The sequence below is a fragment of the Mercenaria mercenaria genome, unplaced genomic scaffold, assembly GCF_021730395.1.
Source record: "Mercenaria mercenaria strain notata unplaced genomic scaffold, MADL_Memer_1 contig_3666, whole genome shotgun sequence".
In the NCBI taxonomy this organism is placed as follows: domain Eukaryota; kingdom Metazoa; phylum Mollusca; class Bivalvia; order Venerida; family Veneridae; genus Mercenaria; species Mercenaria mercenaria.
The window spans coordinates 5,166-77,254 of NW_026461827.1; the positions used below are offsets into that span (position 1 = coordinate 5,166).

At 34.3% G+C, this 72,089-nt stretch overlaps 2 protein-coding genes and 1 long non-coding RNA gene across 7 annotated transcripts; 2 read left to right on the forward strand and 1 right to left on the reverse strand.

Moving 5' to 3' along the window:
• Nucleotides 1-3,266: 3,266 nt before the first annotated feature.
• On the reverse strand, nucleotides 3,267-8,414 carry LOC123533009 (uncharacterized). Of its 2 annotated transcripts, none has more exons than XR_008369307.1 (4): nucleotides 8,340-8,414; nucleotides 5,582-5,687; nucleotides 4,834-5,232; nucleotides 3,267-3,382 (listed from the first exon to the last, which is right to left on the reverse strand). It is a non-coding gene; the product is annotated as an uncharacterized LOC123533009 (long non-coding RNA). The 2 variants fall into 2 exon arrangements; XR_008369306.1 differs by having other exon boundaries at nucleotides 4,820-5,232.
• A 10,657-nt stretch (nucleotides 8,415-19,071) lies between these two features.
• Nucleotides 19,072-27,915, forward strand: LOC123532867 (hemin import ATP-binding protein HmuV-like). Of its 4 annotated transcripts, XR_006682761.2 has the most exons (7): nucleotides 19,072-19,279; nucleotides 21,403-21,536; nucleotides 21,791-21,961; nucleotides 23,419-23,503; nucleotides 23,848-24,041; nucleotides 26,572-26,752; nucleotides 27,829-27,915. XR_006682761.2 is itself a non-coding variant. In XM_045314460.2 (3 exons), exons 1-3 carry the CDS (start codon nucleotides 21,404-21,406, stop codon nucleotides 23,469-23,471), a joined length of 357 nt encoding a protein of 118 aa, XP_045170395.1. In that variant the 5' UTR covers nucleotides 19,073-21,403; the 3' UTR covers nucleotides 23,472-23,826. The 4 variants fall into 4 exon arrangements, 1 of the variants encoding a protein (XP_045170395.1); XR_006682760.2 differs by having other exon boundaries at nucleotides 19,072-21,536; XR_008369308.1 differs by lacking the exons at nucleotides 23,419-23,503; nucleotides 23,848-24,041 and having other exon boundaries at nucleotides 19,072-21,536.
• Nucleotides 27,916-57,838: 29,923 nt separating this feature from the next.
• On the forward strand, nucleotides 57,839-60,554 carry LOC123530731 (uncharacterized). Its single transcript, XM_045311493.2, has 2 exons — nucleotides 57,839-58,478; nucleotides 60,446-60,554. The coding sequence occupies exons 1-2, from the start codon at nucleotides 58,028-58,030 to the stop codon at nucleotides 60,520-60,522; spliced, it is 528 nt and encodes a 175-aa protein (XP_045167428.1). The 5' UTR covers nucleotides 57,839-58,027; the 3' UTR covers nucleotides 60,523-60,554.
• Nucleotides 60,555-72,089: the final 11,535 nt, after the last annotated feature.

Genomic DNA, 72,089 nt, shown 5'->3' on the forward strand with positions numbered 1-72,089 from the left:
ATGAAATAAGAAGGCCAATTTTGGGCCCACAAAATTCATTCAGTTTAAGCAGGTGTTCCCGGTTTAGGGCGGTTTCACTGTATTAATTTTCATTACGAGAAATAAAAGTCTGTTAATGCAAAAATACATTTTAACAGTGACAGTAAAAAAGTAGGTCCATATTTAAAAAAAATAAATTCAAACAACACCAAGTCATAAAAAGAAAGAGTTGTTTCACATAATTGAACAGCGTATAAAACATTATAGGATAGTCAATTTACTGATATATTTGTTGAATTCCATAAAAGGACTTGATAAAGTGGCCACACTTTTGGAATGTTTAGCGCATTTAAAAACTCATCATTCAATTTTTAATCCCCCGCCGTGGCGGAGGGATTATAGGAATGGTCTGCGTCCGTCCGTCCTTCCGTCCGTCTTTCCGTCCGTCCTTCCGTCCGTAACAAAATCGTGTCCGGTCCATATCTTCTAAACCCCTTGAAGGATTTTCATGAAACTTGGGTCAAATGATCACCTCATCAAGATGATGTGCAGAACCCATGAGACAGCCTTGTCGGTTCAAGGTCAAGGTCACAACTCAAGGTCAAAGGTTTGAGCCTGCCATTTTGTGTCCGCTCTATATCTCTTAAACCCCTTGAAGGAATTTTATAAAACTTGGGTCAAATGTTCACCTCATCAAGACGATGTGCAGAACCCATGAGTCAGTCATGCCGGCTGAAGGTCAAGGTCACAACTTAGGGTCAAAGGTTGAACCTTCCATTTTGTGTCCGCTCTATATCTCCTAAACCCCTTGAAGGATTTTCATCAAACTTGGGTCAAACGATCACCTTATCAAGGCGATGTGCAGAACTTATAAGTCAGCCATGTCGGCTCAAGGTCAAGGTCACAACTGAAGGTCAAAGGTTTGAGCCTTCCATTTCGTGTCCGCTCTATATCTCCTAAACCCCTTGAAGGAATTTTATAAAACTTGGGTCAAATGATTACCTCATCAGAACGATGTGCAGAAATTATGCGTCAACCATGCCAGCTCAAGGTCAAGGTCACAACTAAGGATCGAAGGTTTGAGCCTTCCATTTGGTGTCCACTCTGTATCTCCTTAACCCCTTGAAGGATTTTCATCAAACTTGGGTCAAATGATCACCTCATCAAGAACTCATGAGTCAGCCATGTCAACTGAAGGTCAAGGTCAAACTGAAGGTCAAACGTTTCAGCTCTGTATCTCCTAAACCCCTTGAAGGATTTTCATGAAACTTTGGTCAAATGATCACCTCATCAAGACGTTGTGCAGAATTCATGAGTCAGCCATGTCAGTTCAAGGTCAAGGTCACAGCTAAAATCAAAGGTTTTACCCTTTCACTATCCATAGCAGTGGCGGGGGATTTAGCTGTCTTTCAGACTGCCTTGTTCAAAACACTGTTACATATCTTCGTTTTGATAGATTAGTAATAATGCTCCAGTGCCGAAATTTTACATAACTAGGTTTAAAAAGTTTTCAGCAATCATTATTGTTTACAAATGGCATTCGCTTTGGAAGGGGGGTGGGGGGACAACATTTTGAGAATATCTTAAATATTCCCTAAATTGTGTTTTTAAAGTCATAATTGTCATCAAAGACAAAGTCATTTACACTAAATTAAATACAACTTATTGCAGCGAGTTAACATAAACGGTAAAACCGTTCTTGTTTTAGGACTATATGGATACATTACATTATTACATACACGTTTCATTTTCCCGTTAAGTTACAATGGTACCAGAAACTTCAATATTTTTCCATTCACTGACGCCTGAATTTCATATCGAGTGCGTGACGTAATTTAATGTGTGTCGTTGCATTAATTCTTCTGTTTAGTTCAGTATTGTCAATCTTATTCAGGATATTGAACAAATTCGTAATATTTACATAAAATTTATACGTGTAGATGTGTATGTAACAAAAAGGTTATTATCTTTGCATCGGGAAATATGCACTCGTTCTTTAGCGGAAGAATATTGCGCTCCTTAAGTCACGCAATATTTCCTCTGCGGAACTCGTGCATTTTCCCGATACAAAGCTAATAACCAATAAATATATAATGGACAAAAATGATAAAGAATTACGTTTGATATGATTTAAACAACAATACACTCAACAAAATTCCTAATCGGTCAGTTTTTATTGTATTACTATTTTGTAAATAATGCAAGTACTTACACGAAATTTCACATATCGACATTTAAATAGGTACTGCAGCTAATTATTGATTTATTTTTGACCGACTCACCGCCAAAGTAACCGCTTTAGGCGTTTTGGCCAATTTAGCATATTTTGCACGTGCATGTCATGTGCATCAATATGCACGTGTTAATGAACACTTTTGGCATTACTGACGAAAGTCCTACTAGAAAAACACATATCATCGTGAAATTGACACAAGAGCAACGCGCCCGGGCTGTCGAAATTATAAAACAAAATTCAAAATCGGTCACTTCAATGAATTGTACTTTGGTTAAATTTCGACAAAAGAGCGCGGATGGTAGATAACCAACGAGTGAAGGTTCTTGTAAACGGAAATAAGGTTACAAATGGAAATAACCATCAAAGTAACAGTTACAAACAAATTACATCAAAATTCTATTGAAATTGTAAAAATAATTACACACGTGTCGTACATGTGTCCCATCTAGCAACATTCCGACAGCTCGATCCACTTGCTCTTGTGTCAATTTCACCATAATATGTGTTTTTCTAGTTGGACTTTCGTAAATAATGCCAAAATAGTAAACGAACACGTGCATGTTGGTGCACATGCACTGCACGTGCAAAATATCTAATATTAGGCAAAACGCCTAATGCGGTTACTTTGGCCATGAGTCGCCAAAAATAAATTAATAATTATCTGCAGTAACTATTCAAATGTTGGCATGTGAAAGTTCGTGTAAATACATGCATTATTGACAATATAGTAATACAAATATAAACTGACCGATTAGGAATTTTGTTGAGTGTAGTTGCAACAGAAAGCGTACCTTGTAGTTTTTCTATATTATATTTCGTTTAATTTATATTTACTGGCTTAAAAGTAATCATGAATATGCAACCTTTTACTCCGATCCCTATCCTTTAGGGCAGCGACTCATCACATCTGCACAATAAATTTGTAAAACATCAATGTAAAAGTCTAGTCGATAACATGTGGTATCTTACATAATAAAATAATGTTTTCAAAAAAGGATTAAAAATTACAGAGCACACATTTTTTCTGCAATATTACACAACTAAGAGCCTATGTGAAATAAAACTTTTATTGCTTATTTTTACAATACAAAATCAATGCAAACTGTTTTCCTTCTATTTTCATTGATAATATGTTTGTAAATTTCTGGTTTTCTGGTTGTGTCTGTCCTGAAACATAAAGAAATATTGAACAGATATTAATACTCCTTTGACGAAAGCATATTCATCTTTTTCCTTTAACCTTTAGCCTGCTGCCGGAAGTTGATTTTGCCTTTGCGACCAGTGCAGTCCGGGTCTGCACTGTTTGCTATTAAGTCGGTATATTTTCAGTGAACATCCCTTCGAATAATAAATAATACTGCACAAATTGAAATATAGACCATTTAGCAGGGTAAAGGTTAATGTCTCCTAACATTGCTTGCGGGGAGAAAGTAGAACAGAGTAAGAGTTATTTACTAACTCTAATTTGCGAGATATGTAACTCGAAATCAACACTTAGTATGTCGAAATTTAATCTGGAGTAACTCCAAGATTAGTTGCACATGTATGAAGACCACGGAAATTTTAAATACATGTCCATCTCAAAGTTAAACTACATAGAGGTTTGTCTTTTGTCGCTTTTGTCGGCTAAATCAGTATCAAGCTGAAACGCATATATTATCGAAATCATTATTTAAGTGATTTATCACATTTATTCATTTGATACAACAGCTTAAACAAAATCATATTTATTTTGCAAAAATAATATATGCGTTTGGGTATGCGAAAACTTACCAGACAAATCTCCTTGTAGTTAAATTTCGGGACGTTTTGACCCTTGCTCAAGTTTCTGCAAGCTACAAATACCATATTATATAAAATGCAGATTTATGTTTCAACATTATTTTCTGTCTCAAATTCAATAAAATTTCGTCCAAGCTCAGGTATTTAGGAGAAGTACGTAGCCATGCCAAACTAACACATTAACATATTAACAGTCGTTAAAATTTTGCAAATAAGGAAGTACTTTACCTCAAGTAAGATTTTATCTAACGCAGCTGGAACTATCTGGCTTCTTAGTCGAAATTTCGATTTTGAATCAGATTTCTCGAATTTTCGAGTTAGGAAGACGAAATTTTGAGTAAGTATCTCAAAATATTGAATTGATAGATAACAGAAAACTGGCATTAATACTCGTCTGTTCATTTAACTAAAGAAGTATTAGCTCTTTGATTTAACATTGTTGTGTTCGATATTGTAAAAACGTAGTTAGTTGGTTCTATTGACAATCAATAGTCAATACTATAATGCACAAAATGTTTGGACACAATGTGTTGTATTTACAAAATTCCTTTAATTTTGTCACTAATACCGAAATAGCTCATAGTATTGTTGATACTTTACCTGCGAACAGGTTTGAGTACCCTCAAAAGCACTATTCGTTTTTAATTTAGAAAACGTGTTTTGCAAACATGAGACCATTTCTTACTGTTATAACAAAATCTAATTTTATCAGATTCATTCATGAGTTGTATTCAAATGACATTGTGCAGCCTAGGGAACAAGGTTGGACATACTATCTTTAGATCAACTATGTAAAGTTGATGCTTATATGATATTAACTACTTTTATGTATATACCGTATTAACACAAGCTGACAAAGTCATCATGGTTGATAGTTGTTGTCTGCCAAGAGTCTGCCAATGGATGCCAATGGGTAAGTACCCAGTGGGTCCGAATTATATGCTCATGTGCATAATGTATACCCGACCAAGCACACGTTGAGTTGGAATTTCCCAAAACCTTGTTGTTGTAAGTAACAACCCATCCCATAACACAGTCAGCTCCATTTGGACCAGACATTGTGTACTTTCCGGTTAAGTTGTAGTAATCATCTGCAACTCCAACTGCTGTATTGTAACGACCATTGAGATGACCATCTTTACACGTGAATTCCATGACAGATTTCAACTGGTTTGTCCATAACCCAGCTATACCGCAGTGGTTTTCATTCAAAGCTAGTATTTCGGCGCACCTTGCTGTAATACGTAAATGCGGAGTGCAAAATGAAATACTGTAAAATAGGCGCAAATAAATATGTTTATAACATGAATTGTCCTCAGCAAATTTTAACAACTACGACTTAAATGCAATTTTTAATTAACCTCACACCGTTACAATAACGGGTGATATGGCGACTTTCCAATTTTTGATGGTGGAGGAAGACACCAGGTGGCGCTCTGTGCATCATTTCAGGCACGGAAAGAACCGTTTACAATAAAACATAAAAGTAATATTGCAGTATGAATTGCAAGAAATCTAGTTTTACAAAAAAAAAAAAAAAAAAAAAACTTAGCTGTTGGATGTTATAGGAGAAACCTGTATTACTTTCGTATCCATTTTTCACTGGATCAATAAGTCTTTTCTGGTATTTTCCTGCGAATACAACTGTTGACATAGTGAGGAAAATGCAAACAACCTTCATTTTGGAACGCTGAAAATAGGTGTGTGTTTTTGTGAAAATAACGCTGAAAATCATTTAATCAAATACACATTCTAACATGGCTCGATTTGATTTCCAGTTAAACAAAGAAGGAAATCGAACTCTGTGTATTCTGCGATAAACAACGGTTGACGAGCTGACCAATAAGAGAGCATTTTGACGTCAATTATGACGCCAAATTGTCGTATGACGCCCGATAATTACTCCTCGGGTAAATGAAGTCCAGCATAATATTTAATATAACAATATGTCAATGAGCATGTCAGAATGAAAACAATCAATGCCTTTGTGCGGTTTATCGTCTTATTTATCACGGTCCATCGTTCAGTTGTTTCAGTATTTAACCACTTCAATTCCTACGCATCTGAACTCTGAACTGTGGTAAATTAGACGAAAAACCACTCGAAGGCCTCGATTATTTGTTAATTCAAAAGGTAAAGAATAACTGTAAATGCATATTCAATCATAGTGTATCATCATTATTTTGATGCAAAATCGACTTCTGGTAGTATTAATTCGTAAATATTCTTTACCTTTGAACATATACATATATTATCTATAGAAAATTATAGATGTATATACATAACCTAACAAATGGTGGGGGGGGGGGTTGTGTAAAAGTAATACGAGGTTTGTTCGATAAATTCGTGAAATATTTTAATAATCAAAGCCTTGAGACGTCTGGTGGTTGCGGGTTTTGGTATTTTCTGTTTAAATGCCAATCTATAACTATACATGAACCCTGCCTGACCTTACATGAACTAAATTGCCAGCTGAAAATCAGTGATGTAACCGTGGGCTGGAATACCTTAACATTGACAGACCTTGTATAATTTAAATGGTCAGTGTAAATGGATACAGGTTGTGAAAGAACTGCTGGATCATTGATTATTCATCCCCATTGTTCATGAATGGGACTATTTTGTGTAGCATGTGAACATCATTTGGATGTGATTAGGAATCAAATGAAGATGCTATATGATTGTCAGAAATACACTTGTAACTTTGGTTGCGAGGTAAACCCGCAACCAAAAAGACAAAATAGTCTTGCGAAATCAGTGAACTTTTACAAACCTTAATTCTAATATATTTACTTTCGCTGGTGTAAATTCCATTAGAATACACTCAATAATGATTCTTTAACAGGAAAATAAAAGCAGTCAACACTTCCTTACCGCCGGTAAGTGCCATTTTGCTGGTTTGAAATAGTTTTGCTGATTTTTTTTATGTATATTTTGGTCATTAAAACAGCAGTTATACTGTTGAGCAATTACTGTAATGCACTCCATTAATATTTTACACAAAAATATCTTTACATAGATTTTGTTTATTTGCAAATTTTCTCAAATAAAACAATTTTCCAGAGCATTTTCCTACTTCCACTGATGTTGATGGCGTTCCTAAAATGATGAAAAAGGACCTGTCTACGAAATTTCTATCTCTAATAGTGAAATACAATTCATTCGTCAAATCAGTCAACGTACAATCCATAACTTATGAATAATATAGACCTGCAACTATCATTCCTAAGACGTTTCAGTCATATCACACAAACAGTATACTAGGAGAAGTAGTCCGAACAATTTTTTTTTCCAGTAAAATGAATAATGGACGTAACTCCGGAAAAATATTTCGAGCAGTATGTACCAACGATATGCACATCTTATTTCAATAAATCCCTTAGGCTTCAATGAAATTTGGAGATGGCCATTACTCAGTACAAGATCATTTAAATATGAACCTCGTAATACATGCTCAGCTAGAATTTGTACGGATCGTTACTATCAAATTGTTTTCAAATCCTGCTAATTATAAAGCAGTTCGGACAAATTCTATTCAAAAACTTCTTTTAAGGGACCCTGACTCCACAAAAAAAAAGCGAGGATTCGCACAACAAGGCTTCATAATATCATTTCTGTGAAGATCCGTTTAAATCCTAGCAGAGGACTTTGGGAAGATAGATCAAGTTATATGAAGAAGGCTAGACGGACGTACATATGACGAAGGCAGAAAAAATGTATCAAATGAAATTAGAAACATAGTTTATGGAACTTTTGTAGAATTACTATCTTTTTTTTTAAAGAAATCATCTTATTTTAAATACATGTATATTTTGGAGAGCTCTTGATAAAACACTTTACTCATGCTTGGTTAAAGTAACACTTCTAATGTCTTATGAGAACATTCCTATACTAACATTCATTTAAATTGTCCCAAATTTAATTACTTCCTATACAAGCATAGAACATAACCAAGACTCAGTTTCATTCAGTCCGTTTATATAATACTTGAATGACGTTCTGTCATGAACAATGTCAGCTCATGTAACAGTAAATGAAATATTAGAATATCTTGAGAAGACCTCCAGGATTTACAGCACTTTCACAATTCGTTGTCCACATCAACTTAAGCCGACAATGTCTAGTAGCACTATGTTCATGCCAATTTTGACAATATTTCGTAAATTCTTAAAGATTTTAGAGCAAAATTCCACGAATTTATTGAACAAACATTGTAATAATTTCAACAGGATATAAAGACCTTTTACTCTTGTAACACGTGTTTTTAATAAAACATCTGCTACCATTTAAAATAAAAGTATCCATAATTGTAACTAAAATAGAAAATCTATTATAGAATTACCTGATGCTACGTTGTTCCTTATCACTTATTACAGTGATATGCATGTCTGTCTTCTCTTTATGTACATAAGGGAGTGACTCACATAAGGGAGTGCCTTACTGCACTAATGTCTCAGGCCAATCAAAACATTTTGTTTCACTTTTTAACTCTTAGCACGCTGGACACGATTGTTTCTGCCTTTGCGACCAGTGTAGATCATGATCAGCCTGCACATCCGTGCAGTCTAATCATGATCTGCATTGTTCGCTATTCCGTCAGTATCTTTTTGGTAAGCACCCCTTTTAACAGTTAATGGTGCTGTCCAAATTAAAAGATGGACAAGTTCATTATAGAAATTTAGTGGACCACACCTGCTGACACGTCTTCCGTAGACATGTTTAGACTGAAGTGGCTACTTTAAGTTACTGCTTATCCAAGTTGCTCTATTTCATTGACTAATATCGTGTTAGAAAGTCTGATATCGTCGAATAGACTGACATAATTCAGGTCATATGGTGGTAAAAAACGCCAAGACCTGTCTCAGCATTATTTTATTTTCGAACGGAAACTTGGATTTCTCTGACTTTATTGTGGTAACCCACCGACCTACTATAAGCTAACAGCTTGACTGCTCGACATGAACGAATTTTTCATTCAAAGTGGGCTTTAGAACCCACCCCAGAGAAGAAACAAGTATGATGATAAAGACTTCACATACGGCACGGCAAATTCAAATTATTTTAGGGTAAGCGTAGTTCTTTTAGGAAATAAACGTGTGTGTAAGTGTTGCCAAATATATATATATAAAAAAAAAGAAAAAAAAACCTAAATAATCATGTATCAAATGTTAGAGTAAATATATAATGTAACCATGGTTTCATGGTAAATTAATCGTTCAACCAGCCCATACCTATGCACACACACCTTTTTACCCTATAGTTTTCTCGTCTACTCCTAAAACAGTTTTTACAAATTTATTAAGATGATTTAACAAGTGCAACAGTGTCAAATGGTGCGTGCCAAAGATAAGATAAGGCTACAATTTCAACGTTTACGTGCAATATACACTTTTCAGACACTTGTACAATGTTGTCCGTATCTTATTCCTTCGTAGAAACTAAATCTTTGGCGTTTATGCCTTAGAGTACAATGGAGCTTTACAAATCTTTGTAAAAGACGCGAAAAAAGGTACCAGTAGCTCCCTTGCTTGGCGTTCAGCATTAAAAGGGAAAGTGGCCTCTTCTCTTATATCCTTGTGGCCATTGATTCCACCACGAGAGTGATAAATATAAGTTTATGTACATTTATGTCTATAATGTCTCAATATTTTACATCAAATTGATACGGATATTGAGAGTATCAAAATGTCCCATGTTAAGTACTTTTAATGTGTTTATTATCTATGTCATATCGGTTCTTTCTGTATTTTATTTTGTTAATTCCTATATATGTTTACGTATTATCATGAATACAAAGAGTGATAATTATAGGTTATTAGATTTGTATCGAGAAATATGCATGATTTTTGCAGCGGAAATATTGCGCGACTTTAGCAACGCAATATTATTCCGCAAAGAAACGAGTGCATATTTTCTTGATGCAAATCTAATAATCCTTTAATTATATACACATTTAAAAATACTACATCAATGCTTCAAATTTGTTATAAAGCCTATGTAGAATTGAAAATATCGTCGAAAAAGAACTTTTAAACGCGACGGCATGTATACATGAAACTGACCTCACAAGTGACGTCACTCACCCGATATGAAATTTGAACGTCAATAGAATATTGACGTTTCAGATTCCAATGAAACTTAAATGAATTTTTTAATGAGTATGTAATAAAGTATTGAAACGCAGGCATCACAAAGTATTTAGTGTATTACTTCCTTCTTAGCACAGTACTAGTTAATGGTTCCATACACTGAAATCACGAACATGAGTATGAGAGTAACACGTCTTCCTGTCATGGATTTGGAAATGACTGGGACAATAGTATTTTGAAGTCAACAGGGAGAGCGCAGATCTACGGATCTCGGGGTCGTAAGTTCGAGCCCTGGGCGAGGCGTGTGTTCTCTGTCACAACAGTGACGCTTTGATGAAAGATATTGTGCCTAAAATCATTCGCCCTCTACCTCTGATTAATGTTGGGAAATTGTCAGTTACTTGCGGAGAACAGGTTTGTACTGGCACTGAATCCTGGAACACTGGTTAGGTTAACTGTCCGCCGATACATAACTCAAATACTGTTGAAAAACGGCTTTAAACCCAAAACAAACAATTAAAAAATAGTATTTTGATATGATATTGTTAAACATGATGTCTTATGGATGGAATAAAACATCCAAATATAATCCTAACATGGATCTAATCTAGACATACTTGGATTGGAAAGTAGCACATGGGGACTGGGTGATTTCACGTGACTTAATTTTTACCGATATGCGATTGGCTTATAGCATTTATGGAACGCTGTTTTTGCAATATAGCTGGCACTCTATATGATATATAGAGAAATGTTTGTGACCTAAATTCTTCATTCATTATTTCATATAATTTATTCAAACGTTCAGCAATGATCATTATCCCTTTGATTTCCTGGATTATGGTCCTGTGTTGTCTTGCTCTATATGTCAACGAAGTCCAGGTGAAGGCATGAATCATATTTGTGATATAGTAAAGTAGAATGTGAGTTGAGCTTAAAGTTATGTTAGGGAAATATAGTTATTTTTGCGCAAAACAATAACTTTCCGAATTAAGAAGTACATATTTCATAGATTTACTTGTAAATCAGAGTAAAATAGAATGGAGTAATATTTCCTACATTAGAGCGTAATGGTATAATAAAAAACAAGCACGTTATTCACCCATAAGTTTCTTTTTAGGCTGAGTGGTCGCACATACATCAATAACACTGGTCTGTGTAACTTCTGGCCGCAGGAAATCTTTCGACTTGTCTATAAATTGTATGTTTTGTATTTAGAGCATCTAGTCGCTCATACATCATAATTATAATATGATTTGAGATGAAATAAAGTGTTGTCTATTCTATTGTCTATAAATTTGTTTGAAATTGTATTGTCGCTTTTATGCAAGGCATTCTAAGTCACAGACAATAAAAGGAAATACGGCTATTATAAAAATGAATATACTAAAACTTATATTGCAAATACATGTCTAGATTAAATTGAGAAGTGGCGGAAACTTTCACAGCTCAACTAATGTTGCTTTCACATGACACCTAACTTTAACATTGTCATGCACTAATTAATAAGTAACTTACTCACTGCAAAGTTATGTAACGCGTAAAATGTAAAATAGACGTTTAAAAGTTAGACTAGAAAAAGAGTGAGGAGAATAGATAATGTTGAACATCGTATGACTGTTGTATGTTTTTTCGTGTTTTAACATCTGCAGAATCACGAGGGATTGGCTGGTGCCTGATCCCGTTAACGTTTCCCGAGGGATTCTGAAGATGTTACAACACGAAATGAACATGCGCTAACGCTATTGTAGCATAAATCGCATAAAAACTAACAAATTTCCATGAAACGCGCGGGAATGTCTGCGTTGTTTTATCACGTTGACGTCATTTCATTTTGAATTATCCGTCTCGGGGCCGTAATGCGTTAACGCTTTGCCACGGAACGCGCATATAATGTGTTTTAACAGCACGTGAGCGCGAGAATCTCGCTGTTAATACACATTTTCTCTTAGATTCTGCAAATGTTATAACACGAAAAGAACATGCGTTATCCCTAGGCCAAATACTAGAACATATTCCTACATAATCTTAGATAAAAGCTAGACGAACTTCATAAACTTTATGAAATGTCAGCTGTATCATTTCACACATCGTTTATAAATTCATTCACGATTTTCCTAAATATGCGCATTTCTTATCACTTCTTTATAATTTCCATTTTACCACATTGATAGAAAAACGCTGTGATTTATGTTTTTGTCCATAAAAGGGGTTAACAAGTCTTGGAAAGTATAGAAGTGCCTTTTCTAAATTTTGATGTAGGGTTGCCCCATTAAGGCTAGAAACAAGAATATTAAAGGGAACCCATCTAGAGCATAAAACATGTTTTCAGTATATCATTTCCATTGAAAACAATGAACATATTTAGGTACAGTGCCCTATGTATACTGATTTGAGCTTTTTCAGCAAATTTAAAGTTGTAATGAAAATTCTGATATTCTAAGTGATAGAAAAACTGGCTTGATACACCATGACTAAGACAATATGCTAAATTTCATTGCAGGTAACATAAATTGAAGTAATTGAAAGTATAAGTCTGGTGTAATGGAGCCAGTCTGCTGCAATCTTTCTTGGGGACGAGGCTATTAATGAATAGCCGAATGCTCAAAAACTGCGGTTGGAGGCGGAAGGCGGTTCAGCCCCAAGAAATGATGGGTAATGGAAAGTACAACACATCTCACGCCTTCTAGCACCGGAGTAAGCGGACTCTGTTACACAGATATTGATTGGACTACATGATCCCAAAGGACAAGAAAATGTAACAACACTGAATCGAAGTACGGGGAGACATTTTACAGCCGCCACACAGCACTTAAAGATTGCTGTTGTGATAGTTTATAAAACTTTATAAAACTTTATAGAAGATCCTTTAGAAGCATAGGTTGCAACTAGGCAGAATACTATCATGGTAGATAAAAGATACAGATCCATGTATACAGTTCTGTAGGCTTTCTGTCTGAAGGTGTGTAATTCCTACTGCATCTTTGCCATTATTTTGTAGATAAGTCATGTATTTATTCATTCACAGTATTCATAATAGCATTGTAAACATACATTTTATGAATAATAACACAAACATACTGTAAATTAGTAACTGCCTCTGCTGTACAAAATAATAAACTTTAGATTTCTATGGTCTGTGATTGATATTGGTATCCAGTAAGTTTTCAACTTCAGTTGTTAACTGAAATAAGATATTAGGACGTTTTAATAACTAGTAATGTTAAAAACATTTTTGCGTGTGTTCCATACCGTTACCATCGTTGAAGCATCCGCTGAATGCAAACATTGAACTGCCCTTAAACTGGAGATAATTATGGATCTAGACATGTACACATTTTTAGTATGATGTTGGTCCACTAAATTCTAGCGGAATTGATTTACTTTTGATTTTCCATGTATCTCTCATAATTTATTACCAAAGATAAATATATTAAAATGATTCTCGAATACATTGCGGAGCAACATAGTTTTGCAGAGATATTCATTGCAAACGATTCATAACAAAGGTGTCTTTTTCTAAATTTTATTTGACAGTTTCAGTAACATGATCAGAAGTAAAAACAACAGCAACATGAAACAAACAGATAAGTATAGTTCGCCACTGTGTATCGAGACATGACTGCACTTTAAAATATAGATATTGAATATTCTTGGTTTTTTTTGGTGTTTTGTAATATCACTAAATGTAGTTACACAGGTATACGCAAAACAATAGTTAAAACTGCGTCATCTGGTGGAAGCACTTGATAGCTCAGGCGGTATAATATGTGCATACATGGTTCGAATAATGCTTTTTATTTTTTGGATTTTAAGTAATGGAACTGAAATGACAAATGACATAAATAAATATTTATTGAAAAGGTAGAAAATAAAACAAGAAAATATTAAATAGAAATAGAACGGGATTCAAACTTGTTTGAACACATTTGACCCATACCCATTTTACCTACTGAGCTATCCATCCATATTCCAATAACTTACTGCTACTTTAGTAGATTCCGTATTTAATAGATTCCTTATAGTAATTATTTCTTCAAATATATGTACTTAATAAAACACATTATATCAACTACTAAAGTTACCCTCAGAAATGAACAGCACAAATATAAAATAAACAGATTCACGAAAAAAGAAACATTGACACAACACGCTTACAATGTTTTGATTTAGTTACATATGCACTGAGTGTTACAAAATCACTAAGGGAATGCGAAACAACATCGGAAATAAAAATACGAAAAGCATCGTCATTTCACTTCGTTGCTTAATCAGTTTATTAAATGACTCATTATTACACCGGTCCTGTATGCGTCTTCTTTTGGTTCAGAGCTTTCTGCAAATATATCTGGCTTTCGTATGAATCTAATGCCTCCTTTATACTGTCAAAAATAAAATCACCGTTAAGCACATATATGTATCTATATACTTTTAAATGAACTATAAAAATTCCGAATAATAATTAATTTCTGTTTAGAATATCATACAACTATTGTATGTGGTACTTCTTGATCTAGTGGATAAAGGTAAAGATAAAACTAAATATTGTTATTCTGAATTATGCTATTTCGTGTTTATATCCTGGCGTTTTCTGTTGTACGTACATGTTTAAGGCAGTACTGTAATTGTTCTACAATGTAGACATTTTTAACCATGTTTTTTTCAAGGCATAATTCATCCGAAGAAAATTAAGGCGGTGTGCTTCATTTTGTATTTGATTGATTTGAAAATATTTGCCCTCTGGTAAATTTTTGCAATGTGCTCCAATGGGAAAATCGCACTTTTCGCGTATAGAAAGAAGTCTGCAACGTTGATTTTAATGAAACTTTTCGTAGCAGTATACCTATTTTAATCATAGTATATATCCGTTTGCTTAATGTTTCATAATTCGCCAAATATGAATGGTTGCTTATTTTTATACTATCATTTTACATCCTATCTTATCAAAGTAACTCTTAGAAAACAATCAGACTGGCTACAGGGTATAAGATGGATTCCTGGCAACATTTGACAGTAGTCAAGCTTTTAAGGGGACGCATACTTTGAAATGAGAAAAAAGTGGGTGGGGTATTATAAAATTTACGTGCAAAAAAGTACAAGGTTTTGGTAAATGAAATGAATACTGTTTCAACTGTTATAAGTACACAAAGGATTGCTCACTAAAATAAAAATGAGAAAAACTGAAACAAGAAAGTTATTGTTGAATTCCATAAGACTTCTTGTGTACATTCAAAATCAACAACTAAGACTTTTTGGTGCGAAAATAATAGTGCTTCACTTTGTCCAAACATTTATCAATGTCCTACAGATTCTAATTTAAAGAAAGAATGTGAAATAAGTTCACTGTCTTGCTTTTCATTTCGCATATGTGAGCTAAAACACATTATTTAGTTTGTTTACAAAGTAGTGCATAAGAAAAGATACGGTGGTCAAGGAATGCCACATTCCAAAACTAAAAGAGTATATTCCCCTTAATACATTAAACATTTATCGTTACAGAAGTCTAGTGGCTTACAATAAAGGCCTAGAAATGTTGCCATTATTAATTTTTAGCTTGATATTCATGAACTACAATGCACTTAAATATCAAAACACATTCAACAAACTTTTGAAAATGTATTGTCTTAAAAATCCCTAAAATAAGGTATGAAATTTGGTTGAGAGGTCCAATCGATATGTATATGTGCAAAAGCAACATTCTAATCTTGTTCACAAAAGTTACTAATACACAGCAGGAATGTCAATGATCAAAACTGGACGAATATACAGTTATCCTCACTTTAATGTCATTTATAATTTGTCCTTGAATTCTCCACCATACTTTTCATAACTCTGTTTGCACGAGTTGCACGAGAATGCTGTCATTCACGTAAAAAAACGGGGTCAAATAAGTTGTAAATGCAATATCATCTAAACGTTATTAATGGATTATGCAGTTCAAGATAAACTTTATCTCATAACGTAACGAACATGTATAATGTTGTAACAACAACTTTACTTACAATGATTTAAGTAGCAGTCGGTTTATAAGTGACTTTATTGATTCATTTTGTGTTTTGTTATTGTTGTCAAAAAGTATAACGGAAGTGCCTCACAACTGAAGCGGAAACCAGTTTGATGCGCAAAGTAGTCCACTGTAAGTAATATTTTTTGACAAATGTCCACAAAAATTAATAATTTTCTATTAAAGACGAATATCTGAATAGGATTCATTATTTGATAAGAAATTATAATCATCGACATGTTTTTTTTTAAAAAATCGTACACGTGCTGACACCTAAGTTGTCTCCCGTTGTTTATTAGAGTTACCTTTCGTCCGGCGCAGTAATACATTTGCAGTGAATCGCCGAGAAGTCGTGGGAAAATTAAAAACCATGTAAACAAGCTAAAATTAACCACCTTTTTAAGATGAATTTCAAGTGATCGACATTATGCATTTAACCCGCCTGACCTGTGTAGCATCTTAGATATCTGTTCTAAGGTATTCATTGTGTAGAATGTCATGTTATGCCCTTGCAATGCTAATCCCACTCTGATTTTTTTGTTTACATTTTTTATCAATGAGAAATATGGCGTCCATCCCGAGATGAACTGACGTGGCGTTAAATGTTTACATGTTTAAGCAAACCTGGTGTGTTAGAAAGAAAATCTCATCCCTTCAATATTATTTGGAACTCTGTTATTGTAAAAAACCTGTTTTTTCCTTATACAAAAGCTTAATATTTTGTGTTGAATGTACTTTCACAAAGACCTCTGTTTTCCTATTACATTCATAGTACCACATCCTTATCCACAAAATACTGAATATTACAGGTGTCCATCAGTATTATATCAGTTTAGGAATATGTTTTTTATTTTCCCACCATCGATTTCTTGAATATGCACCCCTTCCGCATTGCTGTATGAACTGTGAATGTAGCAATATGCGTCCCCTTAATGGAACTTTGAGGTACCTTGATGATATTTTAGATATGGACAGCCTATATTTTTCAGAAATAGTGAAACACATTTATCCAAAATAAATAAAAATACAGCTTAACAAGCCTAATATCTCCGATTTAGAATCATTTCTCGTTTTTGGTCTGTTAAAATAATTTTGAAACAAAAATATATTTTTAATTTTGCAGTTGTCAACTTACACCACCTGGGGATGTCCCTCACGGTGTAACGTTCAAAACTTATTCGTTTTGCAAGAACTGGGTCACAGTTAGAGGATTTTAATGATAGAAATTTTCATATTACCAAAAGGTTATTACAACAGACTTACCGATATCATAAACTACGGAAGACTTTCACTACATTTTGCTACAAATCGTACATTTTAAGAAATGTAACATAAACCATAAACATTCCTAAAACTTGGTCTTACACACCCCACAATGTACTTTATAAACTTCGGAAAATTAAGCATAATGCTTACTTTTATCAAATATGTGTAAAATGTGTAAAACGTTATCAAAAGAGGATAATATGCGAAAATCGGTAAGCACAGTGCATGTTTGGTGACTGACCCCTCTGCAGTTATGCTTTCCTATTTGATGGTGCGATGACTGTGTAAAACTCCGTGATGCTTTTCTCCTAAATATTGCAAAAAAAACAAAAAAAAAAACAGAGGGAATATGCCAGAAAAGTTAGGCTATTTGAGCTCTGACTTCATGTATACATATACCCATGTAAAAACGGAGATACCTAAATCTTTGCTATGCGTTTTTAGATTTGGCGGTTTCCTTTCTATAATTTCTCGGATTTGATTCCAGTTGTAACTACAAAGGGCAGGGCATTATCTGGAACCACTACGTATATAAGAAAGGAAGAACGGGTATAGTAAGGGGCCGATGAGAACCCATGAGAAAAGGTGGGTTGCTAACACAATACTGGGTTAGAATAAAATTAGTTTCTATGAAACAGATTTCTCATGAAAATAATTTTTAAACATTTTTTTTATTAATAATAAGGTGTAAGGAATAGAGCACTATAAGATGTTAAATCTAAACTTAACATTTAAATGGTTTATCGTTTATTTTAGCCTCATACAGTTTAACAATAAAACCATCATGATTACAAAGTACATTACAAATCCTCATCATATTGTATATGTACTTTATTTTAGAGAATACAAACGCAACTTACCTATCCCTATTACTTCTATCTACATAATGAATCTAGGTAACTGTTGCTTATCGTATCTAAAAAATGTATTGAAATAAACAAGAGCTTCCTTACAAAAAGACACATACTTTGTAGATATGTTCAGTACCATGGCTTATTTTGCATTTTCGGGTTGAAATGCATTTTGGTGACGCTGTTGCCACTTAAATGTCCGTTCAGATTTCAGATTAAAAGTCCTTTCTATTTTAAGATTAGTAAGTATGCTATATATTGCATCATTACAACCCTTATAATTACAATAAACTGTAAGAAAACCTATGAGGGAAACGTACATTTTTGCTTGGGTAAACTATATTGTTGGCAGTTATTGCAAACTGAAATTAAATTGTAAACGGCAGACATAATAGACCTTATTGAAACAAGTCTAGTTTTGCTTACGTGTCAGCATTTCTCTGTTGAATGAGTTAAGTTAAGTTAAAAAATAATAGCAACAAATAAACATACTTCATACCTTAGTATATAAGTTTCCGGTATGGGGCTTTCATGTGGGGCACTTGTGTTTTGCAAACTGCTCTTGTTTAATACTTGTTGATTAGTTATGATTGTACAAAATTCCTAATGCAATTTTGGTCATTTTCTCTCCTTAGTTAAAAGGAAGACTGGTATCGCAATACGTCTTTGTGAGTTGGCTGGAAATGAGCATTTCAATTCAATTTTCTGTTTAAATGAAGTGATATGGGGAGACATGTGCTTTTATTTAAATCGACCTCCACTTTTTAAAGAGAAAATTATGTTTTGAGATGCTCTCATAAATAGGTAAGGATATCGGATTAGATAATCAAGCATGCAGTTACCAGTGCGTTAAATAACCCGGGGTTTACAATAAAACTTTGCTATTAAATTTATGTATTTGAAATGTAAATAACGTGCTTCATGTTTTTCGAAAGCTATGGGAAATGTCAAGTTATAATATTATAAAGTGAATTATTCAAAGAAAAGAATAATAGTTTAAAACTTAAAACTGTTGGGAAAAGTACACCGGATATTTCGCCTAAGTGATAAAAATAGACACTTCGTTTATTATGTAAGGAAAGATTTTATTACTTTTTTCATTTTTCATACTGATGTACATGTATTTGCCTAACACTTAGGCGAACCAATAGCTTGATCACACAAAACAACGCTTATGCTAAGTAACTTGTAATTTGGTACATTTGCAGCAGATAATCATATTACTTTGCAAAATTATATGAATTATTATCTTTATTCATATATTGTATAATTACGGAAGACGTCTACGTACTCTTTCAACAACACTCACATATATGGGTATTTATATCATTTCCTTTAGTTTTAAGATATATAAAAAACAGATTCATATTTGAAAAATATTAACAATTATTTCTACCTATGTCCGTAAAATCATCACGTGTGTGTGTGCAGACACATTACTGTGAGCAAGGTTTAAAAAAGTACACATACCTAATAAATTTCTCACTAATTAGCACAGTACTCACGTTTAAGTCCACTAAAAACTGAAAGTTTTATTTTACAAATGACTGTTATAATGGATATTTAACGCAGCTCTACAAACACAGTTAAATTATATATTTCGCAAAGTTAAATTCATTTGATGAGGATTTTCTATATTTTACGTAGTTTAATTTAGTGAAAGATGCAAATTGAATATTTTGAAAAGTGCATTTCTCGTTTAGGTTAATTCATTTGATATTGAGAAAGAATGCACAAACCCGTTTGTGATTACATGTTGTTTGCAAACGAAACTTATTTGATTCTGATTCATTTTTCAGTGGTACAGTACACATTATACATGAAGGGAACATATGTAACATTTATTTTTGTTTAACTTAATTTACGTTTCTATAAGTTCAGTGTTGATACTTACACAATCATTTGAATTCCTAAGTTCTACTGCAGTTAGTTTTGTAGTAGTTATAGTAAACGTAGAAAATCACTCGGTGAGATATATTATTCCCATTCTTTCAATCACCAGTCCTTGACTATATCCGTCAAACAGTTGGCTGTTTGGTGTGGTTTTGTCTTTTCCAGCTCTATTCTTTAAACAATAACGTAATAATTGTGAAATGTAAACTGTGATATTGTTAATAATTGTGAAATGTAAACTGTGTTGCATAATACCGTCACAGTTTCAGTTTCCTTTGTTTAAAACGAAAGCAAATCAGGTTGAGTTAAAACAAAATGCTAGTTAACAATTAATCGTAATTGCATTTGTATATTTCGATATAGAAATATAATATATTTTACCTGTAGATTCTATCATAATTTATAGAAGATTAATGATACTAGTTCGGAAGCAAAATCGAGTAAGAGCTTTTAAGAAAGGTTTATTCTATCTATGTTTGTCGTCACTGTTAAATACTTTTTTTTATTTGATGTCAGTTTTATACGGAAAGATCAAAGGAGAGGTAGGCAGTACTTCATGTTCACCTGTATAATTATTATATTATTATTATTATTTTACCAGATTTATATAGCATGATAAACACGTTCAAAGGCGCTTTACATATAGCAAACACAGTCACACAGGGTGCGAAATTCATCCTCTACTAGTACAGACACAGAGCGATCTGGCCAGAGGGACAGAGTGAGATAAAGCCCCAAGAACAGATAGAGAAAAATCCTTTTTAGTTACTAATTTGTCCGGCTAACTTAGCATAGCCCTTTGCGAATAGACAGTCTGGTTCTTTAACGTGCCCGGTGTATAGCACCGATACACGCGAAGCCGTCTTTCCTGGGAAGAACCAGTACAGGCCTCTAAGGTAGATGGGAGACACGCAAGAGCATCTCAGAATTTCCAGTGCCTGGACCGGGATTCGACCCCCGGACCTCTGGATTGACAGTCAAGCGTGTTACCACTAGACCACCGGCCCACCTAATTATCCCTTTAGTTCTAGGATGATATATGTGTGAGCATTTAGTTGCCTAGACAATTGAAATTGGTATGTTAATTAACCTATGTAATGGTTATGTTATTACTATTCTAGCTTTTTTCTAACTTTATTATAATACCGGCTTTTTTCTTTTTTCTACAAAATTCGAATAAACATTGTCATTCTCCACTTTGTAAACGTTTCTATAATATACGGTATCAATCCTCGATGAAAAGAAATAACAATATGAACATAGATCTTCGTTAGTTTCAACTCTGTCTGTGATTCTTTTTAGAATGAAAGCAGTTACAGGTGACAGTGTGTTGAGTGTTGCAGATATCAGTGTGGATATAGGACCGGCAAAGATTCTGCATCATGTGAGTTTTTCAACTTGTAATGGAGACGTCCTTGCTGTAATGGGCCCGACAGGTAAGATCTTGATTCAAGTACCATTTTGTGTTTTAACTGTGACATATTTAAGAAAATAAACATTTCTCTACTGAAACCATTTTTTGGCGTTTTGATACGATTTTTTTATTGTGATGTGAGAAACTGATCTATAATTTACATTAACTACACTTCATATAAGATATGATGCAGCAAATTGTTACTTTAGTAATTATACATCATAAAACATGTATAAAGTATATTTATCATAATCAATTGTTATTTCATACAATTAGGGTCTGGAAAGACAACAGTACTCAATGCAATAGCTGGACGTCAACCGCTTTCTACAGGAAACATTTATCTTTCTGGACAAAAAATTCAACAAAAGACTGCGCCGACAACTTGGTTTCGTCCTTCCTCAAGATGTTTTCTTTTCAGACCTTACGTTATGGGAAACATTATATGTAAGTAGCTGCATTTCTTAAATGTCACTTGCCGGAAACTATACATCCTAACCTGATAAGAGAAAATATAACCCAATGATATTACACACAGAGGCTGATTTTTAGGTCATTATACCCCCACCAAACATGTTGTGGGGGTGCTATATAGGAGTCAGTTTTGTCGCGTCCCGTCCCGTCCCGTCCCGTCGCGTCGCGAAATCTATTATCTCAGTTGTTACTAAATGGATTTGATTCAAACTTAAAATAGATGTTCCACCTTATCACCCATATCTTGTGACACAAGGTGCATAACTCTGACACCAACTTTTCATGAATTATGCCCCCTTTTACTTGAGTTTAAGGTTTATTTTGATGCATTTTCACTATATATCAGTTATTACTAAATGGATTTGATTCAAACTTAAAATATATGTTCCACCTTATCACCCGCATCATGTGACACAAGGTGCATAAATCTGACACCAATATTTCATGAAATATGCCCCCTTTTACTTAGAATTTAAGGTTAATTTTGATGCATTTTCACTATATCTCAGTTATTACTAAATGGATTTGATTCGAACTTAAAATAGATGTTCCACCTTATCACCCACATCATGTGATACAAGGTGCATAACTCTGACACCAATTTTTCATGAATTATACCTCCTTTTACTTAGAATTTAAGGTTAATTTTGATGTATTTTCACTATATATCATTCTGTTTGGCTTAGAGCCAAAGGGAAGTAACCTTTTTTAACATTTGTACTGATTTACTTCCCCTTAAATTCCAAGAATTAGTCTATTTTCAGAAATTCTATTTTTAGGTTTTCAATATTTTAGGTATTTTTCTAACGTTTTTATTATTAGTCCTATGTAAAAGTAAATACATTTTTCTGTGGTAACATGTGTCGGTAAGACACTTTTTTGTATTCCTTTTTTAGTGTACCTCTAATATTAGAGATTTTTATATTTACCTCATCCTGGCCACATAACAAGACCGTATTGTGGGGGTATAAGTCACTCCTGTGAAGTTCTAGTTCGTTTTAGAAGCATATAACCCAACTTTGATCAACACACACACACACACACACGCACGCGCGCAGGTGTTGACAATATTATAATACAATTTCAATTTAAATTGAAGTATCTTAAAAAGTTTGATGTTTCTTTCTTGCTTTTTGCAACCAAGATAAAGTTATTTTAGCATTAGTATAAATTTAATAAATATATTTTTCATGAGACATGGTATGAATATAAGAACTTATACAATTATGATATTTGCAAAGGTTTTCAGGGGGCGTACCTGGGCATACGCCTATACGCATGTGCATACAATTCAAATTCGGCACCATTCGAACGTTACATCTATTTATATCTTTCTTCTTTCTAAATCATATACTGCTTACAAACAAGCAATTTTACAGATGAAAACTGGTCTTACTGACAGTTTTTTTTCCTGTATATCATATTTGCAGTTTACAGCTCTCATGATCATCAATTTTCAACAGTGGAATCAATATTATTGTAACCAATAGCACAGAAGTGAACAAACCTCGAATAGTGAGTACGGACATAACAACTGGTGTCGATAATATTATATTAAACATATTTTAATTGAACATGTAAAGGTTTTCACAATCATGTCATATGATCTTAATTACACATGTGTATATTGGGCATAGATATATCTTACAAGAACCAAAATGCCCAAGTGGCAAACTGAAGTAGAACATTGGAACAATGAACGTAAATCAAGAGTATAAATGCCATGGAAAATATGCCGGTAAACCCTGAAACGTTTAGAAAATGTATTATATTAAGATGATCAATTAAAGTAAACTTGCAATACTAGTATTTTACAAGTTCGTGTTTGTGTCTCAAAAGATCTATCAAACTTTTAACAGTGTTTAATGTTGGGAGGAAGACCCCGAATGCCTTCGTCAGACAGAACTTTAGCCATGAACTGGTACCTGGATAAAGTCATGAATTGTTCATAAAGCCAGCATGATGGCTTACTCTTATTAAAAAATAGACGCCTCGTGCGGGGTTTCGAACATGCAAGTAGGAGCGGATTCAAGCTACATACCATAGCTCAAAGGTATACTAGATCGGAATTTTATATTTGAAAGTATGAACATGTTTATGTAAACATACAATTCACAGTAATGTGCAATAGGTTTAAAATAAGAAAATATTGCTGAAAAAAGTTTATTGCCTGTTCATTATGACTCCCTTATTATCAGTTATAATGCGCATTAGTTAAGTATCTCATTTTGAGCAAGGTAATTTTACATATATTTTCCTTTGTCCTGCAGTGGTAATTTATTCTAATACAGACTCATATTGATCGAACAAATTGAAATCTGATATAGCTTTAAAGTAGTTTATATTGTGCGGTCTACGTAGAGTGCGCATGCGCGAAATTTTACTACCGTTGATAAGGATCGCGCAAAGTGTAAATCCTCTTATAGTTTATGTAAACATACAATTAACAATACTATGCAATAGGTTTATAATAAGACAAAATGCATGCATAGCTAAACATAGTATAAATATTTATTACTAGTATAAAAAGTCTAGCCAATGATTTATATTTAATATACATGTATTCTAATTGGATGTTCTAGATTTAGAGCACCACTTCAGAGGAAACACTTTGCTACAAATTCCAAGTTGGAATACTCTGTCAGAAAAGAGATTCTATTGTACATTTCATGTGAGGAAGCCCCATTCATTTGGCTTACGGAAGGTCGGTGGTTCTACCTAGGTGGCCGCCCGAGGAGAAATAATGCACGGAGGGGCACCTGGGGTATTTCTCCACCATCAAAGCTAGAAAGTTCCTATATGACCAAAATTTGTGTCGGTGCGTCGTTATACCCAACAAATCTATTGTGCATGCAGGTTTCTACGGCAACGGTCGAGCGCTAGTTTTCTACAAACATACCAACATAACATTATGTATGTCCACTGAACCTCGATGTACTCAATTTGGGCATGTCGGAAAAAAACAGGCAACCCATCTCACCGATGTCTCGAGTAAGAAAAATGTTACGCAAAATATAACACCCTTGGCGTGATATTGAAGATTTTTAATGGTTGCAATTGAATCTATCAATATATATACCAAAATACCATTTAGCAATTTACGCAGTTTGAATTTACGTTTGCCAATATTAAATGATGTTTATGTTACCTAGAAAAAAGCTACGTTTCGCGTGAGAAAACTTGAAATACTTGCAATGTTTAGATAGATACATTTATCAAGAAATCTGTTAAAATGCGGATGCATAAATCCTGCATTGACGAAGATTTCAAAAATGATAACAACAAAAAACTAGTATATCGTTAATGTTTGAGTATTGCCTATGCAATCTTAACTTTGTAGAGGATATTATATAGATAAATAAATAAATAATGATAATAACAGCTTTGCACACGTGTAGCAGTTGGGATTAGGTAAGAGTGTTGATGCAGTTACCCTAACAGATACTTTGTTAGGTCCTTTTGGCGATACAACATATGCGTACGCGGGTTGCACAATAAAATATATCATTGAATGACACAGTGTTTCAGTGACGCAAATAGATTGAAACATAACTATATATCTACCCTGACTGTTGATTTAAAGCTGTTGTGTCCTGGAGTATATTGTATAGAGCAATTCACAGAACTCTAATTTTTCAACATTCTAAGTCTGGCATAATTCATTTTGTTATTTATCGTTGTATCGAAGTAATTCAAGGAAAAATATTAAACAGTTCAAAATCTTAGATAAAATCGAGCTATTGAAGCACCAGGATAAAGTTACATAGGACTCTGTACGAAAAATGGTTATATTCCTCAAAATATCCGGGGCTGCTCCAGTTGCCAGCCAGTAGGCATAAGCGGTGTGATAAACTATGAATTTAAATGATTGTGTTTGTAGTACAAATGTGACAAAATATATTAACGCTGGAATATAGATCTAGCAAGAGAACGCATCTCTTGCCTTAAAATTTTCAACATTTTCAAGGGAAGGCCCCAAAAACCCAATCCATCGGGAGATGGAGAGCCTCTTCGTTACCTACCCTACACTCGCATCATCTCTGTTTGGTTCGTAGCTATGCTGCTCGTATCTGGTGTACAATTCAAAATCATCGGTTTTATTTGTAAAATTATACTTACCTCCATTTGACAATAATGTTTGCGCAACCAAGTTGGATAGAAAATAAATTAATTTGGAAGCTACACACAGTATTTAAACTTGTCTTTTGGTTCATAGTGTTGAAATAACCCAATATGTATTAAATGCACATGTAAATCTAGCAGTTTCATTGAAAGGAGAAGAAAGAAGAAATACATACACACACACACATACACGCACGCGCACATACACACGCACACGCACAGAGAGAGAGAGAGAGAGAGAGAGGGGGGGGGGGGGGATAGAGGTTGTAATGGTAAAATGTTAAATAAAAAAAGTAATAAAAATATACATTTTCAGTAAGGATCTAACTCTATGTAATAGTCTTTTTGCTCGTTAAACAAATCCGTAACATAAAATATGACAAGTGAATATTATCATATAATGTCACTTAAATGTGAGTGGCCATATTTTAGTCTTGTTGTTTCTCGTTTTATCTCATTAGATCATTGACTGAGTCAGAAGAGGCTCAGTTAAACTTCTATGAAGAAAACAAAAGTCAGAGGAAGGTTGCAGAGCAGCAAGTGAAAACCCTTGCTGTGCAAGAGGAGTTTTTTAAGTTGGCAACCAAGATACTGGCAGAAAAGAGTGATTTGTCCGGCATCCTGGATCTTTTTTACAGAACAGTAAGTTTACTATACTTTAAATGCCACAATTCATTAGTATTTCAAGGTTAACAATAAGCATTATTATACCTCTCTTGTCTACAATGATAAAATCCAACCACCCAAGAAAGAAATATTTTGACTATCAAAAACATTATTTTCAACCTTTTTGACATGTGACCAAGTGAAAGTAACTGTCAGGTCATGTGACCACGCTTATTATGCCCCCGAAGGGAGGCACATTAGTTTTTAACTGTCCGTCCGTTCGTCACAACGTTAACTATTTGCATGAAGGCACTTTACTTATGAACCACTGCACCCAGGACCTTCAAACTTCACATGCTGATTGTACTTGTTAAGTACACGACCCCTACTGACTTTGGGGTCAAAGGTCAAGGTGCTGCGGGGGCATTTGTCACCATTAGTAACAGCTCTTGTATTTTGAATGTCATATAAGCATTTTACCAGTAACATAGAATATTTTAGGCCTTACAATGTTCGATTTGATATAAATGATACTAAGAAGTTGATATTCAAATTGAAAAAAACTACAACATGCAATTTTCAAATCAATTATCACCATTTTTCAAAAGAATTTTCACCCATTGATATTGAAGGAAATCCCGATTTAAAACATTTTTTTTTGTCTTAATCTATGAAAAATTTGTATCAAGCAGAAATGGATATTGACAAATTTCAACATGTTGATAGCAAAATATGATATCAGCAAAGGAAAACATGTGCTCAGTGACAAAATTACATTATCGCTAGCCTATCAACTCTCTAACAAAATAGATCTTTGCTCAGTGACAAAATTACATTATCGCTAGCCTATCAACTCTCTAACAAAATAGTTCTTTACCTTGTATTCGTAGTTTTTATGCAACAACTGTAATTTCAAATTATTTCATTTCCTTTAATTCGATTTAAAACATACAGTTTTATATCTTTCAAGTCACATTCACACACTATTTAATTCTGTTCTTTAGATTTGCATTAAATGTGCATTAAGTTGCAAGCATTTTAAATGTGCCTTATGTAAAAGAAGTACAAAAAAGATTTTCAACACTATGTTCTTTTTTTCTTGTTTACTTCAGATAAAAAGAGGACAGCATATAAAGGAGGATGAAATTCAATGTACAAAGTTGAAAACTGAGATATTGTAAAGTAAATCTTGTAGCACATATTTACTTTGTTGTTTCTTAATGGTTTCAGCACATTTCTGTCTGCCAGTGAAGGCAGAGGAATATAGCTGTGGCTTTGTCTGGACTGCCAACTTTTCATCTGCCCGAAACTATATCAATTACTTGATGTGGAGTAATTATATAAAACATGGTAGAATTTGAAATTTAAACTCAGCATAGGGAAAAGCTGGTCAAACTGTATTAGTACGACAAGAGGTATGGTCCTTTGTTCCTGTAAACATCATTGTGGTTTAAACCGTTTTCTGTCCTTCAAAGTAAGAATAGAAGGATTTCAATGTAACCTGGTAGAAATGTAAATTGCTGCAGGGCAATGCTTCCCTGCAGTTTCTTTCAAATTTGCTAAGGAAGTTTTACCATTTTACTTGTACATAAGCATATAATTATATAAACCCTTACCATACTAAAATTCTTTAATGTGCTTGTCCAGCTTTCAATTTGACAAGAGTTATTAACAGTGAAAATGAATGCTTACCTAAATAAACTGACTCAACAGTGCAGATTATGTTTAGAATACACGGACGTGCAGTCTGATCTTGATCTGCACTGGTTGCAAAGTCAGAATCAATTATGTCCAGCATGATGAAGGTAAATACATTTGTAGTCAATTTTATAAGTGTCTGGATTCATAACATTTTTGAATTACAATGAAATATATATTACAAATAAAAACTGCTATATGACGAACCTTTATCATGGTATCTGCTAAGAAAAAGGACTGACACAAAAATTTAACCAGGTGCAACGCTGATGCTGACATTGTGGAGAGTAGGATAGCTCTACTTATTATTCGAGTAGTCGAGCTAAGTTTACTATTATTATTGATGGAAAAACTGCCACAGTTCAAATGATTGAATACACTTCAATTTTAATACAAGTGGACCATGATGGTCCTGAATCGCTCACCTGTCCCCACATGACCCAGTTTTGAACTGAGTATGACGTCGTTTTTTCTATTATTTGACATAGTGACCTACTTTTTGAGCTCATGTGACCCAGTTTTGAACCTGACCTAGATATCATCAAGATAAAAATTCTGACCAATTTTCATTAAGATCCATTGAAAAATATGGCCCCTAGAGCGGTCACAAGGTTTTTCTATTATTTCACCTACTGACCTAGTTATTAACGGCACGTGACCCAGTTTCGAATTTGACTTAGATATCATCAAGGTGAACATTCTGACCAATTTTCATGAAGATCCATTCAAAGGTATGGCCTCTAGAGAGGTCACATGGTTTTTCTATTTTTAGACCTACTGACCTAGTTTTTGATGGCAGTTGACCAAGTTTCAAATTTGACCTAGATATCATCAAGATAAACATTTACACTAATTTTCATACAGATCCCATGAAAAATACGGCCTCTAGAGAGGTCACAACGTTTTTTTATTATTTGACCTACTGACCTAGTTATTGATGCCACTTGACCCAATTTCGAACCTGACCTAGATAACACCAAGGTTAACATTCTGACCAATTTTTATGAAGATCCATTCACAAGTATGGCCTCTAGAAAGGTCACAAGGTTTTCCTATTTTTAGACCTACTGACCTAGTTCTTGACAGCACGTGACCCAGTTTCTTACTTGACCTAGATATCATCAAGGTTAACATTCTGACCAATTTTTATGAAGATCCATTCACAATTATGGCCTCTAGAAAGGTCACAAGGTTTTTCTATTTTTAGACCTACTGACCTAGTTGTTGATGGCACATGACCCGAGCTTGACCTAGATATCATCAAGATGAACATTCAGACCAATTTTCATACAGATCCCATGAAAAATATGGCCTTTAGAGAGGTCACAAGGTTTTTCTATTATTTGACCTACTGACCTAGTTTTTGATGGCACCTGACCCAGTTTCAAACTTGACCTAGATATCATCAAGGTAAATTTTCATGAAGATGTTGTGAAATATATGGCCTCTAGAGAGGTCACAAGATTTTTCTATTTTTATACCTACTGACCTAGTTTTTGAAGGCACGTGACCCAGTTTCGAACTTCATCTAGATATCATCAAGATGAACATTCTGACCAACTTTCATAAAGATCCCACAAAAAATGTGACCTCTAGAGTGGTCACAAGCAAAAGTTTACGGACGGACGAACGCACGCACGCACGGACGCCGCGCGATCACAAAAGCTCACCTTGTCACTTTGTGAGAGGTGAGCTAAAAATTTTAACAAAAAAATCTAAGTTAAAAAGGGGCATAATTCTGTCAAAATTCAAAACAGAGTTATTGTGATTGTTTCTCCTGGTGTAGACTTTGATGGTAAATAGGTATTTTAAGTTTCAAGTCAATAGCTTTGATAGTAACAGAGATATTTGACTTTATCAAAAACTTTAACCAAAAATTCTAAGTTAAAAAGGGGCATAATTCTGTCAAAATTCAAATCAAAGTTGTGGGGATTGTTTCTCCTGGTGAAGACTTTGATACTTAATAACTATTTAAAGTTTCAAGTAAAAAGCTTCGATAGTAACAGAGATATTTGACTTAATCAATACTTTAACCAAAAATTCTAAGTTAAAAAGGGGCATAATTCTGTCAAAATTCAAATCAGAGTTATGGGGATTGTTTCTCCTGGTGTAGACTTTGATAGTAAATAACTATTTTAAGTTTCAAGTCAATAGCTTTGATAGTAACAGAGATATTTGACTTAATCAATACTTTAACCAAAAATTCTAAGTTTAAAAGGGGCATAATTCTGTCAAAATTCAAAGCAGAGTTATGGGGATTGTTTCTCCTGGTGTAGACTTTGATAGTAAATAACTATTTTAAGTTTCAAGTCAATAGCTTTGATAGTAACAGAGATATTTGACTTTATCAAAAACTTTAATCAACTGAACGGCAACGACGACTCCAGGGAGAGTAAAATGGAACCAAAAACAAGACCTGTCGACTTTTCGTAGAAAAAGTAGAGCTAAAAAGGAGATGGTTACAAAAAATTTTCAAAAATGTCAGTCAATTTTGCTGACGTTTACAAGTTACATAGTTATAAAGAAACTTCACTTATTTTCAGTTGTCGTAGGCACTAAGAATTTTAGCTAGTAAAAATAATTACAATTTACATAGTAATTGTTGTTGTCATGGTACAGACGAGATTGAGAAAGTGGCACAGTTATCAAGCCACATAAGTTATTTTCAGTTATTAACAGAGATTAACAAAGATACTAATAAAACAATCTTGTAAAAATAAGATACAATTTAAGTAGAAACAAGAAACGCGGCAATGCCACGAAACCAGGTTTTCAACACTTTTCATAAGAATAAACAAGAGTGCCAGAATGTCACAATATACGCCCGTCACAGCAAATTTCTTTACTCTAGCACCTGTATTTGCAGATGTAATTTTAATTTTGTGGTTGTTTAGTAATCATTGTAATTCTTTTGTTTTTCTAAGTCCACAAAAAAACTCCTTACCAGGTAGAGATACCTTAAAATACACCTAAAATTAGAAAGTAACAACTATGTTGTACCACAGAAAAGTGGTCTTGGTTTTTCCCTACGGTCAATTATAAAAAAAAATACAAAAAAAAAATTGTAAGTCCACACAGAAATCCTTACCAGGTAGAGATTGGTCAAAATACACCTCAAAATTGGATGTAACATGCATGTTGTACTACAGAAAAGTGGTCTCGATTTTTCCCTACGTCTAGTAATGAAAAAGTTACAATACAAGCTATTTATAGTAACAACAAAGGGAAGTAATTCTAAAGAAGGGAACTGCGCAATCATCCTATGAAGTTTCATTATTCTAGGTATAAAGTGGTTCTCGAGTCATTGATCGTATACGGTTTTCCATATTCAGACCCCTGTGACCCTGACCTTTGAAAAAATGACAAGAAAAACAATAGGGGTTATATACTCCGTAAACCCTATCGCCCTGTGAATTTTGATTGTTTAGGTCGAATGGTTATACAGTCATTGATTGAACAGATTCAACAGACTGGACATGTTTCAACGTTAATACACGAAGTTTGGCTTTGAAACCAGAAGCCATGTTAACTTAATATTTTGATTGTTTATCAGGTTGGACAGAAACATTTAACAGAATGTACGAAATGATTATGTGGTTTTAAGAAGTCGTTTCCTTTGCACACCATACTGAGTGTGTTCGTTTCGTTTGCACACCATACTGTGTTCGTTTCGTTTGCATCACAATTAAGGGCATTTCATGTGAATACAAAGGTAACATCAGAGAAATTTAAAAAAATGCCTGATTGAATAGTTACATTGATTTTTTTTTATTTACAGTAGAGCGTATTAAAAACCGTTTGATATATTTTAAAAAACTTAGTTTGTAGCATCGTTCCTTTTCTCAGTTTTATTTCAATTATTCGGAGGAGTTAGGGCTCCAATTTGGGGCCAATAGAGATAAAAATAGAAATACTTTTAAGCAACTTTTCTCATTAACCACTTGTCAGCCCTTTTAAAGATCAGTATAGCTAAAAATAGAAATAAAGAGCTCTCGAGATCTTCACCAAAGTAGTAGTTATACAACCCTGTTGTTTGATTTCTAGGTCAAAACTTCCTCGCCAACTGCACTGCTATTTTCATAATGTAGTATGCTCTTTCTGATCTTGTATTTTTTTTTATTTTTCCATTCTTTTCTGTTTTTGAACTAGTAATTAGGGGCAGTTGATCAAGTTATAAGATTTGCCTCCCTTATATTATAGGTCTTAAAAAGTACTAACAAGGGCTCAAGAATTATCTCCCTTATAAAGCATGCTATTTTGGCTGTAGCTTTTGCTGTTTTCGACATTTTAGCGTCGAACAATTCTACTTCAGTCATTAGCTTTTACGAAAAAATTGCGCGAAAATACCTCAAACACATCTTGCAACAGTATCGTCAATGTATACAAAAGCAAAACGAAGATGAAGTCAAACAATATTACAACTATCATGTAAATGTATACTAAAAATATTCGCTTAATGTTAGCAAACAGACGGTGGAGAAAAAGGACTTTGATTAAAAAGTTTAGAACGAAATAATAAGCCATAACCTGCTTTAATGTTAGAATCAGTATGTCGTTTTATTACAAAAAAAAAAGAAAAGAAAAGAAAAGAAAAAAAGCGATCATATACATTGTATTTCATTTTGAAACAAAATTAATCAAGTTTATGAAATAACAATACAAAACGCCGTTATTTTACTGGAAATAGGGGAAGCGCCACGGTAAATAATGGGAAATCTAAAACGTTAATCCCAAATGTTCTGTTAAGACACAGACAGCAATTAGAACTTTGATCGTTTGTTCAAATCTATTTAAATTCTATCTGGCACTTTCTTTAATTTACATGAATTTCTGGTGAAACTCTGCGTCAGTTTTACGCGTTTTGAGTTCATATCGTGTACACGTTCTATCTCTGTCGTCCGGCCGACTTCCAGCTACCACAAGTCCTATCCCCGCCTTCCAGTAGGGAGAGAGTTGGTCTACGGATCGCGGGGTCGCGAGTTCGATCCACGAGCGGGTCGTATGTTCTCCGTGACGATTTGATGAAAGACACTTTGTGTCACAAATTGACATACGGGCCTTATTTTATCTGTAGTGTAAATGCAGGTATTGCATCATCTTTTTGTAAATTTTTGAGTTATTGAGGTAAATGTCAGATTTCACGCATGAAATACCTCTCATGTTTTTCTGTATTTCATTACTTAAATTTCCATGTAAATTTCATTGAATTCTGTTCAGTAATAAGAAAGTTGATATTTTATAAACTTCAGTAATTCGTGTTTTTATCCCCACAACCACTATAATGGGCCTCAAATTGTCAATTTAAATTCGCGCCAAAGTAGTTAGATTCCCCGGCTATATCGTGAATCCCGTGAAAATGACAATAGTCATAGCTCACGGCTTAGCCGTGAATCCCATGAAATTTAGTATTTGGCGGGACATTATCCTTTAAATAGACTGGACTAGATATGCCTTGCGCACACCACCTTACGACTTTATAGACGAATCTATGTCTGAATTATTTTCTTGCTAGAAATTTATGCTCGATCTAGGTAAGAAATTTATTTGTTAGATTTTTGTATGATTTTTGCATTACGATTTTTATTTGGTAAATTTTTGTTCATTCTACAGAATTCTGTAACATTTACTTTTCGGCATATGATTTTAGCTAGTTTCGGTATGTCAGGATGATTTATTAAATTTTTCAGACTTTTGTAAATTATTTCGAAAGAGGAATCTAAAATGTTTCATTTATATAAGATGTAAAATTTGTACTGAAATTTGTAACATGATATTTATAAAGTACTTTGTTTCAAAAACTTATGTCAAACATTTCGTTATTATGGAACGCCATTACTGCATTGTATTGTTATGTATAAATTTATATGGCAAGTCTAGTACCATGTATATATTATTGTAATATGAAATTGTGTGACAGTCTATTGCATACACATACAATGTCCGTTTTAGTGTATGGCATTAGATATTATATGGATGCCAACTATCATATAACGTTTGATTTACATTGAATTTTGTTAATTTGTAGTTGTAAATAATAGCTGCAGTTTATCATGTCCGTATCTATAATGTTTCATCATATACTTTTCATATTTTTCTCATACTTTAACTTTAGTCTTTTAAGTAAGTAATTTTTGTAATAATGGAAGTAATAAGTGACGTATTTTAATCATGTGACGTCTGAACTTAGTAGCACGTATGTTTTGTATAAGTAGCACGTATTATTTATGGGAGCCTACGGAGGTATGGTATACCCAAAGGAGCAGTTTTATGCCCTGACTTATTTGTTTTGCTATGGTGCTTACCATATGTTATATATTTTAGCTTCTTCCGCCAGACGATTTTACCTGGTGATGTCATAACCCGGAAGTACAATGCCCGAGGTTCACTTGTCTTCACTCGCCTGGATGTGATATTCCCAGCGCAGAGCTTTCGTCCCATGGTTGTGCCGTAAACCGCAAAGACGATGATTTTTGTTATCCTCTGAAGTCAGCTCAAGGATGCAATCACCTACCACCATAGGGAGCCAACACGGAATCAACGTATTCACGGTTTAAAGGGACTGTATTTTGAATTTAGAAGCTACATTTTGTTTGTGCTACTTAAAGTTCACAATTGAATTAAAGAACTGTGTCACGTCAGATTAGAATGGAATTTAAGAACTTTTGTATCTAGAGATACTGAACTTTCTTTTTTTTTTCTTTCTTATAATCAGTTTTTTTTTTTCTTTTCATATCTATTCATTGTAAATAATCATCTTATGTAAATAAATTTGTAAATATTGTAAAGGGTGTTGATTTGTTCTGATGGTTACTGTCGCCGGTACGGCCTTTCCTGTCACACTTTGTCTGAAATATTCGTCCTCCACCTCTGATAATTCATGTGGGAAAAGTTGGTAGTTACTTGTGGAGAACAGGTTTGTATTGGTACAGAATCCAAGAGCACTGATTATATGACTGAAATTCTGTTGAAAAACTCAAAACAAAACAAAACAAAGAACAAAGTCACACGTTCTAGCCCTGCTGTTTAGCTGTCACGCGGTCAGTCTCCACCGTACAGCTGTAACATGTTCTATTCCGCCGTTCAGCTGTCATGCGTTCGATACCCGCCGTTCAGCTGTCATGCATTCTATCCCGGCCGCCATCCAGCTGACACATGTTCTATCCCCGTTGTTCAGTTATCATGCCTTCTATCCCCGCCTTCTAGCTCTCACGCGTTCTATCACCGCCTTCTAGCTGTCACGCGTTCTAGTCCCACTTTCTAGCTGTCGCGCGTTCTATCCCCGCCTTCTTGCTGTCACACGTTCTATCTCCCCCACCAGGTGATATGAGTTCTATCCTGAAGTCACGCACACTATCTCCGCCGTCCAGCTGACACGCCTTCTATTCCCGATGTGCAACTGACATGCCTGCAGCTGACATGTTATATCCCGCCGTCCAACTGACAAGCCTGCTGTCCCCGATGTGCAACTGACACGCCTTCTACCCTGATGTGCAACTGACATGCTTGCTATCCCTGCCGTCCAGCTGACATGTTATATTCACGCCGTCTAAATGATACGTTGCAGCCACTGTCTACAGCGAGTCATTGCGGGTAACTGTATATGGCAAGCCAATTGTCCAATAATTACGTGAACCCTAGTTCACGGTCGAAAAACTAGGATTAACGATCGATAAACTAGGTTTTTCGAACGTAAAACTAGGTTTTTCGAATACTAACCTATCTTTCGAGCGAAAACATAGGATAACGCCGTGAACCATAGTTCACGCTCGTAAATGTAGGTTCACGACTGTAAACCCCAGTTCACGGTCGTAAACATAGGTTCACGTTCGTAAACTATGGTTTACGAGCGTGAACCGGGGTTTACGAGCGTAAACATAGGATAACGATCGTAAACATAGGATAACGACCGAAACTCATAGTTCAATCGAGAAACCTAGTTTATCAAACGTAAACCATGGTTTACGGTCGATATATTAGGATTATAGAATCAATAATGAATTTCGGGCGTGAACATGGGTTTACGGCCATGAACCTATGTTTACGGACGTGAACCTATGTTTACGACCGTGAACCATAGTTTACGGACCTGAACCTATATTTTCGAGCGTGAACCTATGTTTACGAACGTGAACTTGTGTTTACGAGCGTGAAGTTAGGTTTACGTTCGATAAATCAGGTTTTTCCAACGTAAAACCAGGTTTTTCAAATACTAACCTATTTTTTCGAGCGAAAACACAGGATAACATCGTAAACCATAGTTCACGCTCGTAAACGTAGGTTCACGTTCGTAAACCCAAGTTTACGGTCGTAAACATAGGATAACGGCCGAAATTCATAGTTCAATCGAGAAACCTAGTTTATCGAATGTAAACCATGGTTTACGATTAATATACTAGGATTATGAAATCAACTATAAATTTCGGCCGTAAACCTATGTTTACGGTCGTGAACCTATATTTACGAGCGTGAACCTAGCTTTACGGCCGTGAACTACAGTTTAACCTTCGTAAAACTGTGTTTATCGATTTATAACTATATGTCAAGCCAATTGTCCAATAATTACGTTAACCCTAGTTCACGGTCGAAAAACTAGGATTAACGATCGATAAACTAGGTTTTTCGAACGTAAAACTAGGTTTTTCGAATACTAACCTATATTTTCGAGCGAAAACATAGGATAACGCCGTGAACCATAGTTCACGCTCATAAATGCAGGTTCTGGATTGTAAATCCCAGTTCACGCTCGTAAACATAGGTTCACGTTCGTAAACTATGGTTTACGGGCGTGAACCGGGGTTTACGAGTGTAAACGTAGGATAACGATCGTAAACATAGGATAACGACCGAAACTCATAGTTCAATCGAGAAACCTAGTTTATCAAACGTAAACCATGGTTTACGGTCGATATATTAGGATTATAGAATCAACAATGAATTTTGGGCGTGAACATGGGTTTACGGACATGAACCTATGTTTACGGACGTGAACCTATGTTTACGACCGTGAACCATAGTTTACGGACCTGAACCTATATTTTCGAGCGTGAACCTATGTTTACGAACGTGAACTTGGGTTTACGAGCGTGAACTTAGGTTTACGTTCGATAAACCAGGTTTTTCAAATACTAACCTATTTTTACGAGCGAAAACATAGGATAACGTCGTAAACCATAGTTTACGCTCGTAAACGTAGGTTCACGTTCGTAAACCCAAGTTTACGGTCGTAAACATCGGATAACGACCGAAATTCATAGTTCAATCGAAAAACCTAGTTTATCGAACGTAAACCTGGGTTCACGAGCGTAAACTATGGTTTACGCCCGGTATCTGATTTTTTCATTCGAAAATATAGGTTAGTATTTGAAAAACCTAGTTTTACGTTCGAAAAACCTAGTTTATCGATCGTTAATCCTAGTTTTTCGATCGTGAACTGGGGTTCACATAATTATTGGACAATTGGCTTGCCATAACTGTAGCCATACAGAACATTTCCAGCGAGCCAGAACAGAAAGAAAACTGCAGTGAGTAATTGCAAGCCCACTGAACCCTTATTATATACACAGCGGTGGTGGTTTGAACTGATGCAATGGGAGATTATTAAATCTGAAATAAAATGCAGCAAACTTGTTTATTTCCCCTTTCCCAGCTGCTTGTTCAATATGCATTGAAGTGTATCTCTTTTGCACGGGTATCACGGGAAATCTGTTTCTTGTTACGTGTGCTCTCAAAATGAATGAAAATAAAGGTAAGAATTTTATTCTTGTTATGTTGATCTGAGATATTTCATATATATAATAATATACGACGCTTTTATATCTTCACTGACCGTCTCTAATGCCCGTCCCCCTACTTTAGTATCAGCATTCTTGCTAAATTCCCGCCAAACACACACATCTGTGTCTATGCCACGAGATCTTGAATTTGAAAGAAAGATTATTTTCAAGCCAAATCTGTAAGTTATGTGTTTAACCGCGATAAGTTTTTCTTCTGCTTTTTTTTTTTTGTCTTGATAGACGGATTGACTTTGTTTGAAGCGCACCATTTGTCCTGTAGAACTTCATAATTTTTACCGCGGGAGGACATCCGGTCCCTTTCTATTTTTGGGCACGGAAATACCCGATGTTACTAAACGTTATTTTCCGTTGACGCACGAGCGATTGGAAGATACCATTTATGAAAAAAAGGGTAAAGGGCAGATTTGAAATATGAAAAAAAAAATGAAATGAAACGTAAACATCGACAAGAAGTCAACATGAAAAGAAAGAAATGCAACAGTGTTTAGGATTCGATCAATACAGTGATATGCAATTATTGAAAAATGACCTGCAACTGCAAACAATTGTAAATAAACCCTCATTGCAACTACTGTCTATTATCCAATGAAATCGTCCGCTTGGTTTGACCTACTGATATATACGGAAATTCAAATTTTGACCTTTAGAAATTTAGCGTACACATTGACTAACAAAGTTATCAAGATGGCTTTTCTTAGCAGTTGCTGGATTTCTGTTCACAGCTTTTGTTCTTCCCTATTCGAGAGGTTGAGATCTTTTGTCCTGCGGCTTGGCCAGTCGCAGGGCGAGGGAGGGGCTTGTAAGTACATTTTCGATTTTCACTTTTCAGTATCTCATTTTCAGTCAATCTTGGCGGCTTTCTTTATCTTCTTATGAATTCAATTATAGAGTTAAAGATATGTTTACTGACTGTTTGGAAATATTTATTGGGAGCATGTCTGGGAGATAGAGTAACACATGTACAAGGGCATAGGAGCGAGTTTAACTTGGGGTGGTGGGGGGGGGGGGGCAAACATTTTCGACCAGCAGCGAGGGGGGCGGCAAGGTACCCCCGGTGCATTATTCATGACAAAGCCTTGTACAGGGGCCAAATGGGCCATAGGCCCTCTCAAGCCTCTATGTTTTAGCAATCATTGAGTTATTCTGATGATACACATACTACTAGGCACTGAACTGTCTTAATCAGTCATATTATATATTGTTCTAATTAAGTGTGCTATTTTTTTTACATTGTTCTGTTGAAGCCCTGGACATACAATCAATTAGTGCTGCATTTGTCTAACTGTGATATAAAGTTGTGGGAATATCATTTCCCTAGAATGGAAAATGAAAAACAAAAAAAATACATAACTTTACATGTGTAAACAGGCTTAATAGTTACATAGATTTTGCAGACGCTCAAACCGGAACTGTAGTGATTGCGCTGAATGATATAATATTTTATAAAATATAATCAAACAATCCTTGGCATGGCGCGTACAGATTTCAGTACTCACACTTGTAACGGAAAGAGACAAGTCAGAATACAAGGGAAGGCCAAATGCAAATCAGAAATCAGGTTGAAAAGAATTATATGATGCTAACTAAGTAAGTCGGGGGCCTCCGTGGCCGAGTGGTTAAGGTCGCTGACTTCAAATCACTTGCCCCTCATCGATGTGGGTTCGAGCCTCACTCGGGGCGTTGAATTCTTCATGTGAGGAAGCCATCCAGCTGGCTTACGGAAAGTCGGTGGTTCTACCAAAGTGTCCGTTCGTGTTGAAATAATGCACGAAGGGTATTTCAAACTTTTCTCTACAAGTTCTATTTTGAAAGTGACGACAGAAAACATTAACTCTTGCATTGTCTTTTCGATATTCCGCCCGAGAAAACACATTTCATACATGTGAAAAACATTAATATTACGGCGATAATTGTTCAAAAGCATTTAACCGTGTTGCACAATTTTTGACTTAATTCCTTACATTGTCTTTCCTTGATTGCGAAAAACATTCGGACGATAATTGTTGAATCATCATTATATCTAATGACATGTATAATCTTAAAACTTGCGAAAACAGTCACTTTCATGTACACATCACAAGATGCCGCCTGTCAAAGGATTTAAAGGCGGAGCTACGATGAAATTTACGTCACACGTTCCACATATAGGAAGCTGTCATTGGTTTATCGGTTATCTTAACTCGCATCGCTTTACCTAAACTATCGGGTAGCACGTGGAAGCTTTTCGAATACACTATCGAATTAATCGGGTGTTTATTGGGATGATTTTATGACATGTCGCTTCGGCAATTAAGGGATGACGGGGGAAATAAGGGATGTCGAATATACAACTCAAAGTCTGAAGGCATGTCGCACGCGACAGGCGATAATAGCCTGGTGAGAACCCAGCCTATGATGTACAGTCGATTGGTCAGTTCCGGATCACTAAGGGCTATATTTGTTATATAGAGCGTCGGAAATATATCTTTTAAAACAAATTTTTGCACAGGGAGAAAGGAAAATCCTTTTGTTTTTTAAATTACCACATTTGGTCTGAAAATTCACAGTAAATAATTATTCTGCAGGAGCAACAGTGGTGTCACCACCTCGGTCAGTTTCGGATCATTTTGGTCAGTCTTTGATCATTTCAAAGTAAAACTTAAATGCACTGTGACACCTGTGAAATGATTATTGTTTTCTATCAGCCAACCTAATCATTACATTCTGACAGACTTGAAAGATAAAAATATTTTCTTGTTTAAAAATGGTTTCTCGATCGTGTTGCGTCCCTGTTACGTTAGTTCCGGACCACATGGATTGAAAAAATATGAATTTTCTTCGCATTCCGGTGATCTGTAAAACTTATATTTTGGTATGTTGTTTCTCTTATTGAAACAAAATTTCATGCTAAGAACTAAATGATTATCTTCGTCATGTAAGTGTAAACAGTGCTGTGATCCGGAACCCCTATGATCCGGAACTGACCAACCAACTGTATGGCGTGTGAAATATACATTGTATTTTATTTTGAAACAAAATTAATCAAATTTATGAAATAACAATACAAAACGCTGTTATTTTACTGGACTAAACCATATAGATCTATTTACTACGTATTTTACTGAAGATTTGAAAAGTATTAGTATTGAATGTGTAAGATCATACCTCAGCAATCACACAGGCCTTAGCTTTCACAGAAGCGGTGGTTCCACCGCCACGGTGGTGGAGGATTCGTCGCAGAAACGGTGGAAAAATATGGCCGACTGATAGTAAAGGCCTTTTATGAAAATAGAGGAAAAAACTCGCAAAGAATTGATTTTTGGTGTAAGCATTCTAAAAGACGTATGTAACAACATACTAAAAGTATAGAAAAGTATCATGGTGCAAAATGCATTTTTTGGGGTAAAACGTTAAAAAATATAATTGAAACTATGAATTTCTGGAATCGACCCATAATAATTTCATTGTTTTTATTAAGAAAGCGAAATTTTGCATGTTAGTAGAGAATTATAACACAAAAAAATTAAGCTCAAGATTATTTTAAAAAAATCAAGATGGCCGCCAAAATCCAAGATGGCCGCCATTAAATTTTCATTATACGGGAAAACCGTTTTAAGTATTTCAAAAACTTCAAATAGTGTGAAAAATTACTAGCATCATAGAACATACATACATTTTATTTCAAAACGCACAAACTTCAGTCTTAAACAAATTCAAGATGGCTTCCCGATTCCAAAATGGCCTCCATAGATCATTTAGGAATACATACACTGAATAGGAAAATGGCTCTAAAATGGTTTGACTGAAAATATTTTTCTTGCATCAAACATGATCCTCGCTTTTCTTCCGATTTTTATTCAGGACTGAGGATATTCTTCAAGAAAATGTAAGTTACAGACACTTAAAGTAGGTCCAGATGTGTTCTGCAGCCATTGGAAATATGACAATTTTATCTAGAATAAAGAAGAACAGCAGCTATTTAGTGTGCTGTAACATACAAGGGCACAAAAATGAAATCTGGCCACATGGGAAAGGTTTTCTTTGACTAGAATTGATAGAAAATGACAGAATTATTGCAATTTTGCTTAAATATTGATACAACTCAAAAGATATCACATTTTTATTGTTTTAATTGTACAGTATTGTTTCTCAAAAACTGCACATTGGTATCCTAAATATTACTGATTTCTAGTAGTCAGAGGTAAAACCAACATATTTAACAGTTACTGCTTAAATGTGTAATTTGTATACAGATCCGAGTAGAAAATTACAAAACAGGGCAAAAGTAGGCTACAGTTATGATAACTGATTGAAAATTATGTTGTGACAGCTATTTTTGCCAAAATTTGACGAGTTGTCATACGTTACTGAAATTACCATAAAACCTTAGACCCTGTTGGTATCAGACTATAACCTTGTGTTTTTACATGCATCTGGGTTGTTTGTACATTTCAAATGAAACTTGCACAATGTTAGAGAAACAAGTTTATCTTATAGGCATAAAGACACTAAATAGGCAAATGGCGCGAAAAATGGTAGTCGCATAATGGCGGATTCATATAGTCCTCGATTTTATTTTTTGCTCTGTAGAACTATTTTCCTTATTTTCTTTTCAATTCTTGCTGAAATCACATGACAAATCTATACCTGACATGTTGGTAGCATTTTCATAATGAAATGATAACACTACAGTATTTGTCATGTATACTTAGACCATACACCACCCTCTACAATTTAAGGGTCTCATTCTTTAACTGATTTAAAAAATGTGTGTTTGACTGAAAATATTTTTTCAGCATCAAACATGACTCATGCTTTTTTTCTTTTTCTTTATATTTAGTATTTGACAATATTCTGCAAAACAATGTGAGTTATAAAAATTTAAAATAGGTCCTGATGTGTGCTACAGTCATTGGAAATATATAAATTTTGTAAAGAATAAAGAAGATCGGCTATGAAGTGTGTTATAACCTTTACCAAGAACATAAATTGATAACATTTACAAAAATATGCTTTGCAAAAGCAGAAGATCCTATATCATAACAACACTTCCACCTAGCATATATATATCAATATTATGTATGTCAAATGTGAGTTATATGACCCAGGAGAGTGCCTATGCCTTTAGTATCTTAAACATTGTAACAGACTAACTGAAAAACTATGTAGGATGTCCTTTGTTAAAACACGTAGAGCTAGTGAAACCATCAACCTCATATATATTTTTTTTTCTCTAACTATTTCGCCTAAATGATTTGTGTTCCAATATTTCATAAATAATTGCAGTTATCAGGGATACAAACTAGCTATTTTTATTTAGGGACCCAGACTGTCAAAAATAAATATTAAACATTAGGTATATAGGCATTTTCTCAAACAATTTAGGGGCCCAGCCCAATATCTATATAGCCATGGGCTACTGGGCCCCTGCTAATTTGTATCCCTGGTTATGAGCTAGATAATTTCAGGGATCAGGCAAAAATCACTCAATGTTTCAAACTAACAACCTTCAACTAATGATAGTCAGCTCAAACTTCTATAGGCTGGGGATGCTATATTTGACAGGTCTTTTTGTTGAAGTTCCCGTCAGACAATGTCTTTGAATGGACAACATACAAAAATAGAAAAAAATGGAAACTCCACAGGTTGCTCAACACAACAAACACGAAAATGTTGCAGGCTCGGTTTGATTGAGCCTGTTCATGGACGGTAGTGAAAATGCATGCTACCGTCCACGCCCTCTAGCCCCGGGTTGAGCAGAACTCAACATCTGCACATGCTAAAAGTACAAAAAAATAATTCAGAGACATCCACAGATGTGTTTTCACATAGATGTTCAGCCGATGTTCTCTTACTTGAAGTTGCAACTCGGTATGATTGCCCTGACTCTTGGATGCTCAGTGTTTATATGCTATAACATATAGCATTAAACCACCATATTGGTATGAATGTTGAACCCCGTCTGTGAGCTGGAACTCTCTTACTGACTCAGAAGATTACCAAACCAAACGTCTCTGTCTCAACTTTCCAATGCTCAGCCTGTATTTGCTATCGTCTATCCCGTAAAGGTTTAATTTCTATGTGCTGGCCCTAAAGCTCGAAACCTAGTTACAATACTGCAACTCTTTTTTTAGTCTCAAATCTTCTTTTATGTAATTTATCTGCCATTTCACGTTAGCTGCAATTAATAGCTCATTTAAGGTACTTGAATAAATTATAAGTTGAATCCTCAATGTGTTTACATCAATCGCTGGATAGAAAATGATTTCATTGTAATCTGTCTTATTAACTTACCAAGCAGAGGTGTATTTCTAATAAATTGTTGGTTCCCTTTTACTATTGTATATAACATCATGTGTGATGATGAAATCAAGTTGTCACTGTAATTAACCACATACAACACACTAAATAGTTGTTTTTCTTTATTCTATATAAAATTCACGTATTTGCAATGGCCGCAGCACACACCAGGACCAATTTAAAATGTAAAATGTCTGCAACTTACATTTTCTTAAAGAATATTGTCAGTTCTGAATTAAGATATATAAAAAGTCAGGGTCATGTTTGATGCAGGAAAATATTTTCAGTCAACCACTCAAACTACAAAATTAGCTAACAATGATCGAGACTCCAGATTGTAGAGGTGGTGTATGATCTAAGTATACATGGCAAATTCTGTAATGTTATTATTTCATTATGAAAGTATAGATCTGTCATGTGATTTCAGCAAGAATTGAAAAGAAAATAATGAAACAAAACCTGAGGACTATTTGAATCCGCCATTATGCAACTATCATCTATTTCGCGCCATTTTTCTATTTAGTGAAAACAGAACTGTAAACAATTTCAATGTAATTTTTCTCAAAAAGATGATTATCAGATAGGAAATGATCCTACTAAGAAAGATGGGAAATGATCCTACTAAGAAAACAAATAATTGTACTCATACATGTTTTGTTAATTAATAAGGAAGTTTTGTAACCGCTGCTTAACGACAATTTCTACTGCTGAATGACTCAAAAAGTTTGTCTGTATACTTCACTATTGCCCCGTATTGAATCTTCTGGCAGTATGTTATCCATCTTAAGCTGCATATAACAATAATCAATTTATTGTATGTAAAAGCAATGATATGAGACAATTTGACATAAAATCAATGATAATTCTGGTTTAAATGTCGATTTTTATGGCGGCCATATTGGATTTAGGACGCCATCTTGCTTTTTACAAAATTTCTAATTAATTTATATTTTGTACAATATAGTAACCTAATGTTGTGCCAAATTTGGATCTCTTAAGATGCATAATTCTTGTGCTATGGGTCGATTCCAGAAATCCACAGTTTCATTTATTTTTTTAACATTTTTACCCCAAAATAGACATTTTGCATCATGATACTTTCCTATACTTTTAATATGTTGTTACATACATCCTGTAAAATACTTACACAAAAAATCAATTCTTTGCGAGTTTTTTCTTTTATTTGGCATTTCAGCCATAAATGGCCTTTACTATGACTATAATTTACGCTCTCATCAGTACTTTTTCTAACGAGTGTTTCACGTTTGACTGAAAACAACCAGTGAGACGGGGGCCCACTACCCAGGTGTATTCTTCCAGCCACAAACACCTGTTCAGTGCAATTCTTTGTCATTAATGTAAACACTTATGTATAGTTTGACGAGGGACAGACGTTCTTGTATACAGTGCTTCAGGGTATAGCGGATAGCTAACTAATTTTTCCTGCATTCCAGTTTAAAGAAATGAAAATAATACAGTGCTTTAGAGTATAGCGGATTTTAGTGTATAGAGGATAGATTGATAAATTTTATATTTAGGCTTGAATTATTGTATAAATTTTCATATCATTCTTTTACTGGCATGCAAACACATATTCTAACATACATTTTAAATATTTGCTTGTTGTGTTATTTTTCGTATGTCATCAAATGTAAAATAAATCTATCCCCTATAGACTAAATTGGTGTATATGTAAAAAACGTCAGTGAATGAAAAGTATTTGATAGAAATTTAAAAAGCTGAATGTTTTTGAAAAGAGAATACATTATTATTCTGATTTATATTAAAGAAATCTTGGAAAGCTTGTTAAGATGTGGATTTTAAACTAATAATGTAAAAAATGACCAAAGCTATCCTGTACACCCTAAATCAGCTCATTAATAATGTAAACAATGGCGTGGGGAGAAAAAACATATGAATTTCTATGAAAAGCTGAATGTTTTAAAAAGAATAGATGTTTTCTGTCTGATATACTGAATAAAAACTACTATTTTCATTTCTTTGAATTGGAATGCAGGAAAAATTAGTTAGCTATCCACTATACCCAATCTGACTAAAGTACATCTCCTATTACGCTACGCATAGGATCTGACAACGAGCTATTGATGGCCTCGTTCTGACAACCCTTCCGCTAGCCAATCAAAAGTTAACTTACAACATTCTGCAAGCTTTAAAAAGCCTTGGTATTTGATATCAACTATTTTTATGTCGAAAGATGTCAGATAGCCGTTTAGCTCAGTCGGTAGCGCACTTGCTCTGTAAGCGAGAGGTCCCGGGTTCGAGCCCTGGATTTACTGCATTTTTTTCTTACTCTTTGACATTCGAACAAGTTGTCTGATTGGTTCAAACAAAAATAGATTTGCGAAAATAAAGATAGCAATCTTGGAAATCCAAAATATACAGAAGACGAATGTGAATGGGTCGTTCTCAGATCTTCGTTTAGAAGATCAAGTACTTTAGTCAGATTGCCACTATACCCTAAAGCACTGTAGTGTTTTTTTTTTTCAGTATATCAGACAGAAAACATCTATGCTTCTTAAAACATTCAGCTTTTAATAGAAATTCATGTGTATTTTCTCTCCATGCCCTTGTTTACATAATTATGTGCCGATTTAGGGTGTACAGTATAGCTTTGGTCATTTTTTCCATTATTAGTTTAAAATCCACATCTTAACAAACTTTCCAAAATTGATTTACTATAAATCAGAATAATAATGTATTCTCTTTTCAAAAGGCAGTGGCTACGTAGCCGGTTCCGGCTCTATGAAACATGTAAGTAAAGGTAGCCAGCTTTAATAAACTGTATCTGTAAGGCATAAAGGATTATAAGGATCATTATAATAGTTAAATGAAATATATTTCTTGTGATTTATTATCTATTATTTGTGTTAAATACCTGTTTATTTTGCCGTATTTATGCACACGTTTGCCGTATTTACGCACTCATATCATATCAATGAACATTTTATTATGTTAGAATGTACTGGATACATATTTGAGATACAGTGATTCAATATCAAAAGAAAACAAAACAAACAGTTAAGAAAAGATAAAACAAAGAGCATCACCGTACATAAAATGATGCGGCTCTACTGAACTTAACGGCATTTGATAATTTCCTATGCCTTTTTAAAGTGAAAATTTTAAGTAATCATCTCTTTCGCTCTTCTGTATGCGTCTTTAATTAATTAACTAATTACTTATTAACTTCTTCGCCGATTTGTCTATAATCTTGATTGGATGTAATTGTTTGTTTGAACATTTATTCTAAGGTAGCGTGATAAATGTGTAATGTAAAATTACATGTACATATCAAAAGACTAAATTCTAAAGGATTCGCCAACAATTAAAATCATCTATCATTTTTTCTTTTTTTTTTCTGTTTTTTTTTTTCAATTTATAAAATACAAAAATTCATTAGCCCCCTATACCCCAAGTGACTTAAACACACCGAAGTTGCATGCAACCATTTTTGCAAAAAAATAATATTTTCTCAATATATAGACCCAAAACTGCACCAGAGGCCACCATTTCATTCCTGCATTTCAAAATTTCCAGGAGGGGAGATGCTCCCGAGCCCATAACAGGAGGGAAATATTCCCTCTATACCTCAACATACAGACAGAAAAATGCACTAGAGGCCATTATTATGTCTCCCACACCACTTTGTGATGGGAGACACATTGATTTACTCCTGTCTGTCCGTCTGTCGGTCACAAATCTTGTCTACACTAAGTCGAACAGTTCTCATCCGATCTTCACCAAACTTGAAAAAAATGTGTTTGCCAATAAGTCCTCAGCCAAGTTTGATAACTAGCCAAGTCAGCCCAGGCACTTTGGAAGTATGGCCCTTGAAACATTGGTTTTTGATAAACAAAGCACTGAAAGTCGGATTGGATTGTATTTGATAATCAAAGCACTGGAAGTCTGATTGGGTTGTATCAAAGCTCTGAAAGTCTGACTGACTTGTTTTTGATAATTAGAGCACTGGAAGTCTGATTGGGAATTAAGAATATATATGGAGTAGGGTTTAGGCTTGAACATTTCTCGTCCAATCTTATACTTCTATTCAGATGATTTGGCAGTCATGGGAGACATGCGCTTTTCTCAAATGCAGCTCTAGTTTCATACCTAAATAGGAAGGAGGTATTATACCAAACAGGAAGGAGTTATACCCTCCTGTACCTCAAAATTTAGACCCAGAAATGCACAAGAGGCAACCATTTCATACCTAAATTACAGAAATATCCAGAGGAGAGCCCCTCCTCCTCTCCTCACTTGAGTCTCACTAACAGGAGGGAGGGCTAACCTCTTGTACCTCAAAATTCAAAGCCAAAAATGCACAAGAAGCCAGTATTTCATAACTATATTTAAAATATTTCTAGGGGGAAACCCTCTGAACCCCTTTTCTACCTTTATATCCCCTTCTCTACCTTTACATTTAAACCCAATTGCATCTGAGGCCACCATTTCATACCTATATTAAAAAAGAAAATCCAGGGAGAGATCCACCTGACCCCCTTAACAGAAGGAATGTATCCCATCATAAACGTCAAAGTTGTGACCCAAAAAGGCACTAGAGGCTTCCATATTATACCTATATTCCAGAGGGACACTCCCCTGACCAACCTAACAGGAGGTTGGGACCCTCTCATTACCTGAAAATTTAGACAAAAAATATGCATCAGAGGCTGTCATTTCATACATATATTACAAAATTTTCCAGGAACACACCATACTGACACTCAAAACTTCACATCAGGTGTATGGCATCATTTTTGATGTTAGTTTCATGTGACTGTGTTGTTGTGTTTATCATGTTCTTTAATTGTGACATTTTGTTTTACTCAAGCTAAAGAGCAAATTTATACAATTGATAATTGTGGAAGTGTAGATTTTTATGTAATAAAAAGACTTTTTGACCTGTATCAGGAAGCATGCACATGTTCATTTGCAGCCTGCCAGCTTAGCTCAGTAGGTAAGAGCGTTGGTCTACGGATCGCGGGGTCGCGAGTTCGATCCTCGGGCGGGACTTATGTTCTCCATGACTATCTGATAACCGACATTGTGTCTGCAATCATTAGTCCTCCACCTCTGATTCATGTGGGAGAGTTGGGAGTTACTTGCAGAGGACGAGTTTGTACTGGTACAGAATCCAGGAACACTGGTTAGGTTAACTGCCTGCCATTACATGACTGAAATACTGTTGAAAAACGGTGTTTAACCCAAAACAAACAAAACATGTTCATTTGCAGAATAGTATTGTGCTCCTGCTGCATACATTATTTATGCTGCAGAACTGGTGCATATTTCTTGATGAAAATCAAGTAACTAAACACAGACATATTCAAATACCTTAGACCTTAGAGGCTCATAATGCCTATATTCTATAAAATATGCAAATATCTTGTACTTTAAGGCATCGTCACAGTCACAATTCAGTATCAGTTCATATTTTCAGGCCGAGTATTTTTCTCTTGAAAATTGTACTAAAGCCTTAACAGCTGGTCAAATTATCATCAACATAAGAAGCATATGATGATTTATAGTACATATGCCCCTTGTAAAATATTTGAGTCTCGTTTAGACCGAAAATTTACCCCAAAATATTGAAATTTTATGTGCAGTAGAACTCCAATATAAAAAATATTACAAAGACAAAATTTAGTTAATTTCATAGTCAATATGTATACTGCAAACTCCTACGGATTTTTGTCGAAATTGTTCCTGGTTATTGCACTAGACATAAAAAGACAACCCCATGTAAATTTAATTTAGAATGTTGTTTGTACATGCATTACTGACCACAGGTAGCCAGGTAAACCTATACATAATCCTATAATATCACCTGTTTATATACATGTAAATTATATGTAAACAGATAACACAAATTGGATAAATTGATGGTGTTGGGATTTTTGTGTATAATTCAGTAATCAGGTAAAATTTCAAAATAATTTCTGAAGACTTTATTCTTCATGGTCTGCTTTACAATTGGCTGTAATTATCTTTGAAATGTATTGAATATATATTGAGTTTGACTGCAGATAAAATTGCAAAATTTTGTCATAGAAAAATATCGAATAAAGGCATAATACAGGTAGTAAAATGCACATCCTTCAATTTGCATATGTTCACATAGATATTTAAAACATAATTATGACAAATTTATTGACTTTATTGTTACCACTTTGTCATCTTTTATTTTTATGAAAATTTCCATGTAAAATTTTGAGTCAAATGGCTGCCACTGTAGGCGATTCCTTAAAGACACTCAGTGTCTACATACTGAAAAATATTCAAGTACCTTGAACCAGTCAAGCACTTATTGTCCATTTACTGTAAACTACTGAAATAACTTTGACCATAAAATCTCTCAGTGCCTATATTCAGTAAAGTATGTAAATATTTTGGACCAGTCAAGCTTCTATTGTCCATTTACTGCAAAATAATGAAATAAGTTTGACCGTAAAGGCTCCCAGTGCCTATATTCAGTAAAATATTCAAGTACCTTTGACCAGTCAAGCTCTTATTGTCCATTTACTGTAAAATACTGAAATAACATTGAATGCTAAAACTCTCCTGCATTAAGTAAAATATGCAAATATCTTGGACCAAGTCAAGCTCTTATTGTCTTTTTATTGTAAAATACTTTTAAATAATTTAAAATGTATTTTTGTAGTAGTACATTTTTATTTCTACATATTATATGATTTTTTTTTGGACATTTTTGTGAGGAAAACAAGTCAATGAAAGAACAGAAAAAAATAAATGGATACATGTATGCTTAAAAATATTGAATTAAGGCATCGCCACATTCACAACTCGGTATCAGTTCATATTTTCAGGCCGAGTATTTTTCTCTTGAAAATTGCACTAAAGCCTTAACAGCTGGTCAAATTATCATCAACATAAGAAGCATATGATGATTTATAGTATATATGCCGCTTATAAAATATCTGAGTCTCGTTTAGACCGAAAATTTACCCCAAAATATTGAAATTTTATGTGCAGTAGAACTAGGGCTGTCATTGATTGGGTCTTAGGCGTATCGGTGATACCGATATATCAGAAGACAAATATCGACGATACATCGATATATTGATTATTAAGTTAGATTAACGACCTATTTGTTCATATGCATACTATATACCTTCCTGTAAATGCTATTTGTAGTTTTATTGCCTACTTTCCATATTTCTGTTTGATTGTGTTGTATTTGTATTTATGAAATAAAAGAAATACATAAAAATTAATAACATCTTTCATTTTTATTTTGCCTTCACTCCTTTTTTTGCATTTATCCAAATTTACAACTTTGTGAACTTTAATTGTTTTTTAGGGTCTGAGTGTTTATTTGGGTAGTTTTTTCTGTCTGTAAAATATTGATTTTTGAAAATGGGAATCGATAATCGATCGACAAAAAAATATCGTTGTTACATCGATATCGTTTCTATCGATGACAGCCCTAAGTAGAACTCCAAAATAAAAAATATTACAAAGACAAAATTTAGTTAATTTCCTAGTACAATATGTATACTGCAAACTCCTACGGATTTTTGTCGAAATTATTCCTGGTTATTGCATCAGACACAAAAAGACAACCCCTGTAAATTTAATTTAAAATGTTGTTTGTACATGCATTACTGACCACAGGTAGCCAGGTAAACCTATACATAATCCTATAATATCACCTGTTTATATACATGTAAATTATGTGTGAACAGATAACACAAATTGGATAAATTGATGGTGTTGGGATTTTTGTGTATAATTCAGTAATCAGGTAAAATTTCAAAATAATTTCTAAAGACTTTATTCTTCACGGTCTGCTTTACAATTGGCTGCAATTATCTTTGAAATGTATTGAATATATATCGAGTTTGACTGCAGATAAAATTGCAAAATTTTGTCAGAGAAAAAAATCGAATAAAGGCATAATACAGGTAGTGAAATGCACATCCTTCAATTTGCATATGTTCACATAGATATTTAAAACATAATTATGACAAATTTATTGACTTTATTGTTACCACTTAGTCATCTTTTATTTTTATGAAAATTTGCATGTAAAATTTTGAGTCAAATGGCTGCCACTGTAGGCGATGCCTTAATAGTCATTTGAATAAACATCTTTGTTATGAATTATCTCCAGTAAATTATTTGTTATCATTTAGTTACGACCTTGTTGCTCTAAGTTTTTGACAAAATTTCCACACATTTCAGTGCAACATGGTCGTAACTGGAAAACTTTCAAATAACTCCTTAGTGAACATTTTTTATCATTTTTTCCCATAGTATTGTAGTTATTACTGTTATAACAGTAGCTTGATCTGGGATGCAGTATTCAGCTTGAGTGGATTTTGCCAGATCGGATCTCACGAGGCGCGCAAGCGCCGAGTGTGATCCGACCTTGCAAAATCCACAAGAGCCGAATACAAAGTCCCAGATCTTGCTACTGTTATAATATACCTTTACCATTTTGATTCTTGTTTTGTTCTTGAACGAAATCTTCAATGTTTATCGATATTGCATGGAACTTAGTGAAGTTTTTATGTGCGCTATTTATAGAAATGTGTTTTGGGGTCATGCATATTAATGAAAATAGTCCGGCAGCATACAATACAGAAGGTACAATACGGAATTTAAAAGGTACAATACGGAATTTTTGTCTGTTCATATTTAGTTGTGAAATACAAGCTGATTTTTTTACAGAATTTATATTGGTATATAATAAATGGCATTATGGCATTTTCCCAAAATTTTGATTTGGTAGGAACATGAAATCACTTTGACATTAGATAGCAACAGAAACTGAATGTTTAGAATAAATATGACATTGATTCACATCCGTAAATGCATAATATCAAGTGACAATATTAATTTTCTGATTTGACCACATGGCATCATATGATAAACCAACTTGACTTACTGCAATACAATTACTAATACATAGCATACCTTAACAAAATGCCATTGAGCAGCTGTGTTACTGGAGTTAAGACATTTTACAAGTAGGCTAATTTACCTCTTCTTCAACAGTATCATTTTATAATGCCCCCCTTTGAAGGAGGGGTATATTGTTTTGCAGATGTCAGTCTGTATGTAGACCAATCAGTTTCAGGATGATGACTAAAGAACACTTAGGCCTAGGATCATGAAAATTTATAGGAAGGTTGGTCATCACCTATTGATTTTGAGATCTGTAGGTCGAAGGTCAAGGTCACAGTGACCCTGAATGTTAAATGGTTTCTGGATGATAACTGAAGAACGCTTGGGCCTCAGATTCAACAGAAGAAGAAGTGCAATTATTAAACATTAAGTTTCTGTTGCTGTCTGATGTCAAAGTGATTTCATAGACCTACCCCAGTCAAAATCTCAGGAAAATGCTGTTTACTTAAGTTAAAAGTCCATAACAAACATTCAAGAAACAAGATAATGCGTTGCAATTGTACCCACTGCACACTGCGTTGGAATCCTTTTTGGTTGATTTTTTCATAAACATGTAATGAATATTCACCTTTTACAAAGAAATATTTTTTTGCTTGACTGGGCTGAACTTATGATTTGTTGCATATGTGCTCAGGGGTCGTTTTGTACAAGGTTTTACCATTTTTAATGGGAATTCTACAAAAACAGCAGTCCCTCGTCAAACTGTACAGAAGTGTTTACAATAATATTATAATATAATTTACAATGATAATAATAATAATAATGTTTGCACGAACAAGTGTTTCTGGTTGGAAGAGTTATACATGTCGGGCTCCTGTCTCACTGGTTGTTTTCAGTCAAACGCGAAAAGGTCATTAGAAAACGTACCGATGATAGCAAAAATGTAGTCAGTCGGCCATATTTCTCCACCGCTTCTGTGACAAATCCTACTAAGCCGCGGCGTTGGAATCACCGTTTCTGCGAAAGCTATTGCCAGTGTGACTGTATCCATGTCAAATTTTAGACAGGCTTACTCCCTCTTTGTGGAAAAAATATGATTTGTCGCGAAAATGAAGATATTTTAAGGCGATGCTATTTATTTTCATAAATAATAGTATAATTTAACATTAAATTCGGAAATTGTTTTAAAGTTTTACATGCAAGTTACAGTCTCCAAAACTAATGCAGATATTGATTTGAAACTTCACATGACACCTTCGGGGTTATAAAACTATTTGATAGCAGCAAGTCCCATAACTCTGACCTTCATTTTGGCCAAATTATGCCTCCTTTTGGACTTATAAAATTCTGGTTAAAGTTTTGCATGCAAGTACATACAGCTATTTCTAAAAGACATATAGATTTAATACTTATTTTTTTCTTTTTCTAGATCAATTACCAACCTCACTGGGTCAAGTCCCATAACTCTGACGTGTATTTTGAGCAAAGTATGCCCCCTTTTAGACTTAGAAAATTTTGGTTCAAGTTTTACATGCAAGTTACTATCTCCAAAACTAATGCAGATATTGATTTGAAACTTCACATGACACCTTCGGGGTTATAAAACTAGTTGATAGCAGCAAGTCCCATAACTGATATGCATTTTGGTCAAATTATTCCCCCTTTTGAACTTAAAACTCTTTTGATATTTAACTTTTTTGGGTAATATTTTCCTGCTTCTGGAACAATATTTCGAATAGTCGAGCTTGGCTGTCTTACGGACAGCTCTTGTTTACATGATATTTGCCTTGTTGATTCTGAGTATTTAAATTAGAACAATAAAATACGGTACCGTAATCCTAGCCACTGCCATATTTCTATTTTAATGTGAGTAATACTATTTTATTAGCGCGACTATTCAAAGAATAGTCGAGCTATTCTACTTACCCTGGCATTGGCGTCGGCATCACACCTTGGTTAAGTTTTTGCATGCAAGTACATACAGTAATACAGCTATCATTTAAAAACATATAGCTTTAAAACTTATTTATTCTTTTTCTAGGTCAGTTACCAACCTCACTGGGTCAAGTTCCATAACTCTAACATGTATTTTGAGCAAATTATGCCCCCTATTGGACTTAAAAAATTTTGGTTAAAGTTTTACATGCTAGTTACTATCTCCAAAACTAATGCAGATATTGAATTGAAACTTCACATGTGTCTTTGGGGTTATAAAACTAGTTGATAGCACCAAGTTCCATAACTCTGACCTTCATTTTGGCCAAATTATGCCGCCTTTTGGACTTAGAAAATTCTGGTTAAAGTTTTGCGTGCAAGTACATACAGCTGTTACTAAAAGGCATATAGATTTGAAACTTAATTTTTCTTTTTCTAGATCAATTACCAACCTCACTGGGTCAAGTCCCATAACTCTGACATGTATTTTAGCCAAATTATGCCCCCTTTCGGACTTAGAAAATTCTGGTTAAAGTTTGTGTGCAAGTACATACAGCTATTACTAAAAGGCATAATAGAGATTTGAAACTTTTTTTTCTTTTTCTAGATCAATTACCTACTTCACTGGGTCAAGTCCCATAACTCTTGACATTTATTTTGGGCAAATTATGCCCCCTTTTGGACTTAGAAAATCCTGGTTAAAGTTTTACATGCAAGTTACTATCTCCAAAACTACTACAGATATTAAATTGAAACTTCACATGTGTCTTCGGGGTTATAAAACTAGTTGATAGAATCATGTCCCATAACTCTGACATGTATTTTGGGCAAATTGTGCCTCCTTTTGGACTTAGAAAATCCTGGTTAAAGTTTTGCTTGCAAGTACATACAGCTATTACCAAAAGACATATAGCTTTGAAACTTATTTATTCTTTTTCTAGGTTAATTACCAACCTCACTGGGTCAAGTCCCATAACTCTGATATGCATTTTGGTCAAATTATGTCCCTTTTCGAACTTGAAACTCTTTTGATATTTAACATTTTGGGTAATAATTTCCTGCGTCTGTGACAATATTTCGAATAGTCGAGCTTGGCTGTCTTACGGACAATTCTTGTTTTTATTCTTGTTTAACTGTCATATGATTTGCCACAAAATGCATAAAATTCAGAAACAGTAAATAGCTGCAAGTGCAAATTTTCCAAAAGCTCGGATCAATGAGAATGCTCAGAATTACGAGAAAGAAGCATACTGTTCGAAAGTGGCAATTTAAGTGTCTGGCTAAATGCATGCCAGTTTTTAATACAGAAAATATTGCTTGAATTTGACAGAAATCTTTCGGGTTACAGAGTTCGAATTTAAGCTCACATACTCGCAAAACGCATGTACATTTTGCAAAATTTTGCGAGCTGTTCAACATTCTTAATAGAAATCATGACGACTTTAATTTCTTTAGCTTTCAGTTTCGATCCGCTGTAAATACGCATTTAATGATGATGTTTCACACAGTATGCACAGATTGATGACATTTTACATTGTGTGTGGACAGTATGCACAGATTGATGACATTTTTACATAGTGTGTGGACAGTATGGACAGATTGATGACATTTTTACATAGTGTGTGGACAGTATGCACAGATTGATGACATTTTACATAGTGTGTGGACAGTATGCACAGATTGATGACATTTTTACATAGTGAGTGGACAGTATGCACAGATTGATGACATTTTTACATAGTGTGTGGACAGTATGCACAGATTGATGACATTTTACATAGTGTGTGGACAGTATGCACAGATTGATGACATTTTTACATAGTGTGTGGACAGTATGCACAGATTGATGACATTTTTACATAGTGTGTGGACAGTTTGCAGATTTTGATTATTATGCAACAAGGTAACTACCAGAATGCGCTTGCACAAAACGTGTTTTGTACTACACACACTTACTGGTAGTGTTATGGAGGACAGAGACTTGTTTCTGCCCTAAATGGTTGAACAAAATTGCAACTAACATGATAAATTGCGAGTTTAAAATTTTTGTACATGTATGCAAAAATTTGCTAGTGCAAAAAACTGTTAGATTCTAACCCTGGGTTAGGCTATGCTTCGTTACCGGTCAGTTAAAAGGCAGTTATTACCCTTTGATTATTAACATGAAAGTATGCTATAGCCCCAATTCTCGTCCAAAGTATATCTCAGCAGCCAAAATTCAGTGAAACTTCATGGGACTCCCAAGAGGAGACGCTGGTATTCTTTTCATGTTGTGGTCATTTGATGCTTTCCTTGTATTTTCTTTTGGCTGCCATTTTGCAGACTTATGTATGAGGTTAACATCATGGTCTCTTTATTAAATTGCTAAATATATCTGTCAGTAATGACTTCATGCAGAGAATAGGTTTAATTCATATGTGTGTCTTCTACCTTGAATCCTGACACACTACTCTATGATTCTGTAATTAAATTCATACTTTGAATTTTAAAATTGTTTAAACTAATGCACTTGCGGTCTGCCAGACCCTAATAAATTAAAAGAAAAAAAAGATCTCCAATAATCTGTCACTAATTTCATTGAAATCACATATTATGTTACATGTATTTAAAAGTTTCCTTGTTTCTTTACTATTTCAGAGAACTTTCTATTTTGATGACAGTAGAATGGAGTAAAATCTGTAAATAACAAAAAACAAAGACAGTGTCAGAAGAGATGGCAGACAAGATGCAAGAAGAATCAGCAGCATTGGAGGATACTATAAAAGTCATTCCAGCAGTTGATCAGCCATCTGAAAAACCTTTACAAAATGTAATAGACATTTCAGATACAGCTCTGGCAGAGATGTCACAAAATAAAGTGACAGGTGCATCCGAAAACACAATGTCAGTTGAAAATGTGATAACAAACAACATAGAACACCAGGTGAAGGTATCAAACAGTGAAATATTCAATAGAACAAAGTTGCCACATAAAAGCTTATCAGATGTGAATCAGGCTCCCAGTCAAATGTTAGCAAGGCTTGCTGCAGAGTTACAGAAGGCGACAAGTTATATGTTACAGGGAGCATCAAGTGTAGCTGAAGTAGCGCATAATGCTTTTCTCGCCAGTCAGCCTGGACCACATCTGATTTTACAGCAGATTCAAGACATGTCTCAGAAATATGGTAGGGTTTTGTTTGTCATTTTTATGCCCCAGGCATCTACTGATGCGGGAGGCATATAGTGATTGTCCTGTCCATCCGTACAAGGTTAACCAAATGGGACTGTTCCGTCTAGAGCATCAATACCCTTAACTAGAATGACTTGATACTAATGCAGATGTAACCTGTGACCATTCCTCATCTTCAGACATCACCTGACCTCAGTTTGACCTTGACCTCGTTTTGGACTTAGGTTGCTTTATATCGACAAGAATGCCATCAGGGGCATTAAGCGCTTACTGAACGCAGCTGCTTATTTGCTCTGTCATAATTTTTAGCTTGACTATTCGAAGTTAGTCTGAGCTATTCATCTCACCTTGGCATCATTGTTGCACCTTGGTTAAAGTTTTGCATGCTAGTACTTTTATCTGTCAATTAAAGGCATATAGCTTTGTAACTCATTTTTTCATTTTCTAGGTCAATTACCAACCTCACCGTGTCAAGTCCCTTAACTCTGAAATGTATGTTGACCAAATTATGCCCCATTTTGACTTAGAAAATCCTGGTTAAAGTTTTGCATGCAAGTTATTGATTCCAAAATTAACACTGATATTGAATTGAAACTTCACATGTGTCTTCAGAGTTATAAAACTAGGTGATAGCACCAAGTCCCATAATTCTTGACATGCAATATGGCTAAAATATGCCCCCTTTTGGACTTTAAAAATTCAGGTTGAAGTTTTGCATGCAAGTACATGTATCGAAATTTATCTTTTTATTGGACAGTAATCAACCTCACAGGATCAAGTCCCATAACTCTGTCATGTATTTACTATTTAGGCAAATTATGCTTCCTTTTGGACTTAGAAAATCCTGGTTAAAGATTATGTATGTTAGTTACTATCTTATGAACTAATGCAAATACTGAATTGAATATGCAGTCTTTGGTAACACCTTAACTGAAAAAAATAGGGTCACTCGTACTCCAGGAAGAGTTTTCTTATGCCCCCGGCATCTACTGATGTGGGAGGCATATAGTGATCGTCCTGTCCGTCCGTCTGTTCGTCCGTGCCCGCGAAATGATGGTTAAGTGACTGCATAACGGTACTTTCTCTTTGATGTCATTCATTCCGTTCTGTTTATGTGACCTTTTTCTTTTTATGTGACTGTTAGAACAATAGAGAGAACAATGGGGGTGTCACATAAATACCGTTTCGTTAGAACGTCCGTTCGTCTGTCTGTACAAGGTTAACCAAATGGGACCGTTTCGTCTAGCATCAGTACCCCTTACTAGAATGACTTGATACTAATGCAGATGTAACCTGTGACCATTCCTCATCTTCAGACATCACCTGACCTCAGTTTCACCTTGACCTTGACCTCATTTTGGACTTAGGTTGCTTTATATGGGCCATTTCTTGGTTAACCAAATGGGACCATTTCGTCTAGCATCAATACCCCTTACTAGAATGACTTTATACTAATGCAGACATAACCTGTGACTATTCCTCATCTTCAGACATCACCTGACCTCAGTTTCACCTTGACCTTGACCTCATTTTGGACTTAGGTTGCTTTGTATTGACAAGGATGCCACTGGGGGCATCAAGCATTTATTGAATGCAGCTTCTTGTTTGTTTTGTTTAATTTTTTATCCAAAAGTGAAGAATTTGTACAGGTAATTAAAAACAAGTTTGCTGGTAAAATGAAAAAAAGTTTTTATTTTATGTTTTCTGCATATCGTGTGTATTATTGAGATATGGTAGGTTATATCTATCAAATATGTTTTTGTTTATAAATTTAAGTTTATTACACTTGAAACTACACTTAAAAGAGAAGAATATTCTGGTAAGTTATAAATATCAGTACATCATTAAAGGGAATTCTACATTTTAATATTATGTTAAGCTGAAAAAAGATATTGAGTTTTACATCAGAATCATAATAAACAATTGCCTTTTGTCTTATGAGATGTTTTCTGTTAAATTAAGGTAATCAAGATGTTGTCTTAGTCAGTGACAAGGAGTTATCTGCCCCTGTTGCTCCGGTTGATGAAGAACTGGGTTGATTGGCTCAAGATGGTGTCAACGAAACCATCAGGTAAAAGATTTATAATCTTATTAAAAATTTGAAATATGCTTAAATGTTTGATTTAGAGGAAATTCATTTCTGTTTTATGTCTTTCTACCAATAAAATGCATCTCTGATATGAAAAATAACAGTAATGAGAACATTTTTAGCTCGACTATTCGAAGAATAAGTAAAGCTATCCTACTCACCACAGCGTCGGCGTCACATCTTGATTAAGTTTTTCGTACCAGTCCACATTATGACAAAGTCTTTTGAGATAAAGCTTTGAAACTTTCAACACTTGTTTACCATCACCATGTCCAGTTGTAGGCAAGAGTACATAACTCTGTCAAGCATTTTGACTGAATTATGGCCCCTTTTGACTTAGAAATCTTGGTTAAGTTTTTCGTACCAGTCCACATTTTGACAAAGTCTTTTGAGATAAAGCTTTGAAACTTTCAACACTTGTTAACGATCACCATGTCCAGTTATAGGCAAGAGTACATAACTCTGTCAAGCATTTTGACTGAATTATGGCCCCTTTTGACTTAGAAATCTTGGTTAAGTTTTTCGTACCAGTTCATATTTTGACAAAGTCTTTCGAGATAAAGCTTTGAAACTTTCAACACTTGTTTACCATCACCATGTCCAGTTATAGGCAAGAGTACATAACTCTGTCAAGCATTTTGACAGAATTATGGCCCCTTTTGACTTAGAAATCTTGGTTAAGTTTTTCGTACCAGTTCATATTTTGACAAAGTCTTTTGAGATAAAGCTTTGAAACTTTCAACACTTGTTTACCATCACCATGTCCAGTTGTAGGCAAGAGTACATAACTCCATCAAGCATTTTGGCTGAATTATGGCCGCTTTTGACTTAGAAATCTTGGTTAAGTTTTTCGTTCTAGTTTATATTTTGTGTCAAGTGTTTGACATATGGCTTTGAACCTTTTATAACTTGTTCAGTATAATAGTCTCTATCATGAGGTAAGAGTACATAACTTTTTTGGCTGAATTATGGCCCTTTTTGAACTTGGAAATTGGTTCTGTTTTGTATATGTTTATGTTTTGTCAAGACTGTTTGACATATGGCTGTTAAACTTTAAACACTTGTTTATTAATACCCCGCGGAGGGATTATAGGAATGGTCTGCGTCTGTCCTTTCGTCTGTAACAAAATCGTGTCCGGTCCATATCTCCTAAACCCCTTGAAGGATTTTCATGAAACTTGGGTCAAATGATCACCTCATCAAGACGATGTGCAGAACCCATAAATCAGCCTTGTCGGTTAAAGGTCAAGGTCACAACTCAAGGTCAAAGGTTTGAGCCTTCCATTTTGTGTCCGCGCTATATCTCCTAAACCCCTTGAAGGAATTTTATAAAACTTGGGTCAAATGATCACCTCATCAAGACGATGTGCAGAACCCATGAGTCAGTCATGCAGGCTCAAGGTCAAGGTCAAGGTCACAACTTAGGGTCAACTTAGGGTCAAAGGATTGAGCCTTCCATTTTGTGTTCGCTCTATATCTCCTAAACCCCTTGAAGGATTTTCATCAAACTTTGGTCAAACGATCACCTCATCATAGCGATGTGCAGAACTTATGAGTCAGCCATGTCGGCTCAAGGTCAAGGTCACAACTGAAGGTCAAAGGTTTGAGCATTCCATTTCGTGTCCGCTCTATATCTCCTAAACCCGTTGAAGAAATTTTATAAAACTTTGGTCAAATGATTACCTCATCAGAACGATGTGCAGAAATTATGAGTCAGCCATGCCAGCTCAAGATCAAGGTCACAACTAAGGGTCGAAGGTTTGAGCCTTCCATTTGGTGCCCCCTCTGTATCTCCTTAAGGATTTTCATCAAACTTGGGTCAAATGATCACCTCATCAAGAACTCATGAGTCAGCCATGTCAACTCAAGGTCAAGGTCACAACTGAAGGTCAAAGGTTTCAGCTCTGTATCTCCTAAACCCCTTGCAAAGGATTTTCATGAACCCTTTTGGTCAAAAAGATCACCTCATCAAAGATGTATGTGCATGAATTCATGAGTCAGCCCTGTCAGTTCAAGGTCAAGGTCAAAGCTAAAAATCAAAGGTTTTACCATAGCAGTGGCAGGATTTACATAGCATGGCGGGGATTTAAGCTTCGTTCAGACTGCCTTGTCTTATGATTTCATCTGTAGGAAGAGTAGGGGGGGGGGGGGGGGGGGGGGGGGGGGGGGGGGGGGGGGGCATAACTCTGACAACTATTTTGGCTGAATTATGGCCCGTTGTTGGACTTGAAATTTGTTTCAGTATTTTCTACAAATCAGCGTTTTGTCAAAACTATTTGAACTGTGGCTTTGAAACTTTTAACACTAGTTTTCAACATAGATTTCCATCTGTAGGCCCAAGAGTACCTAACTCTGCCAACTAAGTTGACTGATTATGGTCCTTTTTGGACTTGGAAATTAGTTAAATTTTTTCATACAAGTTCCATATTTTGCCTAACATAACCTGTAACATATTTGCTATCATGGTCACAAATTGCCATTAGTGGCTTAACTAATGGAAATCCACAAATACAGGAAAAATTTGTGTTTTTAATATTCCAGTTTTTCTTTTTGTCTGAAAATATATGGAAATATTTTGACCCTCCCAATCTTCCAACGATTCTTCGAATAGTCGAGTGCGCTGTAAGTCGACAGCTCTTGTTTATTTGACTCGTTAATTACCAGGCACATATACACATACAGTGTTTCCACAAGCTGTTGATGGAGGCTTCTTGGCAGATGAGCATAGTTTTCCCGACTAAGAGTTTATTGCTACTACCTAGTTAGTCCCTTGATTTGAGTCTCAGAGGGATGAAAAATTCTTCTAGCTGGCTTATGTAAAGCTTGTGTTTTCTAACCAAAGTGTCTGCCCAGCTTCTGAAAAATACCCTATTTGTCATTAAATTCTAAGACCTTCGCAAACGTGGAAATTCTTCCTCATGTCACTTAAAACCAATCCCACATAATGAAAAACAAAAACACAAAAGTCAGGTCTGTCTAGCTCTTAGAATTGTTAACGAGAATTTTAGAATTCTAAAAAGGCTCCTCTACCATTTATTTAACAGTGCAGAAGTGTTTTCTATTTTCTGGCTATCGACATAGAGACATTACTGCAAGTGCAAACCCCACCCGGGAGACATATGTGAGGCAGGACCTTTAGCGGTAAGTCTCACCATTGTTTATAGAAAAAAAAAGCAGTTTGCCATAGTTCATGTGTTACACTGTATACGTTAACCCTACTTGACCCAACAGTCTTTCACCAGATAAAAAAGCAGTTATGACTAATGTGGCTTGGGGATGGTGTTTCTGTGTAGTATAGAAAAAACATATTCTAGCAGAGACCATTGCTGAATTTGAAGTGGTGTGTCGCTCATTGCAGAGGGGTTGCCGTACCTAGCAATCATGTGTATTGAGCAGCACCTGTCTTGAGCATCCAGTCAGCTGTTCTTCCTAAATTGATTTACTATATTCAGCCTGTCTTAAGAAGTCACCTGTCTTTAACAGTTTAAAAATGTTTCACATTTAAAAAAAAATGGTCATAACTGCATTAAGTGTCGTATATGCCAAGGTATATCAATGGTCTAAAATTTCAGGTTTAACTTTTTTTAGCTCACCAAGGGCACAACGTGCTCAAGGTGAGCTATTGTGACTGGCCATTTTGTCATCTGTCGGCGTGCGTCATCATGTCGTGCGTCAACATTAATTTTGCCGTTGTGAACACTCTAAAAGACACATTTGTGACCCAGTCCTTTATGAAACTATGGTCAGAAAATGTTCGTCTTTAATGATCTCGAGGTCAAGTACGAATCTGGGTTATGTGGGTTCATAAAACTAAGACACGTCGGTCCATATCAAGGAAAAATCATGTAAACACTTTAGAGTCCACAGTTTGTGACCTCAATCTTATGAAACTTGGGCACCAGTTTGACTTGATGATTCTAGGTCAATTTGAAACTGGGTCATGTGGGGGTCAAAAACTAGGTCACTATGCAAAATCAAAGAAAGGCTTGTTAACAATCTAGAGACTACAATTTATGTTTGAAACTCATGAGAATTAGGCAGAATGTTGTTGATTCATAATCTTAGGGCAATTCAACTGGGTCAATGTGTCAAAAACACCCCAGTCAAATCAAAATGAAAAGCTTGTGACAATCTAGAGGTAACAGTTGTGACCAAATAATCTTTATGAAACTTCGTCCAAATGTTTTTCTTGATGAGCTCTAGTCCGGTTTGAATCTGGGTCATGTGGGGTGCAAAAACTAAGTCAGTAGGCAAAAACAAAGGAAAAGCTTGTAAAGCACTCTAGATGTCCAGTTGTGACTTAATCTGTTTTGAAACTTTGTCAGAAAGTTTTGTCTTGGTGATCTCTAGGTCAAGGTTGAATCTTGATTATGTGGAGTCAAAAGCTATTCACATGTCAAATCACAAAGAAAAGTGTGTGAGCATCTTCTAAAGGCAACAGTTGTGGCTCAAATCTTTTATGAAACTTAATCTGAATTTTGTCTTGTGATTCCAGATCATGTTTGAAACTGGGTCATGTAGGGTCAAAAACTAGGTCCTCCTGTCAAATCAAAGAAAAGCTTGTGAACAATTCAAAGTCGCAGGTTATGACCCAATATTATGAAAACTTGGTCAAATGCTTGTCTTGATGATCTCTTGGTGCAATTTGAAACTGGTACTGCACTGGGGGTCCAAAACAAGTCAGTAGGCCAGATGAACTCTAGTGGAGTTGATATGGGGCCGCCATCCTTGTTCCCTGTATTTTCATGTAGTATTCTTGCTGTTTGGAATAATTGATGGACTCTGTTAAGGAAAATATTTCAGATTAAAACATCTGATTTCTGCTTTAGATAATCTTACATAAAATGCTGTAAAAGAAGTACAAAATATATACAAAAATAAGTTAATAACTAAAATACATTATGTTATTTAAATTTGTTTTTGACACCCCACAAACTTAGCTCTGTAGGGAGAAGCATTGGTCTACGTATGGTGGGGTTGTGAGTTTGATCCTTGGGGGCGGAGCGTATGTTCTCTGTGACTATTTGATAACAACATTGTGTCTGAAATCATAAGTCTCATCCACCTCTGATTCATGTGGGGAGTTGGCATTATTTGCGGAGAACAGGTTTGTATGTCTGGTACAGAATCCAGGAAAACTGGTTAGGTTAACTGCCCACCGTTACATGACTGAAATACTGTTGAAAAACGGCATTAACCCCACCCCCCCACAAAAGAAAAAAAAATTCTTTCTATATTGTTTGTTTAAAGCATGATTTATATCCGGTAACAATGTTTTGTTGTTGTAGAACCATATATATGATTCACAAAGGATGCATTGCTTGATAAAATGTTCTCAGGGTTTTCATTGTACTCAGCAGTGATATTCTCTTGTTCAGTTTAATAGCAGAAGAAGTGTTATATGTGATAAATTGGTGTTGGGTTTTATGGCATAAAAAATACCGAAACAATGTATTGTTGTTTTTTATAGTCAAATACGCCACCTGATACCTACTACCTTCTGCCTTCATAACCACGGGAGGTAATTGTTGAGAGTCAAACTGAGGCAGTCCCACCTGAGGGAGTTTTACAGGCTGTAAGTCATGTGTTATTTAAAGACTGAATTGAGAGAAAATAATCAGGGATGATTTTTGGTTAAATCCTGGAAGTACTCAAAACATCAATCGATAAAGCTGGTAAGTGTTGGGTTTTTTTGAAATTAATATAATAGTATAAATAATATTATATAATATTTTTCAGTGGTCAGACCCGGTTTTGTGTTTTATATATAAGGTTATATAATATTTCAGTGGTCAGGCCCAGTTATTGGTGTTTTTTCATTATAAAATATTTCATAATGTTTTTAATGGTCAGACCCTGTAATGTTGTTTAGTAAAGTTAGAAAATGTTTCCGTGTCAACCCAGTATTGGTATTTTTTATAAGTTAAGTAATATTTCATAACACTTAGTGGTCAGAAAACCCAGTAATGTTTTTTTTATAGTTATATAATATTTCACTGGTAAGACCCAGTATTGGTGTTTAGTCAGTTATATAATACATTAGTGGTCAGACCCAGTAGTGGTGTTTACTCATTATAGGATATTTTAGTGGTCAGGAACCCCGTATTGGTGTTTAGTAAGTTATATAATATTTCAGTGGTATGACCCAGTATTGGTGTTTTATAAGTTTTATAAATATTTCAGTGGGTCAGACCCATTTATTGGCGTTTTATATGTTATATAATATTTTCCAATAACATTTTAACTGGTCAGACCCCAGTATTGGTGTTTTAGGAAGTTATATAAATTTCAGTGGTCAGACACAGATTGGTGTTTTATTAAGGTTATATAATCATTTCATAACAATTTAGTGGTTCAGACCCCGTAATTTGGGGTTTTAAATTTATAATATTTCCGTGGACAGACCCAGTATTGGTGTTTTATATGTTATATAATATTTCAGTGGTCAGACTCAGTATTGTTGTCTTATATGTTATATAATAGTTCAGTAACAGACTCAGTATTGTTGTTTTATATGTTATATAATATTTCAGTGGTCAGAGACCCAGTATTGTTTTAGGTAAGTTATAATAATATTTCAGTGGTCTGACCCAGTATGGTGTTTTATAAGTTATATAATATTTAAATATTTTTAGTGGTTCAGAACCCAGTGATAGTTTTTTAGTAAGTTATATAAAATTTCAGTGTCAGACCCAGTATTGGTGGTTTATAAGTTAATAATTATTTTCATAACTTTTAGTGGTCATACCCAGTTTTGTTTTTTATAATAATAATATTTCATTGGTCCAGCAGCCCAGTATTGGTATTTAGTCAGTTATATAATATTATTTAGTGGTCAAAAAACCCAGTATTGGTTTTTAGGTAAGATATATAATATTCTTGGTCAGACCCAGTATTGGTGTTGTATAAAGTTATATAATAGTTTCAGTGGTCAACCCAGTATAGGTGTTTTATAATAAGTTAATTAACTATATCATAACATGTTAGTGGCCAGACCCAGTTGGTAGTTTTATAATAATATAATATTTCAGTGGTCAACACCCATATTGGGGTGTTTAGTCCGTTATATACTATTTTCGTGGGGTCAGACCCGTATGATTTTTAGTAAGTTAATATAATATTTCAACTGGTCAGACCCAGTATTGGTGGTTTATAAGTTATATAAACTTTCAGTGGTCAAACCCAGTAATTGTTGTTTAGTAAGTTTATATGAAATATTTCAGTGGTCAGACCCAGTATTGTTTTATATGTTATTTTAATTTTCAGTGCAACCAAGTATTGGTTGTTATAATTATATAATTTTTTAGTGGGCAGACCCCCACTGTCTTGTTGTTTTATAAGTTATATATTATTTCAGAGGTAAGACCCAGTATTGTTGTTTTTATATGTTATATAATATTTCATGGTTGCAGACCCAGTATGGTGTTTTATCAGTTATATAATATTTCAGTGGTCAGACCCATATTGTTGTTTAGTAACTTGTAATAAATATCAATGGTCAGACCAAGTATTGGTGTTTTATTAAGTTATAAAATATTCAGTGGTCAGACCCGTAATGGTGTTTTATATGTTATATAATATTTCAGTGGGTCAGAGCCAGTATTGGTTGTTTTTATGGTTTAAAAATATTTCAGTGGTCACACCCAGTATTGTTGTTTAGTAAGTTATATAATATTTTCAGTGGGTCCAGACCCATTTTGGTGGTTTTATAAGATATATAATATTTCATAATATTTCAGTGTCAGACCCCAGTATTGTTGGGTTGTTTAGTAACTGGTATAATATATCATTGGTCAGAACCTAGTATTGTGTTTTATAAGTTATATAATATTTCAGTGTCAGACACAGAATGTTGTTTTATAAGATATACAATATTTCAAATATTTTTGTGGTCAGATCACAGTATTGTTGCCTTTATAAGTTATATAATATTCAAGTGGGTCAGACCCAGTATTGTTGTTGTAAGTACTTGTATAATATTTCAGTGGTCAGACCCAGTATTGTTGTTTAGTAAGTTTATATAATATTTCAGTGGTCCGACCCAGTAATTTGTTGTTTAGTAGTTTAAATAAATTTCAGTGGGCCAACCCCGTATTGACGTTGAAGTTAGATAATATCTTCAGTGGTCCCAGAAACTCAGTATTGTTGTTTTATATTTATATAAAATTCAAGAGGTCAGACCCAGTATTAATTTGAATTTTATAAGGTATATAATATTTCAGTGGTCAGACCCAGTATTGTTGTTTTATAAGTTATATCATATTTCAGTTGTCAGACCCAGTATTGTTGTTTATATGTTATATGATATTTCAGGGTCCAGACCAGTATGGTGGTTTAGTATGTTAAATAATATTTCATGCGTCAGGCCAAGTATTGGTGTTTTGTAAGTTATATATTTTAGTGGTCGGACCCAGTATTGGTGTTTTATAAGTTATATAATATTTCATAACATTTTAGTGGTCAGACCCAGAATTGGTGTTTATAAGTTATATAATATTTCAGTGGTAATACCCAGTATTGTTGTTTTACAAGTTATATAATATTTCGTAACATTTTAGTGGTCAGACCCAGTATTGGTGTTGTAGAAGTTATATAATATTTCAGTGGTCAGACCCAGTAATGGTGTTTAGTAAGTTATATAATATTTCATTGGTCAGACTCCAGTATTGTTGTTTTATTCAGTTATATAATATTTCAGTGGTCAGACTCAAGTATTGATTATTTTAAAAAAATAATTCAGTGTCAACCCAGTAATGTTGTTTAGTAAGCTTATGATATTTCATTGGACAGACCCAGTATTGGTGTTTTATAAGTTATATAATATTTCAGTGGAAAGACCCATTATTGTTGTTTTATATGTTATATAATATTTCAGTGTTCAGACCCAGTATTGTTGTTATAAGTTAAATAATATTTCATAACAGAAAATATGTATATATATAAATATGTTATATAATATTTCAGTGGTCAGACCCAGTATTGTTGTTTAGTATTGGTGTTTTATAAGTTACATGATATTTCAGTGGTCAGACCCAGTATTGGTGTTTTATAAGTTATATGATACTTCAGTGGTCCAGACCCAGTATTGTTGTTTTTAGTAAGTTATATAATATTTCAGTGTCCAGACCTAGTATTGGTGATTTAGTAAAGTTTTTTTTTTTTGTTTTTTTTTTTCTTTTTTTTTTTTTTTTTTTTTTGTTTTTTTTTTTTTTTGGTTGTTTTTTTTTTTTTTTTTTTTTTTTTTTTTTTTTTTTTTTTTTTTTTTTTTTTTTTTTTTTTTTTTTTTTTTTTTTTTTTTTTTTTTTTTTTTTTGTTTTTTTTTTTTTTTTTTTTTTTTTTTTTTTTTTTTTTTTTTTTTTTTTTTTTTTTTTTTTTTTTTTTTTTTTTTTTTTTTTTTTTTGTTTTTTTTTTTTTTTTTTTTTTTTTTTTTTTTTTTTTTTTGTTTTTTTTTTTTTTTTGTTTTTTTTTTGTTTTTTTTGTTTTTTTTGTTTTTTTTTTTTTTTTTTTTTTTTATTTTTTTTTTTTTTTTTTTTTTTTTTTTTTTTTTTATTATTTATATAATATTTCAGTGGGTCAAACCAAGTATTGGTGTTTTTATAAGTTTAGTAATATTTTCATAACACTTTAGTGTCCAGACCCAGTATTTGTTGTTTTATATGTTAAATAATTTTCAGTGGTCAGTTTTCTCAGTATTGTTGTTGTATATGTAATCATATTTCAGAGGTCCAGACCCAGTAGTTATTGATTTATAAGTTATATAATAATTTCAGTGGTCATACCCAGTTATTGTTTTTATAAAGTTTATATAATATTTCAGTGTCAGACCTGTATTGTTGTTTATATGTTATATGAATTTCAGTGGTTCGAGACCCAGTATTGGTGTTTAGTAAGTTAAATAAGAGTTCAGTGTCAGGCCAAGTATTGTGTTTTGTAAAGTTATATAATATTTCAGTGGTCAACCCAGTATGTTGTTTTTAGTAAGTTATGATAAATATTTCAGTGGTCAACCCAGTATTGTGTTTAGTATGTTATATGATATTCAGTGGTCAGAACCCAGTATTGGTGTTTATAAGTTATATTAATATTTCATGGTCAGAACCCAGTATTGTTGTTTTATATGGTTATATAATTTTTAGTCGGGCAGACCCAGTATTGTTGTTTAGTAAGTTATATAATATTTTTTCAGTGGTCAACCCAGTATTGGTGTTTTGATAAGTTACATAATATTTCAGTGGTCGACCCAGTATTGGTGTTTTTATATAATATTCAGTTGGTCCAGACCCAGTATGGTGGTTTAGGTAATCTGTGGTCAGACCCATATTGGGTTGTATAAGTATATAAATATTTTCATTGATCAGACCCATATTGGGTTTTAATAATTTATATAATATTTCAGTTGGTCAGGACTCCAGTGTCGGTGTTTAGTAAGGTTTTATATAATATTTCATGTGGGCAGACCAAGTATTGGGTGTATTATATAAGTTATATAATATTTCAGTGAATCAGACCTAGTATTGTTCTTTTATATGATATATAATATTTCTGAGGTCAGACCCAGAAATGACCCAGTACTGGTTTTTTTGTATGTATATAATAATATTATCAGTAGTCAGACCCAGTATTGTGGTTTGTAGTTATATAATATTTCAGTTGTCAGACCCAGTATAGGTGTGTAGTAACTTCTTATAATATTTCCAGTGGTCAGACCCTTATTGGTGTTTAGTAAGTTATATAATATTTCAGTGGTCAGTTCCAGTATTGTTGTTTAGTAAGTTATATAATATTTCAGTGGTCAGACCCAATATTGTTGTTTAGTAAGTTATATAATATTTCAGTGGTCAGACCCAGTATTGGTGTTTTATATGTTATATATATTTCCGTGGTCCAGACTCAGTGATTGATGTTTTATATGTTTATATAATATTTCCAGTGGTCAGAACCCCAGTATTGTTGTTTTATATGTTATAAAATATTTCATTGGTCAACCCAGTATTGTTGTTTTAGTAAGTTAAAATAATAGTTTCAGTGGTCAGACCCAATATTGTGTTTTATTATATGTTAATAATATTTTTGGTGGTCAGGAGACCCCAGTTTTCTTGTTTAGTAAGTTATGTAATATTTTAGTGTCCGACCCAGTATTGTTGTTAAGTAAGTTATATAATATTTCAGTGGTCAGACACAGTATGGTGTTTTTATAAGTTATAATGAATATTTTAGTGTCAGACCCAGTATTGGTGTTTAGTCGATATGGATATGTTAGTGGTCAGACCCATATTGGTGTTTAATAAGAATAATAATTTTTCAGTGGTCAGACCCAGTATGTGGTTTAGTAAGATTCTATAAATATTTCAGTGGTCAGACCCAGTATTGTTGTTATATATATTATATAATAGAATTTTGTGGTCAGACGCCATATTGGTGCTAGTAAAGTAATATAATATTTTAGTCGGACCACAATGATTGTTGTTTAGTAATTATATAATAAGTTTCGGTGGGTCAGACCCAGTATTGGTTGTT

Coding starts and splice junctions, on each gene's coding strand:
- LOC123530731 (XM_045311493.2), top strand. CDS start 58,028: ATGGCAGACAAGATGCAAGAAGAATCAGCAGCATTGGAGGATACTATA. Junction 58,479..60,445: donor AGACATGTCTCAGAAATATG/GTAGGGTTTTGT, acceptor TGTTAAATTAAG/GTAATCAAGATGTTGTCTTA.
- LOC123532867 (XM_045314460.2), top strand. CDS start 21,404: ATGAAAGCAGTTACAGGTGACAGTGTGTTGAGTGTTGCAGATATCAGT. Junction 21,537..21,790: donor TGCTGTAATGGGCCCGACAG/GTAAGATCTTGA, acceptor TCATACAATTAG/GGTCTGGAAAGACAACAGTA. Junction 21,962..23,418: donor CGTTATGGGAAACATTATAT/GTAAGTAGCTGC, acceptor TCATATTTGCAG/TTTACAGCTCTCATGATCAT.